Below are 72,089 nucleotides of genomic sequence, written 5' to 3'. Positions count from 1 at the left end.
TCACAATGTGTTGGATCTGGCACACACCAAAGGGGTTAGAAGAATTTGATGAGCAATTAACAGCCCAGGGTTCACATACAGTTGCACCTGTGTGTTAACACGTGTGGTTTCGAGACTATTCAAGAAAACAAGCCATTTCAAATGCAAACCAGTACAGCCTCTGGAGAATAGTATGGAGAGTCCTTAGAGAACTAAAAGTAGATCTACCGTTCGATCCAGCGATCAATACTAGGTACCCAGTGATACTGGAAAAGAAGTCATTATATGAGAAAGACACGTACACATGCATGTATATAGCAGCACAATTCACAATTGCCAAGATATGGAACCAACCTAAGTTCCCATTGGCCAATGAGTGCCTAAAGACAACGTGGTATATATACACCATGGAATACTACTCAATCATAAAAAGGAATGAAATAATGTCTTTTGGAGCAACTTGGATGGAGCTGGAGGCCATTATTCTAAGTAAAATAACTCAGGAATGGAAAACCAAATACCGTGTGTTCTCACTGTAAAAAGTAAAGGAGAATTTCCTCTTCAAACACTTTCCTCCCCATCTAATTAAAAATAAATAGTAACTTCTCTTAAAAGCAAAATTTATTCAAAGGCCTGTACTAACATTCTTAAATACCTGCTAGCCATAATAAAAAATCAATGTGTTTTTGTTCTTAGCTCCCACAATTGAGCTTAAATATTTGCTCTGATATGCTTATACTGGTCCAAGCAAGCATTAGGTCATAGCCTGTTCCTCTTCCTTATTTAAAGGTATTTTTTACCTTTCACAACATTCCACAAGTTGCTTCCTCCTTTTGTTTGCCTCTGCCTTTGCCTCTTTTAAAAAGTTCCAAGTTGCTAGCCAATCCAGGCAAATACAGAATGTGAGGTCCCATACCAGCCAATGGAAACTGGACACAGCAGTAAGGTGGACGCGTCAGATTATGAAAGACCCTATCTCCTTTGTTCAGTGTACTCTCATGACAAAACCTCTAGTGTACAAAAAATAAAAATGGCCTTGCTAAAAAAATTAATGTTCAAATACTATTTCTTTCTGGCACCAAGAAACAAACAGTTCTAACATCACTTATAAGTGGAAGCTAAGATATGAGGACACAGAGGCACACAGAGTGATATAATGGAATATGGAGTCTCAGAAGGGGGAGGTTGGGAGCAGGGTGAGGGATAAAAAACACCACATATTGGGTACAATGTACACTACTCAGGAGATGGCTGCACTAAAATCTCAGAATTCACAATATAATTCATCCATGTAACCAAAATGACTTGTATCCAAAACGCTATTGAAATAAAAAAGTAAAAAAAAAAAAATCCCAAAGACACCTGCGTTATTATGGAGACTGTAAACTTGCAGACACCCACGTGAATGTTAAAACATGGATGCAGTGGGTTTTCTGGGGTGGGAGGATGGTAATTCAATCTTTTTCTTCTGAAAGAAAGGAAGAAGAGAGAAAGAGAAAAAAGGAGGAAAGAAGAGAGGGAGGGAGGAAGACAGGGAGGGAAGGAGGGAGGAAGGAAGGGAGGAAGGGAGGGAGGGAGGAGGGAGGGAGGAAGGGAGGGAGGGAGGGAGGGTGGGAGGAAGGGAGGGAGGAAGGAAGTTGAGGAAAGGGAGGAAAATATTAAAGCAGAAGACAAAGGCAGATGTTAAATCAGTCCACAAGTGCAGAAACATGTCAATAAAACAGGAAAGCTTATCTTCCAGCTTACAAAATTTGATCCACCCTGGGGGACATTCCAGTTTGGGCATTTAAGAACAAAGAGTGTGGTCATCTCGCTGCCCCTCTGCCCCACCTCCAGGTCATTTTCATAGAGACCGATCGCCCTGATTCCCAGCCCCGGTGTTACCACAGCAACGCAGCAGCCTCCTTTGGTGAGGAAGGAAAGATGGCCACTCATTCTGCAGGACGCTCCGGGCAGATTTATAATAAGGCCAGGTGCAAGCTTGCAAGGCATGGGAATGAATGGGGCTGAGCACGTTAGTAGCACACCCCACACCTGCCAGCTAGGCTGGCGGATGGCATTCATTTGAGTGCGTGCGTGCTCTCAGGGCAGTTTCTCAAAGGATGTCTTCAGAAGGGAAAAGTCCTCACTGTACCTTTGGTCTAAGGAGACAGGCCTCCTGGAGTGTGCTTTCTTCATATGTCAGAATGGTGTGTTTTCCTTTCCTATATAGCCAGGCAAAAACAAATATTAAAAAAAATTGTAAATACAAAGTAGAGCATGCATGTTAGTTGTGGAAAAGAATTACAAACATATGTCTTTATAGACATGTTAATTTTATATATAATTAAGAGAAATACATACAGTGTGAACATGCAACTTCTTTCAATGTGCTTTGTCACCCACCGCACTCCACGCAGCTGAAATCTCTGGAGTCTGTGCAGGTGCATCTGCGCTTCCCTCTCCTCCCTTCTCCACACCCACTTCTGTATGCTGCTTTGCAGAGCCAAGGTCAGAGCCCTGCAATCCCCAGTTCTGCTTTGTGGGGTTAGGCCCACAATGGGGCCGAGGAGCCTGAGGTGGGAAGAGCAAGGCTTGTGTGGGATCTGAGCCTCAGCTTGCGGTGTGTGGAAGCAGAACGCTAGGTACCCACAGAACCAGAAACTCATTGCAGGAACTGGAAGGATGTGGTGGGGTTGGAAGAAACGATCATGTTTCCAGGGGACTCTGAGCTTTTTGTTGCAACTAGAGACTCTACGACGTGCGCCCTGAACCTTCTGCCATGCGGCCAGCCTCAGCCAGGCTGGGGTGCTGAGCCACAAGCAGAGCATGCAGCTTGGACCCAGCAGTGCCCACCCCTCCATTATTCCCCTGGGCTCTGCAAATATGTACAGATAAAATCGTGGTGAATAAAGTTGCAGCCCCTGGTGGGTCCAGGCTGATTGCGTGGGTGCAGGTTCCATGCTTACCTACAGAACCAAAGGGGTTTTACCGAATATGGTACCTGGCAAGATGGCAGAGGCTGAGGCACAGGTGCCTGCGACGTTGCTCTAAGGGTGGACACCTGGGCAGGCTGATGGAGTCGCCCTCTCCCTTCTGGCTTCACCCACTTGCCTTCACAAAAACAAGACAGGAACCATCAGGGTGGGGCCAGCTAATGAGGCCCTCAACCCTGAGCACAGAAGCACACACTTCTGTAAGAAAGAAGAGTGCCCACACTATTTTTTCTTAAATACCCTGGTTTACCAGACACCTCGGCACTGGTGGTATCTCTGGGGCCCGCCTGTGTCCAGCACCAACCTACAGCCTAAATATTCAAATCACAGCGAGGGAAAGGCAGAAGGCACTGAGTGGATCTATGGAATAGATGAGAAAATAGAGTGATGAGGCTATGGCTCACAGAACGTGCAGGGCCGATGGGGACATTGCTGTATCAAAGGAGCTTCGGTTTGAGCCCTGCCCAGGAGGGCTGTCCTGAGCGGATGGAAGCTGACTGCAACAAAATGTCTTAGCAACTTTGTTTTACACTCAGGAAGTCTGTGTGACCTTCAGATTCAAGTAAGTAAGATGTCCATCGATCACTTTTATCCCCCAGTGTCAGGCCTCCTGGCATGTGACTATAGCTAGAATATTTTCAGGGCCACGAGTTAAGTCCACAGATAATTGACAAGAGATGCAAATTAGGTGCCAATTCATAGTATTCAGAAGATTTCCATTTAAATTGCTAATCAAGCTGAATCTACTTGCAAATGTAGAAATCAACATGTACATAAATTATTTGGAAAACTGCAAAGCTCTGTAGAATATGCAGCATTGACATAGTCTGTGAAATAGAACAGAGAAATAGCAATGTCTTTGGATACAGATAACCCTCCCCAGTCTTCCAAGCATGTTCTTGTTGAGCTCTTTAGAAAGCCTCTGGGCCAGCTGTTTCAAAATGCATTTCTTTAAACAAAAATGTTCTATGAGATGGTTATTGTTTTCCACGCACACACATACATATCCACAGTGAACTAAATCTGAGAGAAACAGCATCTTGTACCCCCTCTAGGAAAATCAAAATACATATTGGTACACTCTGGATTCTGAGAAGCCCTGCAGGACAAAACCCAACTTGCTTGGGTTGATTTAATGTGGCATTTCCAGGAGCCACCAGATCAGAGAAGGCTCATTTTTGGTAGAGCACCTACTCCCGGCTTGGGACGTTCACGTTGGGCAGTGCCGCGCTATAGCCAACTGTGAGTTTTGCTATTACCAATTTAATTGCTTACACTTTCGTGGGAGACATCTCCCACACCAACAAATAGGGAAACAAATCCCAGCTGCTCCTCTGTAAGCCGACTCTCATTCCAAACAAGCAACTGCTTTGCAGGCTCTCCATCTGCTCTGTTCACGTGGAAATGCAAACCCTCCATCAGACTGAGAAACAGATGATCTGCGCTAAGCCCCTCTAATAATTGCACTGAGTCAGCAGCAGACGTCATGTCTCCCCTGCTCCACAGCCTACCATGGCTCCCCATTGCCTCGTAGGTTACTTTGTTATTCTGCCTGTCCTGCATTTTCTCCCATCCCTCCTCTGCCCCTGTCGGAGCTTCTGTCTCATTGCAGCTCTCCCACTGCCCCCCAATGCCGAGTCCTCCTTCCTAGTTCTTAGAGCATGCTCTTCCTCTTCCACTTATCCACAACAGAGCAAGCAAGCTCCACGCCCCTCGCCCCCAAACAGCCAGTGAATATTTTAGGCTTCAAGGGCCGTATGATCTCTGTCAAAACTCAACTCTGCCACTGTAACGGGAAGCAGTCAGTGACGGTATGTAAGTGAACGAGTGTGGCTGAGTTCCAATAAAGCTATTTACAAAATCAGGCAGTGGGCTGGATGTAGCTTGGGGGTTGTAGTTTGCCATTTCTGATCTTTATAATTGTCCATTCTTTTAGAATGATTTCTAGTCTTATTCTGTGCATCTTTCATCCATAATTTCAGCAAATACCGTTCATTTTAATTTCTCACTGGTCATAAGGAAGAGATTAAACGTGAAGCATCTACTGTGTTCTAGGTTTTACATAGAATATTTCATTGAATTATCCCAATAATTATTATTCTTGCTTTATAGATGAGCAGTCCAGGCCTAGAATAGCATGCCTATGGGAAACAGGCTCCAGTTGAACCTGGATTTCTACAACTCTATGCTCCAGAGAGTCCCCACGCCCATTGTTCACTCACTTCACCGTGCTGGATGTCCTGCAAGCCCATTCCCAAACACCATCTTGCTTGGCATTCATACCATGCTAGGGGTGTAGGGACTTCCTTCGTCCTCATTTGCAGCTGTATAAACTGAGGCTCTGAGATGGTCAGTGATGTGCCCCAGGTCTCACAACTGTTTGCTATCAAGGCCAGGATTCCAACTCACATCTCCAGTCCTCAAAGTCAATTTCACCATGTTGGGCTGTTTTCAGTTAGTAAATAGCATCTGTCAGTGTAGAACTCAGAGGTCAGTGGAGCTTGTCAAGCAGTGCCAGGCAAATCAATGGGCAGGCTAACCAAGGGGAGGTTAGGACCACTCAGAGAGGTTCATTTGCATTTTGACACCTAAATTAGGAAAATCACAAAAATAATGTTTAAAAAAAATAAACCTTGGCTTTCATCTTCAGGAAACTGTTAGACGGTGCTATTTAACAAACACCTTCTTTCCAGCTTTTAAATTGAGAACGAACACAGAGAGCCAGAGTATGGCGCTGTTAGGATTAGGAAGGCTATAGGCTATACTGGACAACTCTGACATCTCTTTTGCATTCTAGAACTTGCTACCTTATTATCCCAACCAATACTTCAAGCACAGGCAGAAAAGATGAAATAAAGAGACTAAAGATCTGATTGAGTATGGCACACATAGAACCTATCGGGTCTGTTTACTGCATAGAAACGAAAGCTCCTGATGCTCTTGATTCTGTAGAGTGGCTCTATCCCATGGCCAACTCACCCACATGCAAGGCTTTCCCCAGACTCATCCCCCACACTTGTCATTGAGCCTTCCTTGGGGAAGATACAAAGTGTCTGTGTATCTGTGTGTGTATGAGAGAGAGAGAGGGAGAGAGAGATTGTAGGTGTTCCTTCTGAACCAATAGAGGAAACAGGAAATAGGAAGCTAGGGGAATAAGGATTTCCCCTTGTATCAGTTAGCTATCACCAGGTTACACCACGTAACAAGCAACCCCTCACATTGGAACTACAATAACTTACAGCTACAAAGGACTATTTCTCATGTAGTTATATGTTGGTTGACTGAGGTGCTCTGGCTTCACTCCACGTGTCTTCCCCATTCTGAGATGCCTGAGGAAGCAGCTCCTTCTCAATTTCTTGGCAGAAGGAGCATATCAAGAAGACTGACCAAAAGCATGTATATGTCATTGATTAAAGCAAGTCACATGATCAAGCCCCACCTCAATGGGGTTGTTAGCCCTCTCACAGGAAGATAAATACTTGTGAACAACAGTGCAGTCTACCATGCTCCCTTACAGAAACAAATCTATATCAGAGTAGAACAGAAGAATGCCCTTCCTCTAAGTAAAGACAAATTGAGTTGTCTAATTTCACTTATCCAAGATGATGAATCAATGATCAATTCCAGACGTGTCAGAAATAATAACATAAGCTGTCTATTATAAATTTAAGGTGACTTCAACAATGCTCTTACATCTGCCCACTTCCATTTATGTGCCCATCTTGATTCCTGCCACCAGGACCTCTTCCTGGTCTTCCTCCTTTAGGTTGACTTCTCCAATTCACTCTCAGCACTGTAGCTGGAGTGAGTGACAACAATGCAGTCTTGTCATTCTCTGTGTAAAACCCTTTGTACTTGCAACTTGAACTCAAAAAAAGAGCTAATCATTTTTGCCCATTTACTATATTCCAGTTATGTTTCTGAGATTATATATATATATTATTTTATTTAATCCTCACAAAACACTATTAAATACTATATTAGTACTAATACTTAATAGACTTATTTAATATTTAGCAGGAGCCAGAGGTTCAAAAAGATTCAGCACTTTCCCCTGTTGAGTCTGAGTTTTTAATATGAGATGAGCGACTCTACAGTAGCCAGTTCCCAAGATGGCACCCAATGATTCCTGCCTCCTGGTATTCACACCATTTTAAGTCCCTTCCACATTGTGTCAGGGTTGGCGTGACCCACAGGATATGGCAGAAGTGATGGTGTGGGACTCCCAAGGCTAGGTCATACATGACATTGTACCTTCTGTTTTGATCTGTCTCTGGGGTCATTCTCTCAGGGGTAGGCAGCTGCCATATTGTGAGGACACTCAAGCAGCACTATGGAAAGGTCTACAGAACAAGGAGCTGAGCTCACCTGCCAGTGGTCAACAAGAAACTGAGGGCTGTCAAATTGGGTGAGTCAGCCTTCTTGAAATCAGATCCTCAAACGTTGAGATTACTGCAGCCCTGGCCAATGCCTTGATGGGAACCTTGTGAGAGACCCAGGGCTAGAACCACCAGGTTAAGCTGCCCCCAAAATCTTGAGCCACAGAAACTGTGAGATAAATATATGTTGTTTTAAGCTGCCACATTCTGGGGATAATTTGTTGCATAGCAAGAGAAAATTAATTCACTCTGCCACCTTCACACTAAACTCAGTTCTCAAGACCCCTGGGCAGCACTCCATAGTACCCACTACTACAGAGTATGGCAAACAGTAAGACATTCTAAGAAGAAAAATTAAGCTAGGGCTAAGAAGCATGTTAAGATGTTACAGTTTTAAATAGGATGGTCAAGAAAAGACTCACAGGGAAGGCAACATTTGCTGAAAGGCCTGCAGTTGGTGGGGAAGTGAGCCCACTGGTGATCTGGGAGAAGAACATTCCAGAACAGGGGAACAAGTGCAGGGGCCAGAGGTGAGGGAGGGCCTGGCATGCTCAAGGGCACTCCAGAGGTCCAGTGACTCGAACAGGTGAGTGCAGGTGAGTGCAGAGACTGGAACAGGTGAGTGGCTGGAACAGGTGAGTGCAGGGTATGTATTAGGAGATGAGATCCAACGGTGAAGAGAAAAGATCGGATCAAGCAGTGGCCATGTGGATTATTTTTAGGACTTTGGCTTTCAGTCTGAATGAGATGGAAAGGCATCAGATGGCTTTGACCAGAGGAGTGACACCATTCAACTCAAACTAGTGCCCTCCTTTATCCTAAAAATAACTATTGAAGAGAATTAGATAATAGTGGCTAACATTAGTTAACTGATAGTTATGTGCCAGGCATTAAATAACATACTTTACCCGGATTACAGGTGATCGTAGGATATCGATGAACATCCCTATTCTATTGTTGGGAAAACTGAGTGTTGGGGAGATAAAATAGCCAATCTGCAGTCACACAGCCAGGGAATGATGGAGCTGGGCTCTGAACCCAGGTAGCCTGGACTCACTAATTAAGCAACTACTGTTTCTGTAACCAAAAGTCAAATATAGCCAGGTATATAAAAAATACTCAATATCACTAATCATTAGGGGAATGCAGGTACAAACCACAATGAGATGTCACCTCACCCCTGTCAGAATGGCTATTATCAAAAAGATAAGACGCAACAATTGTTGGCAAGAATGTGAAAAACAGAGAATCCTTGTACACTGTTGGTGGGAATGTAAATTAGTACAACCATTATGGAAAACAGTATGGAGGTTCCTCAAAAAACTATGAGCCAGCAATCTCACCACTGGTATAGACCCAAAGAAAATGAAATTAGTATGTCAAAGAGATAGCTGCACTCCCATGTTCATGCCAGCATTATTCAGAATAGCCAAGACACAGAATCCTAAGTGTCCATCAAGGGATGAATGGATAAAGAAAACGTTATATATGCATATGCAACGGCATACTACTTAGCCTTAAAAATGAGGGAAATCCGCCAGGTGCGGTGGCTCACGCCTGTAATCCCAGCACTTTGGGAGGCCGAGGCGGGCGGATCACAAGGTCAGGAGATCGAGACCACGGTGAAACCCCATCTCTACTAAAAATACAAAAAATTAGCCGGGCGAGGTGGCCGGCGCCTGTAGTCCCAGCTACTGGGGAGGCTGAGGCAGGAGAATGGCGTGAACCCAGGAGGCGGAGCTTGCAGTGAGCTAAGATCACGCCCGCCGCTGCACTCCAGCCTGGGCAACAGAGCGAGACTCCATCAAAAAAAAAAAAAAAAAATGAGGGAAATCCTGTTATTTGTGGCAACATGGATGAACCTGGAGGACTTATGTTAAGTGAAATAAGCCATGGACAGAAAGACAAATACTGTGTGATCTCACTCACATGTGGAATCTAAAAAAATCAAATTCATAGAAGCAGAGAGTAGAACGGTGGTTATCAGAGGCTGAGGAGTGGGATGAGGATGTTGGTCAAAAGGTACAAAATTTCAGTTAGACCAGAAGAATAAACTTTAGTGATCTGTGACACCACATGGTGACCGTAGTTAATAACAATGTATTGTATATTTTTAAATTACTAATAAAGTTGATTTTAAACATTCTCGTTGCAAAACAATGATAAGTAGGTGAAGTGATGGATGTGTTAATTACTTTGATTTAATTTTTCTACAGAGTATCTATAGATTAAAATATCACATCCTACCACACAAATATATCCTTTTTTGGGGGGGTGGAGATGTTTAGAGATGTTTCAGGGACAGGATCTACTCTGTCACCCAGGCTGGAGTGCAGTGATATGATCACAGCTCACTGCAAGCTTGAACTCCTGGGCTCAAGGGATCCTTTTGCCTCTGGAGTAGCTGGGACTACAGGTGCACATCGGTACACCTGACTAATTTTTAAAGACTTTTTTGTAGAGACTGTTTTTTTTGTTTGTTTGTTTCTTTGTTTTGAGACAAAGTCTTGCTCTGTTGCCAGGTTGGAGTGCAGTGGTGCGATCTCGGCCCACTGCAAACTCCGCCTCCTGGGTTCAAGTGACTCTCCTGCCTCACCCTTCCTAGTAACTGGGACTACAGGCATGCACCACCACACCCAGCTAATTTTGTGTATTTTTAGTAGACACAAGGTTTCACCACACTGACCAGGCTGGTCTTGAACTCCTGGCCTCAAGTGGTCTGCCTGCCTTGGCCTCCCAAAGTGCTAGGATTACAGGCGTGAGCCACCATGCCCAGCTAAGACAGGGTTTTGCTGTTGACCAAGCTGGTCTTGAACTCCTAGCCTCAAGTGATCCTCCCTCCTCAGCCTCCCAAAGAGTAGTGATTACAGGTGTGAGCCACAGCACCCAACCTGTACAGTTATTATGTGTCAATTAAAATTTTTTTAATCATCATGCTGTACACCACAAATACATAAAATTTTAGTCAATTTAAAAATTAATTTTAAAAATTAAAAATTAAATTGCCTAAAAAAGGTCAAACGTGGGGCTGATGATCAATGAAACTGAAGTACTTCTCTTCAAAATAATCTAGTCCGACCAGACAACTCTGCCGTGTATTCCCTCTGCCCTGTGTCAATTCTCAGTGCCCTGCCCTGGGAGAGGCTGCAGGGCCAGTGGGGAGAGCACTGCCTGGGCCCAGATGGACTTGCCTGTAAGCCCAGTAGCAACAACCCCTCTCAGGCAGACAGTGCAATTTCCCTGACCTCAGTTTCCATGACATTCAGGCTTTCTGGGTGAATCAGGTAGCACGTGATAAATGCTAAATTAGTATGAATAGTTATGATTTTACTAAAGTCATTATTGGGGGGAAAATCTAAAATCTGAACTAATTACATTTTAGATGATTTATTCCAGCATTCTATAAGATAAACTATATTTTAAGTGTGTTAGAGTATCTGAGAAAAAGGAACTGAGTTTTTCTTTCTTTTCTCAGAATGTCTCAAATGCTGGAGACTTTTGCCCAAACACTGAGGACTTTTGCCCAGCCACGGGACTGCTATAAACAATGACAAACATCAAAACAGTTTCTTACAATGATAGATTCTTTTTGTCAAAACCATTAGTATTTTCTATACTCATTCCTCAGTGGCCAGAGACAGACATGATAGTGGAGAGCCTAAAAATGGTTTTGTCCCAAAGTGTACCGGTGATATTCATCTCGCCATGCAGATCTCACCATCTGATGGGGTTCTCCCTGGTTCTGCCGATGCAGCTCATTTTTTAATGGCCTTCCTTAGTCACACATGAGGGTCAATGACGAACATAACCTGTCAAGGCCTGGCCCTGCTTCCTGTTAATACCCCCGCCCTGGTGCTAGGATCGGCCGAGCACCACGCATCATTACTTTCAGTTCAGTTCGATCAGTGGTTTCCCAGGTCATGAGGTGAGGCTTTCACACGGCAATGTTCGATGCCTCAAAGACATCGCGTTTGAGGCATTCAAGGACACCCAGGCTTTATGTGATGGTAGAAAATGGATGTCAGGGACCGCGTAAGGACTCAATCACATCCAAATCATTCGCAGACATTTTCTTAGAAAGGATGGAGGATGTCTCTGTCACCTCTGAGTGGAGAACGATCTCTCAGAGAAACCCAACTCAAGTAGAGCCTTTGGGGTCAATCTTTTAGATTGATCATGTGGGTCCTCATCACACATACCTGAAAATGTCAGCCCCCTCCTGGATATTCCCGTCTTTGTGAATAAGGTTGGGCTACAGGGACAGGCAGATTCTTCCCCAAGAAAGGTTCTTTATCCTCTTGATATTTTGTAGTTTTCATGGTGGTCTGTGGAAGCCATGCCTCGGGTGTGATGTCTAATATAGAAGGCTAAGGGTATATAACGGGGTTCAGGCCTTAAAGTTGTGGCTGAAACTTGTGGGTGGGGAGGGGGTAGTCAGAGGAGAGGTCAGAGTCAAATGCTATGAATGTTGGATAATGGGTCCTCCAAGTAGCCACGTCAGGGAGGAAATGGTAGATGGGTTAAAAGGTCAGTTTATAGAAACTGGAAGGTAGGCCAGGTAGCTTTGGAAATGAAGTGCCCATACCTGTATGAGCAGCTGGCCCTGGTGTGTGTGGCCTGGAGCCTGAGGGTCTCTCACCAGGTATGGCTCTCTGGGTTCTCTCCTTCACCTGCATCTCTCTCCCCACTTGGTCCCCATGGCTCATCCACACTACATCTTCATGCTTTCTAGGCCGTTCCTTACCTCTTTGCCTCTTTATGCACCAGTCCTGAGACACAGACGACAATCTTATTCAACGGGCATTTGCTGAGCACTCACTATGTGCCAAGGAGTGTTCTCGATGCTGGAGGCCCATTGGTGAGCCGAGACTGTGCACCTGTGGGGTTTCTGTTCTTGTGAGGGTGACGGATGACAAAGGAGGCCTGCAGAAGAGTCTATTCTTGCAGCTTGGACTAAGTCATCACGCTGTGCTGACCAGGATCAGCCACAAAGAGCCAGGAAGATGACCTTGGAGAGGGTGGAAGGAGCGGGAATGTGAGGAGTCAGGGAGGTGTGTCTGGGGCAGAGGGCATGGCACGCAGGAAGGCAGGAGAGGAGGGGCCCACAGGGTCCAGGAACAGCAGGGGGTGCATACCAGCGAGTGCCCGGAAAGGATGAGGAATTTGCTTGAAACGTAATGGAAGCCCCTTTCCTCTGTTTGCTCACCCTCACCTTCCTGGAAGGAAAACTCCAATGAGATGGACCTCACGTGATCATGGCAAGAGGGCAGCCATGCCCTCGCAGGGGGCTCCTGGAGATTGAGGTCACGGCGGTGCCCAGTGTCTAGCAAGGTGTGCGGCCATCAACACATTTGTGGAGCTACCCAGAAGTGAATGAATGAGGGAGGGAGGGAGGAGGGAGGGAGGAAGGAAGGAAGGAAGGAAGGAAGGAAGGACAGACTACCTCCACACTTCCTAGCTGTTCAGTAGAATCTGGCTTTCTAGATACGGCTTTTTTGGCCTGGAGTGCTGAATCAGTAGCCAAAGTCATCAAAGACTATTTCTCCAGGATCCGCTGGAAGCGGGACCAGCCCAGCAAACCCAAGCAGTACCAGGCAACGCAGGGTTTTCATCCCGCTAGGAGCCTGCCCCCTGGTGGTGAAGAGAAGAAACGCAGAGCGAGAACCAGAGCGGGGCCGGGGTGTCCCTGGGGCGGATGTCAGGGTTGACCTGGGGCCGCTTTGTCCCTGCATGCAGCGCCGCCCAGTAGGGCTGCTTACCTGTCCCTGCCGTGCGCGCCTGCGGGTTCTAAACTCATTTTAACACTTGGTTAAGTGAAAACCAATTTGAGAAAATAAAGGAGCTTGTATGGTGTTTGAAAGCTAAATGGATTGATTTTGGATTGAGAACTACAGTGCTCTCAGGTTTTCTATGGCACAGGATTACACACACCCAGAAAGAGCTGTGTGGTAATTACGACTAGAATCAGAAATTGCACCGTAAAAAGCTCATCTGAATAGATCCGGATTTAGTGACACGCAAGACGGTCAGTTTCCCGTGAGGCCGGAGACTGGGTACAGAATGAGCTTTCCTGATGATCTCTAACAAACAAAAGGTGTCTGTGCTCTTATGAGTGAAGGAAAACATTCTGAAGGGGCGTGGTGAGCTACGTTTTAAGTCATAATATTTAAGTACTTTGGGGTTATTTTTTGAGTGTCTATATTTTCTGACTTCGCTATAGTGTATTTCTGCAGCTCTCTCCCAGTTTTCTTTAAGGAAGCTCCAACGTAGACTCTCATGAATCCTCCAAAAAGGCAAGTTGAAAAAATAAGTTTTTTTTTTTGGACAGAGTCTCACTCTGTTGCCCAGGCGGGAGTGCAGTGGCACAATTTCGGCTCACTGCAACCTCCACCTCCCCAGTTCAAGTGATTCTCTGGCCTCAGCCTCCCCAGTAGTTGGGACTACAGGCACCTGCCACCATACCCGGCTTATTTTGTATTTTTAGTAGAGATGGGGTTTTATCATGTTGGCCAGGCTGGTCTTGAACGCCTGACCTCAAATGAGCCACCCACCTCAGCCTCTCAAAGTGCTAGGATTACAGGTGTGAGCCACCGTGCCCGGCTGAAAAAAAATAAGTTTTTTAATCCAGAAGAGACAGTATTCCCTCATGGTTTCACTTAGCTTTAAAAGACCCTTCTCATTTCCATCCCTCCCTCCTCACATACAAACCTAAAATTATTGGATTCCTGAAGATAAAAACATAGTGACTGACTCACATCCACCTGTATAATATTCAGGCAGCTTTTCCCAATTATTAGCTGTTCTCCGCGGGACCAATGGAGGGTGTCTTTTTTCTCCCTACTCTATTCTAGTTAAATAAGTGAAATGCAAGCAGGAAGAAGAATTATAATGAGTCTGTTCCGTGATATTATTTCATTACAGGCTGTAAAAAAATCCTCATTATTAGTCAATTATATCGTATTAGTGATCTTGCATCCTGCATGTGTGTGTGAGACGGAGAGAGTGTCTGTGTGTTTTTGCCTGGGAGAATGTTGTTGACACTGCTCTTATATAGAATGGTTTTAAATAAATTTCTTTGTCACTTTCAAACGTCTGTCCTGGAGTCACACTTTCACTCTCGTTCTCTTTGTTCTACTTAGTCGTCCCATTTGCCTATGTATATTTCCTAGGACCAAATGCTGTCTTTTAAAAGCCCTTCCCGAAACCTCTCTGAGATTTTTTTCTTGAACAGTTTTACAAGCTTACAACCCACCCAGTGTGTTTACAGGTAAGGTTTGCAGCGTAGAAAACACGATCAGCCCCAATTATCACTCCTGTTGTTGCAAATTTCCTTCCCCCATTTACTGTTATACACAATGAGAATGCAAGCGCGGCAGGCATTGGGGAAAGACCCACCTGCCTCTCTACACGTGCATACAGTAGGAGGTGCATATGTGCATACAACGAGCTTTTAGCCATCAGCTCACCTGAGTGCTCTGTCCTTCTCGCTTCCTGCCAAGCAGACCTAACAAACCAGGGCGAATTCATGTTTTCTCTGCATTTGTTAGACCCCATCCAGTGTGTGAGGACTGGCTCCTTTCTTCCTTCCTTCATTCATTCTTCAAATCTTTACTGAGCTTGTCCTATATACTAGACACTCTTCTAGACAACAGAGGGGTGGAGGTGAGGAAGACAGCCCTCCTATCCTCCAGGGGTTTACACTCCAGGAATAGTGACCAACAGACAGAGTTGATTCATGCCTTGGGAAGCGTCTAAAAAAGAAGAGAGAGGCAAGCAGGAAGGGAGTGGGATGAGAAGGGCCTGGCCCTCACTAGTCTTAAGATATTCAGCTTTCCTGGAGGAGGTGTTACCTAAATCAGGTGCCGAGGAAAGCAGGTGTCATTCAGTGAGATGATGGGGGCAGTGGGGAGAGGATCTGGAGAGAGGACATCTCATGCCAGACTGAAAGGGCCCAGGGAAGGAAGGTCAGTACACAGGATGGGGAGGGCGTGCTGTGTGTGTGGTGGGGGCACAGCAGAGAAGGCAGAGGTGGGTTCAAGGAAGTGAGAAGGGGCAGTATGAGGAGGTGAGGCAAACTCAGGAGAAGTTGAAGAAGCAGTCAGTTTGGCCTGGGGAAGAATCAAAGGCAATTCTTTGTGAAGCAGTGAGAGCTGCCCAAAATGCCGAAAACACAGACGCAAGGGTAGACGGATTCTGTGGCCTCCATGTCACAGGAATAGAATGAATGGCTGAAGGGCAGAAGGAGGAGTGTTAGGGGATAAGTGGGAGCAGAGACAGCAGTTACTGAGCAGGTGCAACACATCAGGCGCCTTACGCGTGTCCTCCCATTGATTCTCACAGCAGTGATGGGGTAGAACAATGATAACTTCCACCTGCCACAGGAGGTCGCTGAGGCCAGTGCAGTTAGGAAACTTGCCCAATATTATGGGGCTGCCAATTGGTGGAGCTGGGATTTGAACCTAGGAAGCCTGGTTCCCAGGCCTGTGCCAATGAAAGGCAACCAACCATGAAGCAGGCACCTTCTAAGGCAGTGAGGGTCTCATTGCTGGCAATGTTCTAGAAGGGGCGATAGAGTGGACATTTGTGGCTAGCTCCCCAGCACTTGTATAAGCCAGCACACTCCAATCCCTGTTTCCCCACGGGCACCCACATGATGGAAGAGTTGGCCAGCCCCAGCTGCCATAAAAACACGCACCAAGGGAGGCACAGAGGGGGCCCTGGGGGCACGGGCCTACTTCACTGCAGCAGCCAAAGCTTGTGGCCTCTGGGCTTTCCACTGGGAAGGGTTGATTGGAAGAAAGAGTCAAAAGCATCCAGGAGCTAAATGATAGGAACTCATGAACACAAAGGAGGAAATAACAGACACTGGGGTCTACTTGGGGGTGGAGGGTGGGGGAAGGGAGAAGAGCAGAAAAGGTCACTACTGGGTACTGGGCTTAATTCCTGGGGGATAAAATAATCTGTACAACGGACATCGTGACATGAGTTGATCTGTGTAACAAACCTGCACATGTATTCCTGAACCTAAAGTAAACGTTGACAAGAAGAAAGGCATCGAGGAATTAAATTGTTAAATTTTGGGGAAAAGTTGCAGCTCAGGCAGACTTGGCAGAGAGAGAAACCAGTGTTTTGGAGTGAGAGAGAGGAAACAGGCCATTCTGAATTCTTTGGAGCAGTCGAGGGAGCTCAGGCAGGGGCCAGAGACACCTGCTCAAGGGCGTGGCTGCCTCACTCCCTCCCGAACCCCTTCACCCTGGCCAAGACCCCCTCCTTTATGAGAACAGTCAGAATTGAGGAAAACCACACGCAAAGGAATAATCATCCATTCAGATGGTGGGGGTGCTGAGTGAGCTGTGTCTAGGGGAAACCAGCAGGGAGGGCCCAGGAGGAGCTTGTGCTACAGTAAGAATATTATGAAGAAAAAAATGACTTTGCCAGAAAAGGGCAGCCTGAGCCTGTGTCTCCGTGACATCTCTAGGCTATGGGTCTGTGCTCCTCCTACAGACTCTAGTAAAGTCTGAGTTGCTTAAAAAAGAAATCGAGGGGCTTTAAGCCCATGTTGTCACACCCGTTCTTATCATTAGCATTACAATCTGGAAAGGGGTGGGCTGGGGAAAGAGGGAAGCTTGCTCTCCTGGGGCCCAGGGAGATGTGGCCTGGGATCCTAGCAACCCAAACAGCTGGCTGCTGCACTGGCTTCTCCACCGGCCCCCTCTCATACTCCAATATGGAGATGGAGATAGTGAATCAATGAGTTCCCATCACTGATAAGTCACATGGTTTGATTTTGTCTCATTATGTGTCGTGCAAACAAAAGCATTCTGATGGATTTGGTTGAGGTCAGCCCACCCTCCCTCAGGGATGCTATGGAAGGAATCTCTCCATCAGGAGGTGTGTGGACGAGGACCTCTGAGATCTCTGGCTCAACTCTAAGATTCTATTAGTCCTTAGTATGATTCGAAGTTGCGTAGTCTTTTCTTCTTTCAGATGCAGGTGGAAAACATCTTTAAAGACGCAGCGTTTTAAAATTGTTTTATATTTTAGATTCAGGGGTTACATGTGCAGGTTTGTTTCAAGGATATACAGTGTGAGGCTGATGTTTGGGCTTCTCTTGATTCCATCACCCACATAGTAAGCATAGTACCCAGTAGAAAGTTTTCAGCCCTTTCTCCCCCCCACCTCCCTTTCTCCCTCCTTCTCTCCTTTTGGAGTCCCCAGTGCCTATTGTTCTCATCTTTATATTTGTGTGTACCAAGGTTTAGCGCCCACTTGTAAGTGAGAAGATGTAACATCTGCTTTTTTTGTTTCTGCATTACTTCATTTAGGATAAAGCCCTGCAGCCACATCTATGGTGCCACAAAGGACATAATTTCACTCTTTTTTATGGCTCCACAGTATTCCATGGTGTATATGTACAACATTTGCTTTATCCAGTCCACCATTGATGGACATCTAGGTTGATTCCATGAAAAGAGACACAATTTTTTTTTTTTTTTTTGAGACAGAGTCTCGCTCTGTCGCCCAGGCTGGAGTGCAGTGGCCGGATCTCAGCTCACTGTAAGCTCCGCCTCCTGGGTTTATGCCATTCTCCTGCCTCAGCTTCCCAAGTAGCTGGGACTACAGGCGCCCGCCACCTCGCCCGGCTAGTTTTTTGTATTTTTTTTAGTAGAGACGGGGTTTCACCGTGTTCGCCAGGATGGTCTCGATCTCCTGACCTCGTGATCCGCCCGTCTCGGCCTCTCAAAGTGCTGGGATTACAGGCTTGAGCCACTGCGCCCGGCCAAGAGACACAATCTTAATTATTTTGTCCTCACAAACGTCACTGAGACAAAAAGAGGGAACATTTAACTTAACTTCTACAACCAAATAACACTGACAGGATTTCGATCCTGGTTTTAGAAAGCTTAAATTAGACACACACGCAGTTGCTCTGGCACATTCAAAGCAGAATTCTTTGTCTAACTTAAACCCCAGCTTCAGAGTGTAAGTTCAAGTTCACATCTTGAAACTTTAAATGGCTCTATTAAGACAGTCTTCCCATATCCTTGGGTTTAAAATGCAGTGAGTCAACCAGCCAAACTAACTTCGTACTCAACTTTCATATACTTGAACGAATTATAGCTATTTTTAACAGGATTATGAGGATTATCAAAACCACTTGAGAGAGTAAGAAATCCTGTTGGAAAGAAGTATAATACCCTTGCAAAGATAAATATAATTAGTGTGGAAAAGGGCAATGAAAAATTAATAGAGTTTTAAGGTCAAAGATATATGCAGATATGTAAAATCCTCACATTCGTTCTTGTAAGACTCTGTCCTAACAAATTCCGCGATCAGAACATTCTCTGAAGTGTTTTTGCATTCTTCAGAATCTCCAAGTGTGGAGGGTGCCTACTGCATCCCTAGCCAGGGCAGGAGTACAGAGAGAGGAGCCCACATCGTGACCACAATCATCTCAGCCTTGAGCGACGCTCTCATAGTGAAGGTGTTCAATTTCACCACCAGAGGGAGCGCAGAGCCCACAGCATCATCATAAGGTTGGGGAGAAAGAAGAAATTGGGTCTAGAAACCTCCTCCGGCATCCCCCACCCCACCACAAATAAACGTTACAGCGATCTCATGGGAGAATTTAGAATGCACACAGGTCAAACGATCTCGGGTAGACCACAGGCTGGGTAAGTTCAGTGGCAAGCCGTTGCTGTCTGCTGGTCTCCAGAGCGCGCCTTACAGATACCTCTGATGGATAATCACACATTTCTCACAAGGTGTGAGGCACTGTTTTGCAGAAGAAGCAACTGAGGCCCAGAGAGTAACCTGTTCGAGTTGATAAAGCAAGTAAGTCTTCTGGACTCCAAAGATGGTGCCTGTAACAATGTTCCCAGGAAGCACCAAGACTCAGGATGCTCTTTGAAGATCACAATTGTATGATCTCACTGAAAACAAGCTTCTGCCCCTGAGGTCAATGTTTTGACATTCTAGCTGTTCCTGGGAACTCATCCACAACGTCCCATTAAAAGTGGCCATGACATTACAGAAAGAAGACAGAAAAGAAGGAGAGAGCAAGAGAGAAATTCACAAGAGTGCCCCTACCACCAGGAACCTAAAACACAGAGAGGAAATCCACTGGGCTGCTAGTGGAGTTTGACAGAGAAGCACAAGTCATAATCATCATTGGATATCCTGTTTCTAATATGAATGGTAAAGTCCTCAATTTATTTGTTTTATTTTATTTATTTTTTTGAGACAGAATTTTGCTCTTGTTGCCCAGGCTGGAGTGCAATGGCGCGATTTTGGCTCACTACAACCTCCGCCTCCCTGGTTCAAGTGATTCTCCTGCCTCAGCCTCCCAAATAGCCAGGATTACAGGCACCTGCCACCACACCCAGCTAATTTTTGTATTTTTAGAGAGACGGGGTTTCACCATGTTGGCCAGGCTGGTATGGAACTCTGACCTCAGGTGATCTCCCTTGCCTCAGGCTCCCAAAGTGCTGGGATTACAGGCCTGAGTCACTGTGCCCGGCCAATTTATTTTTACAAAAGAATATTTCTACAACAAATAAGAAAAAATAGAATTATAACAATATTGTTGGTTTATAACATCAAATTAACAAAAATCAGGGTAGGAAGGGGGGATGGCAGTTCTTTTTTTTTTTTTTCTTTTTTTTTTTTTTATACTTTAAGTTCTAGGGTACATGTGCATAATGTGCAGGTTTGTTACATATGTATACTTGTGCCATGTTGGTGTGCTGCACCCATCAACTCGTCATTTACATCAGGTATAACTCCCAATGCAATCCCTCCCCACTCCCCTCTCCCCGTGATAGGCCCCGGTGTGTGATGTTCCCCTTCCCGAGTCCAGGTGATCTCATTGTTCAGTTCCTACCTATGAGTGAGAACATGTGGTGTTTGGTTTTCTGTTCTTGCGATAGTTTGCTGAGAATGATGGTTTCCAGCTGCATCCATGTCCCTACAAAGGACACAAACTCATCCTTTTTTATGGCTGCATAGTATTCCATGGTGTATATGTGCCACATTTTCTTAATCCAGTCTGTCACTGATGGACATTTGGGTTGATTCCAAGTCTTTGCTATTGTGAATAGTGCCGCAATGAACATACGTGTACCATCTCACACCAGTTAGAATGGCAATCATTAAAAAGTCAGGAAACAACAGGTGCTGGAGAGGATGTGGAGAAATAGGAACACTTTTACACTGTTGGTGGGATTGTAAACTAGTTCAACCATTATGGAAAACAGTATGGCGATTCCTCAAGGATCTAGAACTAGAAGTACCATATGACCCAGCCATCCCATTACTGGGTATATACCCAAAGGATTACAAATCATGCTGCTGTAAAGACAGTTCTTTCCATGGAGAAGGCATAGATAAAATTCCTATCTGTTTTTTTTTTTTTTAACTCTGACAATTAAACGATAAGTATCAGCACAACTTTGTAAACCAAAAATTAAAGACTAATTAAGAACTGAATGTCTCTTCTTTCAAATACAAGAGAAAATTCATGTAAATAAACAAATATTATGTACTTAGTATTAATAAACATACTATTAACATATATTCTATATTACTTCATATTATATATTATTACTATCATAAATTATCTATTAAATATAATATTCTTAATTCTCAAAGGTAGGAAATGAAAGGAACAACAGTGAGCCCCCAAAGAGAGAAAGTGTGAAACCACACGGCAAGAATGAGTGAAAGTGAGTTGTTTAAATCCCATAGTTAGAAAAATAAGACAAATCAGGTTTTCAAAAAGTGTAGCCATTTTCTGTGCCTAAAAGGCACACTTAAAGCAAAAGGGGAGTGAAAGGTTAAGAGTGAAAGATCTGGCAAAGAATTACCAGGCAAGAAGGCAAAGCAACGAAGGAGAGAGAGGAAAATGAGTACTAGGCAAGGCAGGTGCTGTGGTTTGAAATGAGTCCCCTCTGATGTGTCTTCCTGTGTTGGTATTGAAAGGCGGGGCCTTTAAGAGTTGAGGAAGGGCCAGGCTCAGTGGCTGATGCCTGTAATCCTGATACTTTGTGAGGCCAAGCTGGGTAGATCACTTGAGGTCAGGAGTTCGAGACCAGCCTGGCCAACATGGTGAAATACTGTCTCTACTAAAAATACAAAAATTAGCTGGGTGTGGTGGCAGGCGCCTGTACTTAGGAGGCTAAGGCAGGAGAATCACTTGAACTCGGGAGGCGGAGGTTGCAGTGAGCCGAGACAGTGCCATGGCATTCCAACCTGGGTGACAGTGCGAGACTCCATCTCAAAAAAAAAGAGTCCCTCGTGAATGGGACTTAGGACTTCATAGAAGTGGCTTCCTTCTGCGTTCAGCCTGCTCACCCTCCTGCCTTCTGCCAGGTGAGGACACAGCGTCCCTTCCTCCGGAGGATGCAGCCCTCACCAGACAACAAGACCTGTTGCTGCTTTGATCTTCCACTCCCCAACCTCCGGAAGTGTGAGAAATAAATGTGTATTCTTTGTAAATTATCCAGCCTATGGTATTCTGTTATAGCAGCACAAAAGTGACTAAGACAGAAATACTTATGAGGCTGATCTGCGATGTCAACATGACTGCATTAAGAGTATCAGACAGGGGCCGAGCGCGGCGGCTGATGCCTGTAATCCCAGCATTTTGGGAGACCAAGGTGGGTGGCTCACCCGAGGTCAGGAGTTGGAGACCAGCTTGGCCAACATGGCGAAACCCTGTCTCTACTACAAATACAAAAATTAGCTGGGCGTGGTGGTGTGTGTCTGTAATTCCAGCTACTCAGGAGGCTGAGGCAGGAGGATCACTTGAAACCTGGAGACTGAGGTTGCAGTGAGCCGAGACTACAGCACTGCACTCCAGCCTGGGTGACAGAGTGAGACCCTGTCTCAAAAAAAAAAAAAAAAAAAAAAGAGTATGAGACAGCTGATAAAGCGTTATTTTCAGTGCTTCATTAGGCACTGAACCCGTGCCTCTGCTTCCCAGGTGGTGTGGCGTTTGACTTGAGTGATTGCTGCCTGGGGCTGAACCCGTGCCTCTGCTTCCCAGGTGGTGTGGCGTTTGACTTGAGTGATTGCTGCCTCGGGGTGTCTGTGCGGCTATTTCCACAGGAGATCAGCCTTGAGTTGGTGGATTGAATAGGAAAGATCTGCCTTCAGGGCAGGGTGGGCAGGTATCATCCAATCAGTCATGGCCCAGATGGAACAGAAAGGCAGAGGAAGGACTGATTCTTGGTCTCTGTCTTCTGGAGCTGGGACACTACCCATCTTCTCTTGCCCTTAGATATCAGAATTGCAGGTTCACCAGCCTTTGGACTCTGGGACTGGCTCCAGCAGGCCCCCAGGCTCTTGGGCCTTCAGCCTCAGACTGAGGTGCTGAGAGGTACCTACTGGCCTCCTTGATGTGAAGGCCATCAGACTTGGACTGAGCCGTGCTACCAGCTTCCCTTGTTCTCCAGCTTGGAGACAGTCTGTCATGGGACTTCCTAACTAAAAAATAGACTTCTCAGACCAAGTGCAGTGGCTCACACCTGTAATCCCAGCACTTCGGGAGACCAAGGTGGGTGGATCACTTGAGGTCAGGAGTTCAAGACCAGCCTGGCCAATATGGTGAAACCCTGTCTCTACTAAATGTACACGAATTAGCCCGGTGTGGTTGTGTGCACCTGTAATCCCAGCTGCTCAGGAGGCTGAGGCAGGAGAATTGCTTGATTCTGGCAGGAGGTTATAGTGAGCTGAGATCGTGCCACTGCACTCCAGCGTATGTGACAGGGCAAGATTCCACCTCAAAAAAAAAAAAAAAGTTTTCTTCATCCTTGTATGCTGGTTGATTTCATTTATTTTTAAGGTTTCAAATACCATTTGTAGGCCAGTGACTCACACATTTCACTCCATCCAGACCTGCACATCTAATGGCCTTCTTGATGTGACAGCCACCTGGCTGTCCTATGGGAACCTCAAGCTCAACTCGTGTAAAACCACAGGCTTCGTCTTGTCTCTTCAGTCTTCTCTCCCTTCAGTTTATCCCATTTATTCATTCACACATACATAGTTTATTTTTCCCAGAAAGAGAGTGAGAACCAACTAGGGGATTCATACAATTTACATTTTGTGGGGGGGGGGGGGTAAACAGATAATAAAAGAATGAACAAACTACAAAAATTAGCAGGGTGTGGTGGCAGGCACCTGTAGTCCCAGCTACTTGGGAGGCTAAGGCAGGAGGATCGCTTGAACCCGGGAGGTGGAGGTTGCAGTGAGCCGAGATTGCACCACTGCACTCCACCCTGGTGACAGAGTGAGACTCTGTCTCAAAAAAAAAAAAAAAAAAAAAAAAGAATGAACAAATTGACCAGATAATTTCAGATAATGATCAAACAAGAGTGTTGGGAAGCCCTGGACTAAATGACAATAAACATGTGCTTCTCTTTTCTAAGTTTCTAATGATTCTCATAGAATAGTTTTCCCCAAGTGGTATTGGTACACTACAGGGTGTTTAGATTCCTCACCTAGGAAGACATCTCTAAGGAAGGTACATTTGGGCTGCTGATGAAGGGGAGCTGGTCACTCAACAAGGTAAGAGATGAGCTTGCAAAGGAAAGGGAACAGCAGATGCAAAGGCCACAAAGTGAGAATGAGCTGGGCATGGACACAGAGCAGGAGGGAGGGTAGTTGGAGATGAGGTCAGAGAGTTAGGAAGGCAAGGTCTTGTTGGCTTGAAATCTGTGTGTATCAGTCAGGAAATCCTAGGTTAGGTGGCAGTAACAAATAGTCCCCCTGGTTCAGCAGTTTCACATAGTGAAGGTTATTTTCTTGCTCATTCCTTAAGTTCACTGAGGGTTAACAAGGAGAATCATGCTTTGTCTCTGAAATCTTTGACCTTGAAGTGACACATATCACCTCCACCCACATTTCATTAACCCCAAGTCCCACGGCTCAGCCTGCCTGCCAGTATCAGGGAAGGGCAACCTCACCGTGTTCTGGGGAGGAGGGAGACCAGGCTGCTGGTGAACAGCCTGATGGCCACCACGCAAAGGCAAATATTTATAATCTTATTCTGAATGCAAGAGGAAAACGTGGGAGTGTATTCGGCTGGAGATGTACAGGGTTTGATTTAGGTTCATAAAAGCTCGCTCTGCATGAGCTCACTCTGTGGTTGCGAGGAGGATGTGGCTGGAGGGGTCAAGAGCACGAGTCTGGTTAGGAGGCTGCTGCAGACCAGAGAGGAGATGAGGGTGATGCATCCTGAGGCAGTGACCAAGAAAGGCTGTAAAGGTACAATACTCAAGCCAGAAACCGGAAACCTGGAACCCATTCCTGACAACCACCTCCACCATCTGATTCACTCACAAGCCAAGCTGATTCTATCTCCAAACAGAGATCAAATCTATCTAGTCTCATTCTGACCATGACAGCTTTAGCTGTTTTCACCTGGCCTTTTGCCAAGACTCCCGAGTAGTCTTCTAGACCGTTTCTCATGGGGTTCCAAGAGTCATCTTAGGATAGATGTGGGAGCCTGTTACCCACTCTTGCTCAGACCCCTCATTGAATTTCCACTGCCCCTAGGATAAACTTTTCCCAAATTCATTCTGCAGAACCTACCCCAGCCCCAAGCACCAGCCTTTTGGTCCCGTATTAGGTGCCTTGATGTGCCAGGTGGGCCCACCTGGCAGGTCGGTCATGTAGGCTCTTCCCTTTCAATGCACAGAGTCTCACTACTCCCTCCCAGACACACACACCACACCCCTGCCTACCTCCTACTCTTCTTTATCATCCCACCTTAAATGTCATTGTTTTAGCAAAGCCTTCCCTAAGCACCCTTTCCCAGCGACTTAAATCAGGCCCTCCTATTCTATGCTTTTATAGCATTCTAGACTATTCCTTCACAGAAGTTGTAGCTTATAACTCTGTGTGTCAGTGTGTGAGTGTGTGTGTGCATGTGTAAGTTATAACTCTGTGTGTAAATGTTATAGCTCTTCATGTGTGTGTGTGTGTGTATGTGTAATTGACATCTGTGGCACATTAGTCCTGGGAGAGCAGAATGTGTGCATTTTGCTCATCACTGAATCACCAGTATTGAGCAAGGTTCCAGGCACAGAATTGGCCTTTGATGTTTGCGGAATAAATAAATGAAATGAATAGCTAAAACAATGACAACTATCCAAATTATATTTCTAAATAAACTATACAGAGTGCACCTAACAGATGACATAAATACAATTTTATATGAAATATATTATAACTAAGTCAATGGGATGCTGAGACTACCTTCCAATGCCCCTGTCCTCTAAGAAATAGGAAATAGCCCATTCATTTGCTGTTAAAATCTTTACCAATCATTCTAGTCCTTGCTCGATTTGCATTGTGTTTCAGCTTTAGGCAAATGAGAAATGGGAAAGTCACTCACCAGGTTTGCTCAGTGGCTAGCTCGGAAGGAAAATGCTGGTTGTCCCAGCAGTTATGAACATCACACCAGCAGGGGGGCAGGTGGTCTGGTCCTCCCCGGCAGGACATGCCTTTTTCAGATGGCCCCACCAGGCATCCTGCACCCTGAGGCCCAGCCCATCTCCCAAGTTCACACTTCCAAGAAGAGAAGGTGGGCTGGGGAAGGATTCAGAGCTGTTTGGGCTGCATTCACTGCCATGTTTATTAATAGAGCCGCTGTGAAACTGTCTGGACTGAAAAAAAAAAAATGACTCAGATGCAGAATTCCTGCATCAGATGGTGCTGAGTCAGCCTTACTTCATGATCAGAAATGTCCTGAATTGATCATCAGCCTGAGTCAACATTTGCACCCTCTACTCTGGGCCGGTCCAGTGTCCCTGTGCATGGAACCCAGCATCAGCTGCAGCACAGGAGCTGGAAATAGAAACACAGAAGGCAGGTGTCCAATGTACAGGTGAGGTCAGCCTGCAGGGAGGTGGGGGGACCTGGAGGTCAGGGCAAGAAGTGAGTTCCTACCAACAGGCTCAGCAGGCCCTTTTGGGATTTCATCTCTCTCTCCCTCTCCCTCTCCCTCTCCTCTCCCTCTCCCTCTCCCCCTCCCCCTCCCCCTCCCCCTCCCCCTCTCTCCCTCTCCCTCTCCCTCTCCCTCTCCCTCTCCCTCTCTGCCTCTTCTTATAAGGTCACCAATCCCATCATGAAGGCCCCAACCTCATGACTAATGTAATCCCAATTACCTCCCAAAGGCCCATCTCCAGATATCATTACATTGGAGGTTAGGGCTTCAACATACAAATTTTGGTTGGACACAAACGTTCAATTCATGTATCCCATTATTAATGTTCAGGTGTTGGAGAGGGGAGTTATTATTAAAAATGCTAGACATGAATATTTGTCAAGATTTCTGATTCTTTTTCTTTTTTCTTTTTTTTTAGTTTTGCCCTGTTGCCAAGGCTGTAGTGCAATTGCCTGATCTCATCTCACTGCAACCTCCGCCTCTCAGGTTCAAGCAGTTCTCCTGCCTCAGCCTCCCAAGTAGCTGGGATTATAGGTGTGTGCCACCATGCCTGGCTAATTGTTGTATTTTTAGTAAAGATGGGGTTTCTCCATGTTGATCAGTCTGGTCTCGAACTCCTGACCTCAGGTGATCCACCCGCCTCAGCCTCCCAAAGCTTTTTCTCTTTTATACAACTTTATTGAGGTATCATTGGCAATTAATGGAATACATGTGCTTGAAACGCACAGTTTGGTAAGTTTTGACATGTATATATGGCAGGGGAGCCATCGCTGCACTCAAGGTCATCCCTGAGGGAGGGTTCCCTTTGTCATTTCTCCCCCTTGTCCCCAGCCCATCCCAACCTGTCCTCAGGCAACACTCATCTGCTCCTGTCACTATGGAATAGTTTTCATTTTTCTAGAATATTATATAAATGAGATCATACAATACATACTCTTTTTTTTTTTTTTTTTTACAGCTTTTTTAGCTCCACATCCATGTTTTGAGATCCATCCCTGTTGCTGCATGCCATTGGTAATTTGTTCCTTTTTACCATTGAGTTGTGTTCCATTGTGTGGCTAATCCTAATCTGTCTCTCCCTTTCCTGATGATTGACATTTGGGTGGTTTCCAGTTTGGGGTTTTTACAAATAAAGCTGTAATGAACAGTTTGGTATCAGCCTTTGTAGAGACATTTGCTTTGTTTTCTTTTGGGTAAATACCTAAAAGAGGAATGGTTGGGTCATAAGGTAGGTGTATGTTTAAGGTTTTAAGAAACTGTGGAACTGTTTCCAAATTGTTCGTATCATTTTCACATTCTTTCCAGCAGAATGTGAGTGTTCTGATTTCTCCACATTCTGGTCAGTGCTTGATGTGGCTAGTATTTGGAAGTACAGCCATTCTAGCGGTGATGTAGTGGTATCTGACTGAAGCTTTAATTTGCATTCCCCAAGGCTGGGCTCCTAACCACTGCTGAATTGTGCTTCTCCAAGCCTTGGCCTCCTCCAGAATCATCATGAGAATTTTATGCCTGCCTCATGGGGGTTCTGAGGCATGAGTGAGGTACCCATTCATTCTCTGCCCATCTAATCATTACCTCTCCCAGGTATTTTGAATTTTAGCAATAGCCATGTTGGAGAGGGAAAGAGAATCAGGTTTCTCTGGTTTTTATAAAACTCGATATGATAGGCCGGGCATGGTGGCTCACACCTGTAATCCCAGCACTTTGGGAGGCCAAGGCAGGCAAATCAGGAGGTCAGGAGTTCGAGAGCAACCTGGCCAACATGGCAAAACCCTGTCTCTACTAAAAATACAAAAAATTAGCTGGGCATGGTGGTGGGCATCTGTAATCCCAGCTACTTGGGAGCCTGAGTCACGAGAATTGCTGGAACTCGGGAGGTGGAGGTTGCAGTGAGCTGAGATCGCACCACTCCACTCCAGCCCGGGGTGACAGAGTGAGACTGGGGTGACAGAGTGAGACTGTCTCAAAAAACAAAAAAAACAAAAACAAAATCGATATATCAATAATTGCCTATAGCAAGAGTTCACAAAAGAAGTCAAAGAATATCGCCAATACTGACACTAAGACAATTCCCTGGATGCCAGAGCACAAGTCATTGTTTCCTTGTCACCATTTGTGCTACTCAACCAAATGCACAAGTTGAGGAAGGGACACCTCACCTCCTGATTGCACCTCACTGCAATTCCAGAGAAGTCAGAGCCCTGCCCTTGGGGAGTGCACGAGCCAGAGGGAAGGCAAACAGCTCCTGCAGACACAGGACACAGTGGGAACCCGGAAGTACCATGCCTTGAACTGAGAGACTCAGGGAAGGCTTCATGGATCAGGAGCTCCTTGAAGAAAGGGTAGACGTTTTCCCTCACGTGATAGTGTAGGGAAGGAAGACAATCCTGGGAGAGGGACAGTGTGCGTGAAGGCCAGGAGGCCAGGGTGAGTGCGAGTGTTTCTGAAGCATCAAGAACCATGCAGGGGGCCCGAACCGACTGACCATGCTAATATTGATTTTTCATCGTGGAGGCTAAGAGGACGTTTTTGAGAACGTTGACCATGTTTTAGGAAGATCAGAGTGGCAGCAGTTTGCAGGATGGGAGAAGGGGATGAACAGCAGTGAGTGAATGAGTGACTACATGGTCTAACCCTTGATCACAAAGGTTAGACCAAGACTGCTGCAGTTGTCCAGGGGAAGAGGTATTCGTGGGCCTGAACTAAGACAGTGATGGTGGAGACAGAGAGAAGGGAGCCAGCTGAGTTCTAGGAGAGCTGAAAACATTGGCGGCTGATCACATGAGAAGGTAGAGGGACCCGCTTTTGCTGTGGATGACTGGATGTCCACTGAAGTTTGAAATGCAGAGCTCAGTGAGGAAGAGGAAGCACTGGAGGGATGTCCCTAGGTGCCTCCCAATGTAGACATCCCTAACCCAGGCCCTTCATCGCTTGTATGGGGAAACGATGAAGGGCCTGGGTTAGGGGTGTCTACATTGGGTGGCACCTAGGGGCATCGCTTGGACAATGGCATGGTAGCTGCAGCTCAGAACAGCTTGGACTGTTGGGAGTCACAGGACACCGGAGAACAGGAATGCGGGGGATAAGGGTGAGATTGCCCAGGGGGTGGGCAAAAAGTTCGAGGAAGAGGAGCTTCCAGAGGACTTCGGGAGGCACTGGTGGGAGAGAGAGGAAGGCAAGAGACCCCCAAATTCCAGTCACCATGGAGGAGTTGGGGTTAAAAAAATCTGTAAATCGTTAAGCGGATAGAAGCATGGAGAGGAGGGGCCGAGACGGGAGCTCTCCCCCGACAGGAGCTGGGAAGGGCAGATGCAGGGGCCGTGACTTCAGCCCTGAGCGGGTGGGATCCAATGGCCCCAGGGAAGCTGCAGGGCAAGGCTGGACACTCTTCATGAGACCAGGGCTACGGTTATATTATCTCACCTGTGAAAGAAACTCAAATTCTCTGCCCCTCTGGAATGGCAGCCAGAACGTAGCTGCATGTTGTGATGAAGGAAAAGGCAGACAAACAACGGCGGACTGGGATCTTGGCATTTAGGCTGCTTACCGGTTCCAGGATTGCAGCTGCCGTGAACTCTCGGGGTGAGAACCCTGAATTGCTAATAATGCTCTTCCTCTGAGTCTTGGTCTCTTGGAGATCTGACTGAGGATACCTGAAATTATCAAACAGGTAAAGGTGATGTCTGGAGGAGAGGAACTAGAGCTCCTGTGCCAAGCGAGCATTATAAGGAATCTCCCAAAATCAGATGCCCCAGAAGAAAGACACAAAGTTAACAAATTGGAGAATACACACCTGGAAAAAAATAGAAAAATAGTGAAAACTGAAAAGGACTTTAATAGTGTCTGTTTAAAATCCTCAGAAAGTTAAAAAAAAAAAGTGACAGCAACTGTAAGTAAGAACAGGAAGTTACGAAACAAAAAATGGCACTCAGGAATCAAGATGAATATGGATCCATTGATCAATGATCAATAAAGATCAATTTCAAAATCTGAAAAAAAATGTAGTTTTGAAATAAAAGCCTGCCGCAATGAGGTAAACAATAAGCTGGAAAAAAGTTGATGAGCGACTTTGTAAGACACAATTGCAGAAATCAATCAAAATGCAGCACAGAGAGATAGAGAGAAATATAAAAGAGAAGTAAAAGATGTGGAGAAGATACTGAAAAGCTCCCTACATATGAAACAGAATGAGTAGGGTCATGGCTAATTATTTCCAGAAGGGAAGGAAAATAAGAGCTCCTCAGACTAAATGAACACGCTGAGGGCCAAGTAAGATAAACACACAAACCAAATTCCATATATAGATATATCAGAGTGAAACTCCAGATCAGAGGTGATAAATAAAATTTCAAACTACTAGAAAGAAAAGACATTGTAACCTAGGGAATGGCTATCTGTTCGAGAGCATCTTCATCAGCAAAAAAGAGGCCCGAAAACAATGGAGCAAAATGTTGAGGGAAAACAACTAACAATGCAATATTCTCTGCTCGACTGAAACGTCTTTTAAGAGTTACGGTGGCCAAGCCTGGTGGCTCATGCCTGTAATCCTAGTACTTTGGGAGGCCGAGGCGGGTGGATCATCTGAGGTCAGTTTAAAATCAGCCTGACCAACATGGCGAAACACCGTCTGTACTAAAAATACAAAAAAATTAGCTGGGCGTGGTGGCCCGTGCCTGTAATCACAGCTACTCAGGAGGCTGAGGCACAAGAATCGCTTGAACCCGGGAGACGGAGATTGCAGTGAGCCAAGATCGCACCACTGCTCCAGGCCGGACCACAGAGCAAGACTCTGTCTCAAAAAAAAAAAAAAGTTACAGCAATATAGAAACATTTCTAGACATACAAGTACTATAATTCTGATTATCTGCTCAAAACGGTGAAATGAGCAGAACTCAAGCAGTAGTAACATGATAAATTAGAGGAGAATGTGGATGAGAGTTTAAAAGTTCTTGATTTTGATCTGGGTCATGGATTTGACATTATTCACATTTATGTATGCTTTTTCCAGGCCACAACAAAAATGTTTCTTTTTTCTTTTTTTTGAGATAGATTCTTGCTCTGTCGCCCTGGCTGCAGTGCAGTGGCATGATCTCGGCTCACTGCAACCTCCACCACCCAGATTCAAGCGATTCTCCTGCCTCAGCCTCCTGAGTAGCTGGGATTACAGGCATGTACCACCACACCCGGCTAACTTTTGTATTTTTGGTAAAGACAAGGTTTCATCATGTTGGTCAGGCTGGTCTCAAACTCCTGACCTCGTGCTCTGCCCACCTCAGCCTCCCAGAGTGCTGGGATTTGTTTATTTTTTCAAAAGCTAGGTTCTTTGTCTCATTCAGAAGAGTCTGCTTCCATTTAGATTTTGGCTTCAGGAAGACACAGGGCGTTGGAGGGGGCATTTTCCCAACGGGGCTCTTCTCATCACGTGGAACGCTCGATGGCAAAACAAAGCTGCTCCCTGGGTTGTCTTTGCTTCTTGAAGTGCTCTGAATTGGATGTGTGGGGTTTTTTTTCCTTTTGGCAATGCCAAGATCTAGTCTATAATCACATTCATCTTGCACATGGCAATAAACACTCGATTAAAGTTCCCAGCTCCCAAGCTCAGAATCCACTAACTAGCTGACACACAAAGCTGACATAATTACCTTCCCTGGAACACTGGTTTAGAACAGCAAATTACAGTCATTCAATTATCCACAGGAGGGCTCTGCTGATGTTCCAAACACAGAAAGAGAGGCATGGGTAGAAGGATAAGGAAATAATTTGGGGGAGAATGTGGACTAAACCTTTACAGTTTAAACAACATTTCAATAAACTATAAGATTCAAAAGAGTGCCACATCTGATTCAAATTAACCGTCAGCTTCCTGCTGCTGCACACACTTATAGAAACACATGAAACACGTTTGGTACCAAAGAATAAAAGTGTTTTTCTGCAAACTAGTAATCTGAAAGTAAATGGGATGAGTTCAGCAGCAACAACCTGGTTTTCTGATTATTTCATTTCCCCAATTTTACTTCAACAGTCTAGTAACTGAAGAAAGGGCACCTGGGAAGGTAAGAATTGCTAAAGAGTGATTATTGTTTTCTTTCTCTCTTTCTTTCTCTTGCCCACCTACTCATTTGCTCACAAGGCTATTCATAATAAAAGACTACTATTGCATGTCGATCTTAGACTCCCCTATCTTCAGTTCTGAAGCTATAGAAGAAAATAAACAGAAATGTAAGGGTTCAGTACATTATTATATTTTTTTTTTTTTTTTTTTTTTTTTTTGAGAGAGTCTCGCTCTGTGGCCCAGGCTGGAGTGCAGTGGCCGGATCTCAGCTCACTGCAAGCTCCGCCTCCTGGATTTACGCCATTCTCCTGCCTCAGCCTCCCAAGTAGCTGGGACTACAGGTGCCCGCTGCCACGCCCAGCTAGTTTTTTGTATTTTTCAGTAGAGACAGGGTTTCACCGTGTTAGCCAGGATGGTCTTGATCTCCTGACCTCGTGATCCACCCACCTTGGCCTCCCAAAGTGCTGGGATTACAGGCTTGAGTATCATATTTCTTATAGGGAAGGGATTGGACAATGCAATTTGGATTCAATGTAAAATTGTGGTTTTCTGCTCCTCTACCCCAAACTGAACCTTCCCACTCAGTTCAGGGTTAAACAGATGGGGCCTGCAGACCTCTTTTGCTGTATCTGCAGTGAAGGACCATGGCCTTGGCTTATTAACAGGCAGCTCCAAGTGAGAGCACAAGCCAGGGCCCAGACCAAGCAAGAACAACTATCCTCACTCCAATTTTTCCATCAGGAAGCAAGTCCCTCCAGGAGTCTGGAGAGAAGGAGGAAGCCACTCCCGCAATACTTCTTTGATTGAGCAGAAGTAGCATGAAAAGTGCCAGTGCTATGGACCAATGAAAAATATAAGAGTATTCTGTTTATTTCAACAGTGGTCCAACCAGATAGCTTTACCAACATTATGCTTTAGGTATGATAAAAAGTTGTGGGGTTTGTGTGTATGTGTGTGTGTGTGTGTGGTGTTTTTTGTTTGTTTGTTTGTTTTAGACAGGGTCTCACTCTGTCACCCAGGCTGGAGTGCAGAGGCACGGTCTGGGCTCACTGCAGCCTCGACTTCCCAGGGCTCAAGTGAGCCTCCTGAGTAGCTGGGACTGCAGGTGCATGCCGCCATGCCTGGCAAATTTTTTGTATTTTTTTTTTCTGTAGAGACTGGGTTTCACGACGTTGACCAAGCTGGTCTTTGAACTCCTGGGCTCAAGCAATCCTCTCACCTCGGCCTCCCAAAGTGCTGGAGATTACAGGCATGAGCCACTGTGCCCAGCTAAAGAGTTTTTATTTTTGTTCAAATTATTTTTCCTAGCCTTAACTTACCACCACCACTATCAACAACATGTACCCTCAACCTTCCACAAACTCCCAGCACAGCAACCTAGCTAGTAGTTTTCCTCTCTTAAAAAATGTCCCTCCCATTTCTGTTCCATTATTCACAGTGAAAGGAGTCGAAACAGGAGAATAGCGAAGTCAGAGGAAATTGACAGTCTATCCCTTTGATCCTCCTTAACCAGGGAACAGAACAATGACCTTGCTGGAGGGAACCGCGTTACCAGGGAACAATGACCTAAATAACTCTGACAGTGGGTGAAAATGTGGAGGATTCCAGACATCTGAGGTTGAGATGAGCTGGATGGTTTAGTGCTTAAGTATGGCTAGCACCAGACTGACATCTGTTCAGTAATATTCCTTCCCACACTGAAGGTGAGTGAAGACATCACAACATCTTGCTGTGTCTATTTTCTTTTTAAACACAAAGTTTGTTAATTTTTTAAAACTTTTTATTTCAAAATAATGAGATATTCAGAGGAAGTTGCAAAGATTGTATAGAGAGGTACTATGTAACCTCCACCTGTCTCCCCCAGGGTAACAGTACTATGCAAACACAATACGATTACAGTACAGTTTCCACAATATGAATTACAGTACAATTTCAATACCAGGCAATTGGTGTTGGTGCAATCCACAGGCCTTATTCACCAGTTCCACAAGCACTTGTGTGTGTGTGTGTGTGTGTGTGTGTGTGGTTTGGGCACATGTGTAGATTCATACAACCACCCACCACCACAATGAAGATATAGACTTGTTTCATCAGTACAGAGAATCCTCTTGTGCTGCCAAGTTTCTTAATGTGTTGATGTTCACCTAGTTTGGTAATAAGCTTGGGTTCTTGCTGAAATAACACACTGAACATAGAGTGTACTGTTCTTTATGGAGACCTCATATAAAATCCTTTGCCCTGGGACAAATGTGCTTCCCACCTGGATACAGTTTACCCTAATTCAAGACAAAAATTGTGAAAAGGAAATAATCAATCTTGAGGTTTCTGTCCTCATCCAATCAAGCACACAGTACTATCAAGACTTCCTCCTAAACCCATTGAATTCCATGCAGTCTCTCCATCCCATTGGCATGGTCATTGTTCAGGATGCAAATGCCTTTTCCCTGGATCAATGTGACAGACATCCATCCAAATGGCAGCTCTGCCTCCACTCGTGTTCCCCTGCAGTAATCCAGCCATCACGATACGGACACAGGGCTCCTTTCAAAGGGCAAATCATGTCCCATCAGCCCCTCTCCCAACCAGCCCTGTTTAATAAAACTTAATGCTCCTCTCATGGATCTTGTGAGCAAATTTAAACTCCAGCTGGTGGCTCATGAGACCCCTTGCTATCAGCCCCCTGCCAATCCTTGCAGTGGCCTTCACCTCTCTTCCTTTGATGTCCATGTCCAGCAACACTGGATTTCCTGTGCCCTTGGGTTGGGTGTGCTCTCTTCACACCTGGGCCACCCGTGTGATGCTGACCACCCCATTCTCTCTCCTATTGCTCCTGGATCGATGCTCATCCTTCTAATGTCAGCTTCAACACCACTTCCTCCAAAAACCCTTCTTCAGTTTCCCAAGCGTGTGCTACATGCCTCTCTGTGTCCATCCTGGGCCGCGGGTTCCACGGGACCCACAGCACGGTGTGTGATCTTGGCCACCAAATGTCGGGGTCCACTTTCAGCCTTTAAGCTGCAGCCACACAAAGACCCTTCTCACTTGTTTCCCTCTGCATTCTGATGAAAATGGCACCCAGACATAAGATGCCCTTATCAGGGCAGGGAAAAGTGAGGACAATGTGGGAAAGATCAAGAAGGAGGCCCTATGACCCATAAAAGGAGGAGAATGAGGGATTTATCCTCTTGACAGGAAATACCCTCATTCTCACGGTATTATCCCACCATTACCCACTGATTTCAGAGGAAGAATGTGCTTCCAATGGAGACACCCTGCAGCAGCTCCTTGGTGGAGTGATGGAATGCAGCCACCCGGCATACATGCCTCTGGGTGGGGCCCTGCGGAGACAGCAGCATCACCAATGGAGTGTTGCCAGCCAGGGTGTTTGAATCTGATCATGAGAGAACAGTCGGACAAATCCAGAGGAAGGCAGTCTCCATGACGGCTGGTCTGGACCTTCTAAATAGGTCAACAGTATGAAAAGCAAAAGATGAAGTAGCCATTCTTGATTTTCTAAAATAGAGATGAAGAGCAGCCAAATACAATGCTTGACTTACAATAACACTGTAAAATATCTTTGGGACAATGGGGACTTGAACATGGAGTGGCTTTCCGATGATTTCATGGGATTCCTGTTAGGCTTCTTAGGTGGGCTCATTGTACTGGGGTCATGTGGATGGTGCTTATTCACTGGAGACTTGTGCTAAAATATTTAGGGATAAAGATCACAATGTCTGCAGCTTACTTGCAAATGATTCATCAATAAATATATATTGTCTCTTTGTGCGCACATATGTGTGTATGCACGCAAATGTAAAATGCAAATGTGGCAAAATGTTAACAATTGGTGAATCTAAGATGCAATGTTCATTATATCATTATTGTTATTATTATTTTGAGACAGAGTCTTACTCTGTCACCCAGGCTGGAGTGCAGTGGTGCGATCTCAGCTCACTGCAACCTATGCCTCCTGGGTTCAAGCAATTCTCCTGCCTCAGCATCTTGAGTAGCTGGGACTATGGGCACGTGCCACCATGCCCACATAATTTTTTCATTTTTATAGAGATGAGGTTTCACCATGTTATCCAGGATGGTCTCGATCTCCTGACCTCGTGATCCGCCTACCTTGGCCCATTATATTATTTTTAAACTTCTCTGTAGGGCTGAACATTTTCAAAGCAAAAAGTTGGAACAAGAAAGAGCGACTCAGGCTGGAAACCTTGCCACCAAGGTGGGGTTATGTGGGGTCTGTGCCTTGAGTAGTAACGTATAACCCAGAAATCAGCCCTAAGCAGAGCCACTGAGGACAATGGTGCATGTTGGCCACTGCACAACCCTAAATGAGCCATTTAGATAGACAATCATGTTAATGATGCTTCCACCCATACCCCTTACAACTGTCCACAGTCATCTGTGCTAGAGGCAGTACATGCTGAACTACAGTGAAGCCTAGAGTGGCCAGATTCTACATGCAGGAATGGGGATTAGAGTAAACTAAGTCAGTGTTTTCCAAGGTGTAGATCATGAGGGATTACTAAGTATTCTCTGAGACTGGAGGCTTTGTGAGGGCAGGCTTTCTTCTGTTTCACCAGTGCAGAGCCCAGTATTTTGCACAAAATAGGGAATCAATAATTTTTGTTGTTGCAATAACAACTGCTACCAAATACATTTAAGAAATATCGCATGAAACAGGATTGCTAGAATAAGATTTCTCAGAGACTTTGATACAGTAAATCCATGGAGTGAATCTCTAAAAGGAGAATACAGGAGGCAATGTTCCCGAAACTAGCTCAACATGGAAACCTTCAACCACAAAGTGGCTTGCAGACATATTGCTATGTCCTGGATGCACCGTGTAAAATGTATTTCTTGTGGGTCATGGTCGAGAAAGTTTTAAATTTCCATTTTTAGAAAAAAGTCCATGAGTGTTTGTTGCTGAGATTTCTTGAGCTTCCTTCTTCTGCTCTTCCCATGGCTAGCTATTTAGCTCGTACGCTGATTCCATAAACTGTCAAGCCTCCTGCCACTGCCTTCCCTTTCTTGCTTCAGTAAATCTGAGTCTGCTGCCACCCAAGAGCTGTGAAGTTTCCACTGCTCCTCTTAAGTGGTTCCATGGTTCCATTTGCTGCACTATTGAGGAACTTTCTCAGTTTCTGGTCACAGGAACCAACTCAAATCAGCTTAGACACAAAAAGACAATTTATTGGTTTATGTGATCAAAGTCTGGTCATGGCCTAAAACTAAATCATCACATTTCTGTTTCTCTCCACTTCTCTGCCACTGTCTTCATGTGGCTTCTGGAAGCCCCAGACTCATGTTCTGTTAGTTTAGCGGCCTGACCCTGAGAGGCAGAAAGAAGGCACTTATCTCTATACATCTGCTGGGAAGGTCTTGGGGAAGAATGTCACTAGTCAAGCGTGAGTGGGATGCCTGTCCCTGAGCCAATCACTGCAGCCAGAGCAACGGGGTGCTGTGATTGTTCAGGGCTGGGTCTTGTCGCACTGTTGTAACAGGATGGGATGACAGCCAGCCCACCCAAACCATAGGAAATGGGTTCCCCACAGAAAGACACTTTCCTCTTCCAAAAGAAAGGAGAAGGGATGTCAGGCAGACAAAACTAATGGATATCTACTATTAGCACTACTGATGGGCCAAATACTATTGAAACCCAGACAGCACCCTTTAGTGAGCAATTCAGAAGCTTAGGAAAAAGGAGAGGGTGATGGGATTTGGCCAGGACTGCTTGGGTGGAAAGCTCATTGTTCCTGAGAAAATTCCATACAGTTGATGATGAAGTCCCTCATTTACCAGAGATAAAATCTCAAGCCACTGGCAAATAGTTCAAATAACCATTCTGCCAAGCAACTGCCTACACATGCACATTGACTGAATGCAAACTTTTACCCCATTTCCCTCTGAAACCAAGAGGAGTCATTCCAATAGGCTAGATTGACGTTCTTTTCCTCAAAGGGCTCATCATCTAAGGAAAGAGACAGAAAATCAAACAAGTACAGAGCATTTTAATAAGGGCTTTGAGAGGAGAAGGTAAGGGGTCTATAAAGGAAGAAGGTCCTTACCAACAGAGAACCCAGAAAAGACCACAGGAGCCTCATAGAAGCAGGTGAGTGCCATGGCTAGAGTGAGGGTACCTGCTCCAGGCTAGCCTGGGCAGGTAGTGTTCCACCTCCCATGGACAGCACTCTCTGTAAGACGTCCAGACATGACAAAGAGCGTTCAGAGGAAGGCATTCTGAAGAATGGATAAATCAAGTCTGTGCTCTATGGGAAACTGTTGCAGAATGATAGTCTTTAAGATTTATTTGAAGGGCTGCCATAGGGGAAAGGGATTTGACTGTGTATAGAGTTTCCAGGAGTGTTGCAGTGAGCCTGTCCCTGGGACAACACAGGGAGTCATGCTTTGCTTCTAGAGAAGGAAGTACTTTCCAATAAAAGGCCATCCTTAGGTGGTAAGAAGGCGGCAAGTTGGATTAGGACCCAAGAAGTAGAGGAACAGCCCAGCAATAGGACCCTTTATGTCCCACTCCCAACAGAGAGGTGACTTGGCATTTTCTTTTCTTTTTTTTTTTTTTTGAGATGGAGTCTCGCTCTGTAGCCCAGGCTGGAGTGCAGTGGCCAGATCTCAGCTCACTGCAAGCTCCACCTCTTGAGTTTACGGTATTCTCCTGCCTCAGCCTCCCGAGTAGCTGGGACTACAGGCGCCTGCCACCTCGCCCGGCTAGTTTTTTGTATTTTTTAGTAGAAATGGGGTTTCACCGTATTAGCCAGGATGGTCTCGATCTCCTGACCTCGTGATCCGCCCGTCTTGGCCTCCCAAAGTGCTGGGATTACAGGCTTAAGCCACCGCGCCCAGCCTGACTTGGCATTTTCTCACCCCTGCCTAGCAACAGAAGGCAGCACAGGTAGACTCACTCCTCCCCGGAATCAGAGAGGAGTTATTTTGATGACATCACAGCCTGATGCTTACTGGAAAGTGGGTCCTTTGGGAGCCCCACCCACAGTAAGTGTTTAGGGAAGCTCTGTTCTTCCCCTCAGGTCCTGAGCTTCCCCTCCTCATAGTGAGACACAGGAGCAGTGGGTGGGACTGGCAAAAGGGGCACAGCCACATAAAATGGCCCAGGACATTTCTTCATCCCCACAGGTCTAAAAGGTGCCTCCCTCACTGCAGGACACTGTATTAGTCTGTCCTCACACTGCTAGTAAAGACATACCCGAGACTGGGTGATTTACAAAGAAAACTTAATGGACTCACAGTTCCACATGGTTGGGAAGGCCTCACAGTCATGGTGGAAGGCAAGGAGAGAGTGTGTACAGGGGAACTCCCCTTTATAAAACCATCAGATCTTGTGAGACTTATTCACTGTCATGAGAACAGCATGGGAAAGACCCGCCCCCATGATTCAATTACCTCCTGCAAGGTCCCTCCCACAATGCGTGGGAATTATGGAAACTACAATTCAAGATGAGATTTGGGCAGGGACACAGCCAAACCATACTAGACACCTAGAGGTCTGCCTGGGGAAATGGCTTTTGCCTTCTCAGGCAGCACTAACAGGGGGTGATGGGAACCCCAGCATCACCAGATGAGCCAAGTAGACTGAATTAACACAGCAAAGGCTCTGAAAATTGAATTGTCAATGGTGTCAAGCTGAGAAAAGGAGTCCAGACCCTGCATGCTAACCCTAAACAGGAAGCCTGCTTTCTAAAAGAACAGACTTAAATAGGACCCAGAGACCCCTGACATAATAGACGACGTGTCCAGGATACAGTAGAAAATCATATATCATTTCAAAAATCAAGAAAACCACAAATTGAATGAGAAAAAATAATCAACCAATAGCAACATTGAGATGAATCAGATATTGGAATAATCCGGCAGGGACGTTAAAGAAACTACCGTAAAAATACTCTAACAATCAGCTAAAAACACTCTGGAAGCAAATGAAAAACAGAAAATCTCAGCAAAGAAATAGAAGTTAGAAAAAAAATAAGAACCAAGTAAAAATTATAGAAATGAAAAGTGCAACAATTAAAAATATATTTTTAACATTTATTGGATGGGCTCAATAGTAGAGTGGAGTTGACAGAGGATAGAGTCAATGAACTGGAAGACAGATCAGTAGAATTCATCCAATCTGAACATCAGAGAAAACACAGACTGAGAAAAAAAATTAACAGAGCCTCAGGGGCTTATGGGACAATAACAAAAAAGCCAACATTCATATTATCAGAGTCCCAGAAGAACAGCAAAAAAAAAAAAAAAAAGAAGAGGTGGAAGAGTATTTAAAGAAATGATAGCTGAAAACTCCTTAAATTTGGAAAAAGACACAGCTGCAGCCTCAAGATGCTGAGAAAATCCCACATAAGATAAACCCCAAAGAAACACATGTCAAGACCAGCATAATTAAACTTTTGAGAATTAAAGACAAAGAAAAAATCTTGAAAGCAGCCAAAAAGAAATGATGCACCAGTTGGCAAATACCCATTTGAATGACAGTGGACTTCTCATCTGGAACTTGGAGGCCAGGAGGAAGTGGCACATTTTTCAATTCAATTCGATCTTTGAACAACAACAAACTGTCAACCATGAATTCTATATCTGGCAAAACTATCCCTCAGGAATGAAGGGGAAATAAAGATCCCTTCAGCCTAAGGAAAACTAAAATAATTTATCATTAGCTGAGCTTCCTTTAAAGAGTGACTAAGGAAAATTTATCAAGTGGAAACAAAATGATCAGGGAAAAATAGTGGAACATAATGATAGAAGCAGCAGCAGCAATAGGAGGAGTACCTTCCCATGTCCACACTGAAGGTAATTTGATTGGCTGGGCAGGTGTCTTCTTCCCTTAGCTCCTTGAAGAGCCCTGAGCTCCACTGAAAATTACTGACCTTCCTTGAGAGAGAGGCTGGGTCTTGGAACAAGAATGAAAAGATATTAGCAGCCTATAAGCCACAATGTACATGTTAATTCAGCCTAAGGCAACAATTCTGAGGTCCTACAATCTCCTGTGTGTGACATAATTAACACATTACCTTATTTTTCATTCTCCTCTGGTCTCACTCTCTACCTCCTCATCTGTATGATGCATCTTAATCCTTTTTATTAAAGCTCTATAGAGATAGGAGTGTTGGATTTTTTTAGAAGGTATTCCAGGAAGCTTCCCTATTTCTTAACCTCACCTCTATCACACTGTTTTAAAATCAGCTTCTTGTGATCTTTCTCATGATTGCGTTTGGTGGTCAGAGATTTGATACTGAAGAAAAATTAAGGGCCAGTCCAGGCATGGTGTCTCATGCCTATTATCCCAGCACTTTGAGAGGCCAAAGTGGGTGGATTTCTTGAGGCCAGGAGTTCGAGACCAGCCTGGCTAACATAATGAAACCCCTTCTCTACTAAAAATACAAAAAATTGTCCAGGCATTGTGGTGGGCACCTGTGGTCCCCGCGACTCAAGAGGCTGAGGCAGGAGAATCGCTTGAACCCAGGAGGCGGAGATTGCAGTGAGCCAAGATTGTACCTCTGAACTCCAGCCTGGGCAACAGAGTGAGACCCTGTCTCAAAAATAAATACATACATAAATAAATTAATTAATAAATAATAAATAAATATCTTTAAAAGGGCCAATTTTTCCCCCAACAGTAATGTTACATCTCAAAGAGAAAAAGTCTAGCTTGAGAAATCCACTTAGCAAGAGTTACATAAATTCTGATTATCCTCTTTCTCAGAGTTAAGAGAGAAGCTGGAAAAAACAGAGCTGCCAGACAATAAGAAGGGTGGGTATTGGTCCAGGGAGGCTAAAAATGCTGCAGAATGAATATTACATTCAACTTGCCCTTTTAGTGGGCACATGACACAAAATAAAGATAGCTCAAAGTAGTAGCAGTAGGAAGTCCTCAATTCCAAAGTCATGTGATTCTAGTAATTACAGTGAGGAATCAAGCCCAACACGTGCCTAAAGCAGTCCTTTCTTTTCAGTAAAAGGAAAAAAGAGGTCTATCTAAGCAGCCTTCCTTGCGAATCCACCTCACCCCAAGCACCTTGTTCTCACTGCCAGGAGTAAAGAACACATCTGGAGCTTATGTTTCAGATATTTCAGGCGCAGGTAGGATTTGAGCCCTCTGGTCACTCGATGTGTTTATCCCTGAGAGGAGCCTGAAAGCCAGCCAAGCAGATATTTGTAATTGCCATGCAGTGGAAGACCTCCTACCAAGGACAGAGATTGCTTAGATGTGCCTGGCATGAGCCCCTGTACCTGCTTCAGATATAAGTGCATTTGCTTCTGTTATTTTTCCAAAATGGGACAAGCTGCATGTGCCTTAATTAACTGGAAATCAAAGATTTCACTGTTGAATCCACAAGAGCAAACCTAGTCCCATGCAAATTATCCAAATGTTCTCTATCCTGGGGAGGCCATCTGTGTTAGTCCATTTTGTGTTGCTATTAAGAAATACCCGGGGCTTGTTGATTTATTTTTTTAAAAAATGGCTCATGGTTCTGCAGGCTATACAGGAAGCGTGGCACCAGCATCTGCTTCTGGTGAGGCCTCAGGGAGCTGTTACTCATGGCGGAAGGTAAAGAGGCAGCAAATGTCTCACATGGTGAAAGAGGGAGCAAGAGACAGAGGAGGAGGTGCTAAGCTCTTTTACATAACCAGCTCTCATTGGAAAAGAGCAAGAACTCATGCATTACTATGTGGAGGGCTCCAAGCCATTTATGAGGGATGACTCCACGATCCAAACACCTCCCACCAGGCCCTACCTCCAATACTGGGGATCACAATACAACATGAGATTTGGAGGGCACAAACATCCAAACTATATTACCATCCAGTTCTGGAAGTGTTCTCTTCCATTGCTAGACCATGGAAAAGAACTAAATTCCTAATCAGTCCAATAGTGCTGTCATTTCTTCCACGGTCACTAGGGGCCACTGTTGGACATCAGCCCTGTGGTCCTTGCTAAAGGTTTATTCACTGGTATACAACCCCCCATGGCCCAGATCCCCACCAGTGCTGCCATGGGCCAGGGCTTGAGCCCTCAGTGAGTGACTCTCGGTTCATCTTCATGATCTTTGGCAATGCTTCCCAACCACAGCCCTTTGCACTGTTTCAGAACAAGCTCTACTCCACACATATGCAGGCCAGAGCTGTGCAAACCTTAGGGCCCTGAGAAGCACTGAAATGGGCTTATTTTTTAAATGCAAACTTCCAGGGTCTTCCCCAACATGTTATGATTCAATGTCAGGATAAAGGGTGATGCACGTTTTTAACAGTCACATCAGAAGAGAAGATGCACTTTCTTGTCAGATCACACTTTGAAAAACTCTGCCTTATTGCCTCATGGTAAGACTGGTTTATCAGCCCAGACTCCCTCTCTCATGAAGACCTCATGGTGAAGTTGGGGTTCTTTTCTGCCAGTGAACCTTGACTGAGTCACTCCTTTATCCATCAACAGGTTTTCTCCACAAAGAGTCTTGAAAGTAAGGATCTGAGGATTTCATCCTTTTCTTTAAACCTAGGTCCCTCCTCCCCCAAAACACACACACACACACACACACACAGACACATACACACACACACATACACAGATATATATACATACACACACATACACACAGATGCATACACATACACACACATATACATACACACACAGAGATACACACAGACACACACAAACACATAGACACATACACACACACACACACACACATATACACAGACACATACACACACATACACACAGACACATACATATACATATACACACATATACATACACACAAACACATACCCATACACACACACAGTTCTTGTAGAAATGTTTTAACAGAAGCATTGCATACTGAGCCAGCCTGGCACAGTAAAGTAAATATCCCCATGGCAAGTGAACATTTATAGAACCAAGGAAGGGCCCTGTCCTGAACCTCACAGCACAGGAGACCTGCTCCGACGTGGCTTTCTAGCTCTCCGTGAAGAGAAACCCTAGAAGCTTCTCTCCTTTATAAAAAGAGGGGTCACATAGCTGGGAGTGGTGGTGCACACCTGTAGTCCCAGCTACTCAGGAGACTGAGGTGGGAGGATCATTTGAACCTGAGAGGCAGAGGTTGCAGTGAGCCAAGATCGTGCAACTGCACTCCAGCCTGGGTGACAGAGCAAGACTTTGTCTCAAAAGAAAAAGAAAAAAAAAAAAAAAAGAGAGAGGCAGGGCATAGAGTGTAGGCCCACTGCAGGCTCACAGAAACACGGGTCAATCCTGCACTCAGACTCCTGCCAAGTCTTCATGCCACACTGCAATCGCCTCAAGGGTAAGGGCAGTGTCTGTCCCATTTATTACTCTCCCCCAAGTACACCAGTGGAGGACTGGGAGCCCGGGAAAGGGAGCCACAGACGTGTTAATTTAACTTACCTGGACAATGGTACAAGTGGCACAGTCAGAGCTTTGGCTGCCAGTCAGGAGCCTCACCATACACCTGTGCTGGTCAGCAAGGCTGCCCACTAAACTATCCTGATATCCAACCTTCCGATAAATGGCAGGACGTTCAGGACTGTATGTCCTGGTCCCCTGCTGTTGAGTAGGGTCAGAGGTCCCGTTCTGGCCCCCGAGTTGTGAGCAGAAGGGATGAGTGTCACCTCTAGGCCATGCACGTGACTCCTGAGTAAGATCCTCCAGGGTTCACTTCTCTGCACATCCACCAGCAGCATCTGGGAGGGTTTTGACTTAGCCTGAGGCCCTGAGTCACTGTAAGGAGCAGAGGCTCTTGTCAACATGCCCTGTGAGCAAGATATATTCTCGAGCTGTTTTTAATGGCTAAGACTGTAGGTGGTTTTAACAGCATAACTGAACCTGTCTTAGCTGATGACACCCCCAGAGCCAGGGACCAGGGTGGGACAGAGGGTCAGGAGCTCAGTCCTGCAGAATGGGGAATAGCGGACAGGAGTTGGAGATCAAATGATAGCAGTTGGTTTGGATGACAGGAACCTGGCAGGTCCCTGCTGTGTAACAGTCAGAGGCCACAGCCAGTCCTGCCTAGGGATGAGTTGTTCCCCAATCTCTCTTGCCATCTAGCTCTGCCTCTGAGACACTGCCCTGAACCTCTCTTGGCTCCGTAAATCTGCTCATCTTTTAGCACAGAGCTCTTTAGATCCCTTTAAGCACCAATGTTCTGGAGAATCACTGGTTAGGTCACTTCTAAACTGGAGTACAGTGGGGTCAAAACAGTCAATCATCCCAGGGCTTAAGTGGCTGTACCTCCTGTTTGCTTCTACCTGTCACATTAACTCACGGCAGTGATCCTCCACCCACAGTATGAATGACTGGTCCCAGCAGCAGGCAAAGACGTTCACTTCGTGGCTCCCTCCTCCCTCATGAGTCACCTTCCCTCCCCCTGGCCTTGTCCCATCCTCCTCCAGTTAAACAAGGTTCTCATTTTGCCTTCCCTTCCCCACTCTTATACCTCATCTTGGGCAAGCATCTTCCATCTAGGGTAGCCATCAGCATACTCACTCCCTGTGGGAGAGTCAGAGGGTCCTAGCACAGGGCCTGGCCAGGTCCTCAAACAATGTCTAGCAACATGACCTCTCCAAGCCTCATCCTCCTCCATGGCAAAAATCAGGCCCATCATGTTTAACCCACATGGTCACTGTGGGCCATGCTTGGTAAAGTACAAGGAACTTTGAGGATGCTTTATAGATGCCCAACAAATCTTTGCAGCTCTTGAAGGAAGGAATGACTTTGTTCCCATCAATGAAGGTTCCAAAACATAGGTAGGTGCTGCCCCTCTTATGGCTGTGAGCACCTCAGTCACACTTCAGAGTCTCACCCTGCTATATGGATCTTGCCGCTGACTGGAGCCCAGGCCTGAGTGTGAACCATGGCCACTTAGTGACGTCATGCTCAGAGCACACTCATCGGAAGCTAATAACAAGAGGAGTTTCTCTTTCACCGTTTGAAGAAAATGTCAGGAAATCCATGGATAGACATTCTTCTAATGACTTGCCCTAAATCATTTCTCTTTATCCCCTGGGAGAGACTTGGTAACTCTGTTTCTTCCTTAAACTCGCACCTGGGGCAAGGAATGCCCCAAAATGCCAAGACCCACTGTTGCAGGTGCTAATTGAAGCAAGTAATGAGTTCCTCTTCCTAAAAAAAATGTAGTAGGCTCCTCTGTGTCATTCAGTAGCTTGAAATATCCAGTGTTTCTTATTCCTTTTAATCATAGATACCCTCCTCAGAGTAGAAGAAACGGCAGCTCATTGTCTTGCCTAATTTGCATGCTTGCCAATTACATACCTAGTAATACAAAACACAAACATACAAATGTTTAGCAGCAAACAACGATTTAAGCCTGGAATAAGCAATTCTCCCTATTTTCATCATCAATGTCATACCCTATCTTGCTGCCAGACCGAACAGGAGAGCAAATCCACTTTAGACAATGGTCTTTGGGGGCCTTTGGGGGTCTCTTTTATCCTGAAAAGCTTTGAGCCAAGGAGGAGGCATTTAGAGAAAGACAAAATCCACACAATAAAAATACCTGTTGGCTGTTAATTGGAAGTTCAGAATGCGCTGCAGGGCATTCATTCCTGCTGGCAGCTTCCATGTCCCCAGCCCCTCAGTCCTGGAAATTCTGGAATCTGAGGGTGAGATGTTTTGCTGACTTTGGCTGGGACATTAAGCAGAAGAGTAAAGGAGCCACAGGGTGATTGTCTCAGAGCAGAGAAGGAAAAGCCCCCGCTGCATTTCCACCCATCAGACCCACCAAGTCCAGCAGGGGAAGCTCATGCTGATTTCTCTGACCACTCCACACCCACAGAAAGCCCCAGGTGTCTCCTTCTGCTTTTTAAACCTCAATTCATGGCCCAGCCCTGAATTCACGGCCACACAGCCAATTCTCATTCCCTTCTTTCCCCTCAATCTGTTTCACCAATCTCCAGCTGCAGAACATTCCGGACATCTGTGTTCTCCACGCTGGCTGCCCACTTAGGAGGAGCGTGCGATGAAATCCCTCATCACCAAGGCCGCTCTCACCGTCTCATTGCCTGTCTCAGCCGCACCTTCAGTGTTGCTTGACTAACTTTTTTTTTCTTGTTCGTCTTCATTTCTCTTTTCATTCTCCACCACAAACATTCCAAAGAGTCACCAGGTAAAACGCTAAACAGGTGCATTAGTCTCCCAGGGCTGCCTTAACAAAGTGGATTATTTTCTCCATTTGGAGGGTTCTGAAGCCTAGAACACACAGAACAGCCTAAAAAGAAGGATGAATCCAATATGCAGAAGGTTCTGCAATAGAGGGTGAGGTGGCTCCAAGAAACACAACTTTATTATTGTTATTATAATCCTATTTTCATCCCCAAGCTGGTGCATTCCAGAAAAGCATGGGTTATTAAAATTAAAAGGAAGACAAAAAATCAGAGACCAATATTTGCAATAATCATGAGAGACAAAGAGCTAACATTACAATACAAACAGAGTTCAAAAATGTCAATAAGAACAGTAGAGACTCCAGAGGTAAACATGCTAATGATGTTAATTGATACTTACAGGAAGAGAAATAGAAATGATGAATAAATATGGAAACAAGGTCACCACATGCCTAGTAATCAAAGAAATGCAAATTAAAATAATATCAAGGTTGTTTTCAGAGCATTAAAAAAATTTGTTCAATGCTCTCTGAAGCATAATGAAACAGTCTCTTACACGCTGCTTCTGAAAATGAACTAGCAACAGTTTACACTTTGGAGACCCCATCATAAAGAAAAACAACATTCTGAAAAGCATGTCTACCCCTACGTATTAATTTTAATAATGTTTAATAGTCTTTTTAACGACGGACAATGGAAATTATCTGTTCAACATTAGAGGAACGGCTAAGTCAATTACAATGACCTCCTGCAGAGTGCGGTATGAGTCCCATCTGCCCGGTGAGCACTCAGGACCTACTTCTTGATCAAATCTCTAATATTCGAGGATCACATCCCATTGTGATTACCTGTCTCTGTATCTATCTATTTGCTTCCACGTCTGCGAATTCTCTGTGGCAGGGATGCTTTTTACTTATAAGTCCATATCCATGACCACTGTAGTGTATACCTTGTAGTAGAGAGTCAATGAATATTTTTTAAATGAATAAAAACAAAAGGTATATAGATTATCCTGTATTCATAAAAATAATATTGGGAGCATGTTATGTAATTAAAAATGCTCATGTGATAATGACAGAGAAATGTCAAGGAGAAAAAAAGTAGAAAAGGAAGAATGTATTCTTGTATTAATAATGATAAAAGAGCTTACATTATTAAGTTCCTTTTATGTTTTGTTTTGTTTTTGAGACATGGTCTAGCTCTGTCACCCAGGCTCCACCTCCTGGGTTCAAACCTCCACCTCCTGGGTTTAAACCTCCACCTCCTGGGTTTAAATGATTCTTGTGCCTCAGCTTCCCAAGTAGCTGGGATTACAGGCATGCGCCACCATGCCCGACTAATTGTATTTTTATGAGATGGGGTTTCATCATGTTGGCCAGGCTGGTCTCAAACTCCTGACCTCAAGTGATCCACCTGCCTTGGCCTCCCAAAGTGCTGGGATTACAGGTGTGAGCCACCACACCCAACCTCCTTTTGTGTTAAGTGTAATTTACATATATTTTGTTTTCTTTTAATCCCTTTAATGATCCTTTGGGGTTCCAACTGTGTTTTAATTTTAAAGCAATAGCATTTTTATTTCCACATTGCTGATTAAGAAGACAAATCTTAGGGCGTTAACAAACTTAGTCAAGATGATACTACCAGGCTTAGCTGGGGCACTTACCCAGGCTGTCTGACCCCAGAACTGATTTCCTGAATACCATGCTGTACTGTGTCTAGTGTGAATACGGATAATAGTGTGAATAGTGTGAAACAAAGACATTCAACCCTGCACTGAAAAAGTGTTGTACAAAACTCTCCAAAGATTGACCATGATTGGCTTTGCTTACTAAGACTATAAAGGTTAGTTTTCTTTATTAGAAATTTTCTATATTGACCCTATATGACATTCACAATGGGAAAAGTAATAAATGCTTTAAAAAAAAAAGCAGTGGCAATTGAGGTGGACATGTATTCACTCTAAAACAAAAATCTAGCTTAGAACCCACCCAAAGAGTCCTGTTTGCTGAAACATTAAAAGGACCTTGTCAATAGCCTAGAGTTGGGTGGCCCAGCTAGCTGTTTGCCCATGCATGCGGGGTATCAGCAGAACTGGACAACAGATCAGGAGAAAATTTTAGCTTGAATAAGTTATCCAAAAATTAGAAAAACCTGGAAAGAAGCTATTGAAATGTCCAAATGCATGTAGGGATTATTGCACAGTTTGGTGTTGCTTAGATTGTCATTTCACATGGCATGTGGGGACTTATTCTCCAGCACTCAAGGCCTCCATGTTTTTATGTGGCTGAGAAAGAGATATGCATTTTACAAGGCAAACTCACAGAATGGCTTCAAGAAGGATTGAACATTGCAGTCTATTTTCAAACCATACACCCAGACATGAATGGGGTAGAAGGCCACAGAGGGGAATGAATGAAGGGACATTTCCTATCAATTGCTCAACATGTCCTATGCACAGGCCCATTGGACTTTTCTATGGTGCTGTTAACTGGGGGAACTGGGACCTACCTGCCTTTGAAGTACCTCACGCCAAGGAGTTGAATTCACGTCAGCAGGAGACACTGCACAGTCTCCAGGGTGGTCGAGTGCTTATTGGACATGGCATGAGTAGTCCTGTTGGTATTTCATTGTAATTCACCATTAATTTCAAGCTGATACCAATGAATAGGACACCGTGACAGACTAATGGTTTCCTGCCCCATGCTGATGGCAGCTGAAGTGTTTATTTTTCTAGCTGGAGGCATTGATCTCAGGGCCAGAGGTCAATTACAAAGACTAGCGGGTGAATTATGACTAATGTTAAGACATTTTGCAAAAACATAACATAGTGGGGTTTCACAAAAATGTGGTAAACATTCAGAGTCTTTGTTAAATTCTAAGAATTCTCAGTAGGATGGCAAGAATAAACGCTGTTTGTTTCAGGCAAACAGAGAGAAACACGAGCAGCTTCCTAGAGGTGACCACATGCTTTCAAGAGGCTCTGGAAGGTAGCAGGGTAGAAGCACTCTGTTATTCGTTTTGTTCACATAAACTGAGTACCCAGATTTCAACAAGAACCTGGATGAAGGAAGGGCCATCAAAAAACCCAATTCTCAAATATCTAGGTCTGGCTTAATGAAACCCCTAGCCAACAGTGGATCCAATGGATGGGTTTGAAAGACCATTCGTCCTTTTCATAGCGGATTAAAAAACATGTGAAGAAGCTTTTTACTGTCTTTTCTCACTAAAATAAATACTTAAAACCTCCTCCAACCAACTTGTATATAATTTTCTCACAACCACAAAACCATGCACTCAACTCCTCTATCCCTGACCTTCCTGAGCTCTGTGTGACTGCACGAAGTCACACGACATTTCTTTTAGCTGAACGTCTAGAATACCAGTAAATTCTCTCCCACAGAACTCAAGTGAAGGTCCCTTGTGTTCAGCCACATCACAGAATTCTCTGGCTTGTGATCTGATCTTTTTCTAGCATGTGATTCCAGTAAAATGACCCATTGTGCCTTAAGTTTAAGTTACAAATATTTACAGGCCTAGGGTCAATTCCTTAAATTTGATTTTTTTTTGGTCCCACTAGTAATTTTTTGAGAAATTTAAACAGTTATTGCCAAAAATTATATCCCTTCTATTTCAAAAAGCATGACCATAATATTTGCACAACTCATGGATTGTGATTGTTGGATACCATTTTTAATCAACAGAGATAGTTTAGCATCTCTTGGCCAATCAAAAGTCAGGTTTTCTTAATATTATATTCATCCTAATTTTTTGCTATTGGGTCTTTTTCCAGTTTGCATTTTTATTATTTCCCTGTCTGTATCTTCCTCCAATTTTATTTAAATGTAATTGACAAAGAAACATTGTGTATATTTATGGTGCATATGATATTTTGATGTGTGTGTACCTTGTAAAATGATTACCACAATCATGCTAATTAATGTATTCATCACCTCACATAGTTATTTGTGTGTGTGCAGTGAGAACGTTTTAAGATCCACTTTCTCAGCAAATTTCAATTATATGATACAGTATTATTGCGTTAGTTTGCTCTTGCACTGCTATAAAGAAATACCTGAGACTGGATAATTTACAAAGAAAAGAGGTCTAATTGGCTCACTGTTCTGCAGGTTGTGCATTAAGCATGATTCTGCCATCTGCTTGGCTTCTGAGGAAGCCTCAGGAAACTTACAATCGTGGCAGAAGGAAAAGGGGGAGCTGGGCCGGGCGCGGTGGCTCAAGCCTGTAATCCCAGCACTTTGGGAGGCCGAGGCGGGCGGATCACGAGGTCAGGAGATCGAGACCATCCTGGCTAACACGGTGAAACCCCGTCTCTACTAAAAAATACAAAAAACTAGTCGGGCGAGGTGGCAGGCGCCTGTAGTCCCAGCTACTCGGGAGGCTGAGGCAGGAGAATGGCGTGAACCCGGGAGGCGGAACTTGCAGTGAGCTGAGATCTGGCCAGTGCACTCCAGCTTGGGTGACAGAGCGAGACTCCGTCTCAAAAAAAAAAAAAAAAAAAGAAAAGGGGGAGCTGGCATCTCATATGGTGGGAGCAGGAGCAAGGGGTCGGGAGGTGCCACACACTTTTAAACAAGCAGATCTCATGAGAACTCGCTCGCTTTCATGATGACAGTACCATGTGGGGGGATGGTGTTAAACCATTTATGAGAACTCTGCCCCCATGATCCAATAACCTCCCACCAGGCCCTACCTCCAGCATTGGGGGTTACATTGCAACATGAGATTTGGGTGGGGACACAGATCCAAACCACATCAATTATTAACTCTACACACCGGGATGTGCCTTAGGTCTCCAGAACTTATTCCTCCTGCATAATTAAAATTTTGGATCCTTTAACCAACATCCCCTCATCCCCGCTCTCCAGTCCCTGGCAACCATCATCCTACTCTCTGCCTCTATGAGTTTGACTTTTTAAGATCGTCACAGTTGTTTTTAATTTGACATTTAAAAGCTCTTAGCAATGAAGAGATTCTCATTTAAATAAAATTATGAACACACATTTTTTCTTTTTCTTTTTTAAAAATAAAGATGGGGTCCCACTTTGTTACCCAGGCTAGTCTTAAACTCCAGAGACCAAGTGATCCTCCTGCCTCAGCCTTCCGAAGTGCTGGGATTACAGCCCCACCACACCCGGCCCATTTTTGTTTTATCTTTGTGTTTTCCTCTTCCCTTTCCCCCCAGCACCCCTGTCTTCATCCAAGTAGATCTGTAGCTTTGAACTAAAGAGGAGAAACGGGACAGGGCAAAAATCATAAATATAAATAATAAAAGCAGAATGAATAAATCTTCTCTTTAAAAGCCTAAGCCCTTAAAACACCAGAAAAGGTTTACAGCATGGACGACATGTTTGAGAAATATGGGTAGGGCTTCCTTGGAGACAGGAACGCATCTCTGGACTGGGGAAAGGAAATGGAGAAATGTTGAGGAGAGTGAATGTGGGCGGGTCTCAGACAGAGCCACTCTCAGGTGGGCCCTGGAGGAGCTGAGACCAGGTGCTGCCAGAGGGGTCAGGGCAGGTAAGACATTGGACAACCATGGAGGTGTTTTTGTGCCCAAGAGAGGGTGGCACTGAAACAAACACGTTTCCTCCCCCATAGTGATGCTGAGAGCTGCACTTGAAGGGAGCAGGTGGGCAGACAGATAGTTCATGGTAGCAAGGCCAATGCCCTCCAGCCAAACCACCAGGAGCACAGCTGCAGCTGAACTCAGTTGATTTCATTGACACATTGCAGTAGGCAGAAGAATCATGGGCACGTAGCTAAGAGGCATTGGAAGGACCTGTTATAGAGCCTGGGTGCATGTTGTGCAATGCAGGGAAGGGCTCAAAGAACCGGGACACCAATCCAGGTTGGATGCTTGCAGGAAGCAGGCATGATTCTCTGAGTGCATATTTTTATCTCAGAAGGAGGAGGGGGTGCAGAGACTAAATCTCCCTGGGAAAGAGGCAGCTCAGGCACATCACGCTTGCTCACTTTTGCAGCATGGGCGATCCTCACGCTCTGTCTCAGTTCAGGCGTGATGATGAAGCGGGCTTGTCTGATGGTCACAGAGTGGCCTTATGTGTTGTGAATGCTCTGCGAAATTCTGTTCAACAGGACACCCAGGACCTGTAGTAAGAGTCACACAGCTCCCAGCAACTTTCAGGACCAATTGATAGTTCTAGGCCTGCTCCCTTTCTCCACAGAGACCTGTGCAGCTCAGTAGTTAAGGGCAGATGAGGGCACACCTGCGTGGGTTGACAACCCAAATCTGGAGAGCCCCATCCTGCAGTCCCACCAGAATGCTTTGTGATATGCAATTTTAAAGGACCCGCATTCTTGAGGAGCCCATATGGACCGAGACTGTTTTCTTCACTCCAACGGAGCTGAAGGTCTAAACAGAAATTAATTTGAAGCTACAGGATAAAGGAAATCATATTTCCTGCAAACCTGAGTTGCAGCCAGAGACTGCTAACAGTTGGATATTCCATGTCTACACCCTGAGCTGGTTACAGACCCTCAGATTAGAGCCATGACATTTCTAGGCAATGGCTGTGTTCTTTCAGAGGTCAATGCCGATTTCAGAAATGTCAGTGGCTTCAGGTGGCATTTAGTTTCAAAGTTTCCTGCAAAATCTTCTACATTCCCCAAACCATGAGCCGAAGAATGAGCCGATGGAGCTTGTTAGGATTTTCTGCTGACTTTAGTTCTTTGTTTCCAGGAATAGTCTTAGAAAGGATTCGGGGCATAGAGAGTTATCTAGAAGGCTCCTAATATAAAGTTGGAAATTCTTTAAAAAAATAGAATCTTGGCTGGGCATAGTGGCTCATGCCTGTAATCCCAGCACTTTGGGAGGCCGAGGCGGGTGGATCATCTGAGGTCAGGAGTTCAAAACCAGCCTGGAAAACATAGTGAAACTCCATCTCTATTAAAAATACAATAAATTTGCCGGGTGTTGTGGCAGGTACCTATAATCCCAGCTACTCGGGAGGCTGAGGGAGGAGAATCGCTTGAATCTGGGAGGCGGAGTTTGCAGTGAACTGAGATCACACCATTGCACTCCAGCCTGGGTGACAGAGTGAGACTGTTTAAAAAATATATATATAATCTTTTCCCTCTGAGACGGAAGTGTAATTCCTGTGATACCTGCTCTAGATTTCAGGACAAGGGCACCTGGTTCCCCATCAAATGGGCAGTCCCTCTAAGCATTCATAAATCCATCAGCTCAGGCTGTACACGGTCAGAGAACTGGACAGAACAGCAAATCAAAAGAAAATCTCCCAAGAAAGTTTTCCAAGACAGCCACTGTACATTCAAACAAGCAAAGCTTTCCACCCCTTTACTTTGCTTGTGGCAAAACTGACTATTTCCTGCAAATGGTACCTGTAAAGAGAACCAACTGTAGATGTAGCAGCCGTGGGGGCTCCAGACAGCTAGAATTCTAGAAGATTCTAGAGAAGATGCTCCTCTGGATCTTAGTCATCACTAGAGAGTCACGGTTTAGAGACTGAACAATGAGAAAGGGAGAAGGAGGCTGCCGGCATTCAGGCAGGGAAGTCAGCCCCGAACTTCTGCCCTAGACTAAAGGCAGGGGCTCCCAGGACACTGCTCATGTCTGAGGCTCAGGGCATACCTGAGCTAACGGGAATTGTTTCTGAACTGGTGGCTGAGCTTCTTGGGGGGAAGAGAACTACACTGGAAGGAAAGGCAACCTTCTCAGAAATGGAGGGTGGCACCAACTCCTTCCAGGGTGGGAGCTAAGGCTTCAACCAGCACCATCAGAATCCAGAGTACCTACCCAGAGCCCCAATGGCCACTACCACCCCAGGAGGTAGTGTACAGGAGGTGGGTACCATCCTGGGACACCAATCTGGAACAGAAGCTCATGTTCTATTCCGTGTGAATGGGAAGCCCACGCTTGCTAGTATATTTGTGCATATATACACATGCACAAGGTGGAGAGATAAATGGGGTTCTCCCTTCAACCTCCTTCTCGCCTCACTTTCCTACCTTTCACGAGGACAAGCCCCTTTAGCATGATACATAAGACTTAAGTGATTACAAGGCAATCAGTATCACAGCGACGGTGAACTTGTCTTATCATGCTTGACTCTGAAAATGATGGGGACTAAGCCGGCAACTAGCCAAGCTTGGTCACAAAATGCAAGCAGGACTTGTAGTCCTGGCCCACAAGCAGTGGGGATGGTGAAACCAGGACTCAGGTGGGAGAGTGCAGAAAAAGAAAGTGAGTGACAGCCCAAAGCCAGAGAGGGCTCCTGGGTTCTTATACAAGGTGGACACTGGACGCCCTGCAAGGTGAAGAGATGGGAACCATAAAGAAAGCTTCCCACCATTTCCTGTTCTCTAGGTGTGCTCAAAGGGACTTCAGGGAAGCAGAGTTCCTGATATTAATGGACTTGGCCAGCAAAGCTTCTGAGATGGCTTAAACTTGCACATACACACACATACACACACACACACACACAGACATAGCATACAGATGCACACACACACACCAAACATACACATCACACACATATACCACACATGAAACATACACATGCAACACACACACACACGTTTGCAATACAGTTCTTTTTAGCCTCTCTGAATTGTCTATTCCTAAACCAGTCTCTATTCCTTTGGGAGCCCCTAGCTCTAGAAAGCCCAGAACAAAAATAGGCAGCCATTGTGTGTTTTGTAAATTGTGTACTACCCCTCTCCATTTCTTTTTCTTTTCTTTTTTTTGAGACGGAGTTTCACTCTTGTTGCCCAAGATGGAATGCAATGGCATGATCTTGGCTCACTGCAACCTCCAACTCCCGGGTTTAAGCAATTCTCCTGCCTCAGCCTCTCGAGTAGCTGGGATTACAGGCATGTGCCACCATACCCGACGGATTGTGTTTTTTTTAGAGATGGGGTTTCACCACATTAAACAGGCTGGTCTTGAACTCCTGACCTCGGGTCATCCGCCTGCCTCGGCCTCCCAAACTGCTGGGATTACAGGCATGAGCCACCATGCTTGGCCCTCCATTTCTTTTTTCACTGTAAAAGTCAATGGGGTGGTGTCCTAATGAGACAAAAATAACTGAGGCTTGGGGCAGGAAGAAAGATAAGTGTTCCCAGCCCTGCTTGTCTTAGGAAGTCATTTGTAATTGAAAGAGAAAAGTGCTTTGAATTGTTCTCTTTAGGCCAGCTAACCACAACATGTCCTACTTTTTAAGCTCACAGGTAGCCCTCTTCATTTCTAAGGGCACATGCCTACCATGTGGAACATGCCAAGAGCTGGGGTTCTGTGGATAGGGGTGAGGTCCTGCTCCTGACTGCAGCTGCAGAGAGTTTTCTTCTGCCTTCGTGACCCCCACACTCTAAGTCCTGGCTAGATCCTCTTGGCTTGCTCATGGACATGGTAGCCTTCCCGCCAGCTGGAGGAACATCTCATTTCCCCACATATTTGAGAGTGGTCACTATCACACACATCAACACACACATCAAATCCTTCCTCTACACAAGCAGCTAATTTTAAAAAATCAAGAAAGGGGCCATCTATGAATGTGACCATAAGACTGTTCTTCCTAATGGATCCTGGATCTCTGCCTGCTTTCCTCGTCAGATACTCCCACTTCATCAGATGCTAGGATGTGCCACTCCTGCTGAGAAATATGTTTATGACTAAGGACGCCTTTTCCTGGGTCTCCAAATGTTTCTGCTTCTGCACATTTTCATAGATCCTCCTTTGAAAGAAAGGCCAATGGTTTAAGTACCACCATGGAGGTGGGAAGACCTTCTTTTAAGCATCCCCAAATCATCAGACCCTAGAGCAGACTTCATTTCACATTGCAACTACAGTTCATCAGTATAGTATGCAATGACTTGTGAGTGATACTGGACTCACCTCTTAGAATACACGCACTGAGGAGGTTCCAGAGGTCAGAGTGGACCCAATTCAAAGTTAAAGTGAAGGGGCAGAAGGGCAGCCGAAGACGTCAGATCAATGTGTTTCATTCTAAGAAATACATTGGGATCTCCTAATGGAATATCCTAGTGGGAGCTTTCATATGATGATAAAGTCATGAGGAAATGACCATTTCTAAAGAGGCAAAGGCTCATCATTAAGATGAAAACATATTGTACATTTTACTAAACCATTTTATTTTCTTTAAAATGTCTCTTTTTGTGCTGTACTTTCATAGTGATCATTTTCCACACTCCATCCAGCCACCTAAAGCCTCACTTATGTTCTGATACTATGGCCAGAAAGACACAGCAGCTGAGTGTGCACTTTCTGTACGGAGCTAGACTTCCTCTGGGATCACGGTCTCCCCTTCTCCCTCAGTGCCTGGGTGGGGTGACATAGAAGGAAGGTTAATGAATCAAATGAAGTGACCAGGTGACCCTGAGTCAGGGGGTGTGTAGACGGGAGCCTGTAGCTCTGTTCTCAAATTCTTTCTGAGCACCATGGCTGTCCACTTTTCTTGGTTGTCCACTTTTCTAGCTTAAAAATTTTGCTCTATGCAAAGTTTTTCATGAAGACGGGCTTTAAGTCACCTTGCCCCGCCCCCCGCAAAAGAAACCACTGTTCTAAACCCCTGAAGTTCAGTATTTCATTCATTGACTGTGCACAGGTCCTTGTTGTCAGCTAATATCTTAGTTCAGAATCTTCCAGTCATAAAGACTTGAATGCAGGAGTTACTTGAGGGGTGGGGGCTCACCCTGAGAAGCATGAAGGAGGGAGTGGAGAAGGTTGATGGAGAAGCAAGGAACTGCAATCAGGGTGTGTGCTGAGCACATCGCCCCGGGCAGCTGAGGCCAGACCTGTGGCATCATGCAGAACATGCTGAGGGGCTGTCCCTCCGATGGAAGGAAAGCTGGGATATTTATCTATAATTCTCATGCCTCATTCATTGAGGGTTTATCCTAAAGGTGTCAAACTGCCTAATGGGTTCTCCTTGTCCACTGCCCAGACAGAGCCAATTTACCAAGACAGGGGAATTGCAATAGAGAAAGACTTTAATACACACAGAGCCAGCTAAACGGGAGGCTGAGGTTTTGTTACTCAAATCAGTCTTCCCAGAAATTCAGAGACTGGGGTTTTTCAAAAATAATTTGGTGGGTAGGGGGCCAGGGAGTTGGGGGGTGCTGACAGATCAGGTTGAAGATGAAACCGTAGGGGGTTGAAGTGGGTGGGTTGTGCTTGCTGTCTTCTGTTCCTGGGTGGGATTGCAGAACTGGTTGAGCCAGATTACTGGCTTGCATGGTTCCAGATGGTGCAGTAGAATGCAGGGTCTGAAAAATATCTCAAGCACCGATAGGTTTTACAATAGTGATATTATTCCTAGGAGATTTGGAATCTTGTGGCCTCTGACTGCATGACTCCTAAACCATAATTTATAATCTTGCAGCTAATTTTTTCGTCTTATACAAGTAGCCTGGTCCCCAGGCAAGAAGGAGGTTTGTTTCAGGAAAGGGGTGATATCATCTTTGTTTCAACGTTAAACTGTAAACTAAATTCCTCCTGAAGTTAGGTCAGCCTACACCCAGGAATGAACAAGGGCAGCTTGGAGATTAGATGCAAGATGGAGTCAGTTGGGTCAAATCTCTTTCACTGCCATAATTTTCTCACTGTGATAATTTTTGCAAAGGCGGTGTCAGTGTTAGATCCTAGAATTTCTGGGCTTCCTGAGCTTGGGCTGGACAAGACCCGAGGTGCAGTGCCCAGCAACCTAGTGGGCAGAGAAGCAGTGTGACACAGCTGGGAAGCTGTCAGTGGGCAGGGATCTGTCTGTGGATGCTCCAGGGACACTCGGGTGTGTGTGTGTTGCAGGGAATAGGTACTGGGTGGTCCATTAACAGCATGTGCTGCAATTAATTTTCATAAGTTTATAGAGGTCCTTGGTTGCTGATGTTTATACAGAACTCCTGAGTTAATTATATTCAGAGTTACAGAGAAAAGATCTCTTGGCTAGATCAGGAAAATAAAACTTACCAAATTGAGAAAGAAAAACAGGGCTGTTTTCCCTTGCCCTGCCTTTTAACTTTAACATAATGGCGTGCTACCACTGTGGGGTGTTCTGCATGGAAGACATCCATACTTGCCCTAGTCCCATATGCTGGCAGACCCTCCCACTATAAGGAACAAAGGGATGAATGGAATGAGAGGAAGAGTTGGAAATTATTAAAGTGTTTTTTCTTTTGTTTTTCCCTGAGTGTGGCATCCGTCTGCCTTGGCTCCCAGAGAAACAGCAGGGTTGAAATTAACATGAAAACAGAAGGAATCCAAAGAAAAGAAAGCAATTTCAGCTTATGAAATTCAAAGTAGGATTTCACAGAACTAGTGCCTGCTCCCAGACCAGGCAGGATTGTAAGAAAGGATTAGCACACTAAGAGCCCGGCCGGGACTATGAGGCCATTATCACGATGAGGATGATTAGGCCATGGACTTTCCCACCAAATTATTTTTGAAAAACCCCAGTCTCTGAATTTCTGGGAAGACTGATTTGAGTAACAAATAACGAGAGTAGGTGGGCCTTCCTCCTCACCCATGGGAGAAGTTGATGGGAACTATGGTTCTCATTTCCCCTTCCCGGATCTGACTGAAAGGTGGGTATGCTAGACAGACACAGGGTAGCCCAACATATTTCAGAGTCAGGGGCATGGTCAGAGAGAGGGTGCTTTGGGTTTGAATGGTTGAGTCTCTGGAAGCTCCCAGGAGGCTAGGACCAGTGGCTGAGGCCGTACCCTGGGGGGTTGAAGTGGATTCCACCAGCATTAGCTGAAGGAGGACAGAGGTTCAGGGGACTCAATTGCTCTTCTGAGCCTAGAGGAGGCACATGGACAAAACCAGGCCCTGACTAGCAGAGAGGGAACAGAACATGAGCTCGTCCGCTCTAGAACTTGGCAGAATACCCAGCGAGGGTGCAAGGGCAACCATCCCCTGGGAGACAGCAGACCTGCCACCACTCAGGCGCGATCTTCCCTCCACCACCCGGCACAGTCTGGTGGGGATGTACTCCCGTTAGCCGGGATGGGGGAGACTGTCATTCTGTGGCTTGCTTCTTTGGTTGGTCTGTGTTCAGAGGCGCCATGGGTGGTTCTGGTTTGCTCCACAGCGGGCGCAGTCTGATGCAGATGCTGATGATCGGTGACATCATTTGCGTTCAGCAGGAGAACCCCAAGGCTAGGTTGGGTATGCTGGGTGACTCCCAGAGCCTCCGGCACCCAGAGGTGCTAGAAAGGAACCAGTGGGGAGGGGCTCCAGAAATCAGAGAAATGGAGAATTTATCCCAAAAGACACAGCTCTCCCAAAGCGATTCTTTAAGAGCTTTTTTTCTTGTTCTGCACTATTTATTCCTTAAATTAAAGTCTACATTGAGTCCAATTTAAGAGCTTCAGTGGAATGAGGTTTAAAGCTAGATTAGACATTGACTTCAGGTTAGCCCCATTTTTTCCCAGCTAAGTGCTCTGAATTGAATGCTGTCAGAAAGCGGGGACAATTCTACAAGTGGATGTCACAGGAAGTCTTAGTAAGATGGGGGATGGCCCAGAGCGAGGCCACAGCTCTGGATTCCATTTGTATGAAATTCCAGAAGAGGTAAGTCGACAGAGGCAGCGGCGCTCCCATTAGCCAGGATGAGGGGTGATTGTCATTCTGTGGCTTGGTTCTTGGTTGGTCTGTGTTCAGATGCGCCATGGGTGGTTTTGGTCTTACTCTGTAGCGGGCACAGTCTGATGTGGATGCTGATGTTCTGTGACATCATTTGTGCTCAGCAGGAGAACCCCAAGACCAGGCTGGCGGTGCCGGGTGGATCCCTGATGTCAGGGGCTGCCTGTCTCTTTTCCATCAGAACCGAGATTAGCTTGATGTGGACAAGCATATCAACATAGTCCGTTAGATAGCTTCCAAGCACACTTTACTATAGATGAAAATGTAGCCTCCCAGGAAGAAGGAATATGAATCAGGTAGAAATGGAGTCCTTATTCATCAAATAGCTTGGTCTGTCAACGATTTGTAAAAAGAGCAACTTAGATCCAGACTTAGCAACATACTGCACAATAAATTTCAGTTAGGTTAGAGAAAATTGTTCTTCAGAAAATCTAAGAGCTAACATTTTAGAAACGCACATTAAACATATTTCTCAAATCCTCGAATGTCACAGGATTTTCTAAGTTGAAGCACCAGCATTTATCTCAAAGACAGTCATCGGTATAGTTGAATCCATCAAAATTTAAAATAGTATGTGTCAAAGCACACTATAAATAAAACAAAAAGTCAGACATCTCATTTTAAAAAGTGTTTCAAACAAAAATGAGAAATGAAAATATCAATAATATTTAAACAGCTCACATACACCAATAGAAAGGCACTAAAATGGATAAACGCATGATCAAATGTATACCAATTTGATATACAAATGACTACTAAAGATTTGGACAAATGCCTTGCTTTGCTAATAACAAAGAGTAAATAGTTGTGATATACAGTGAGAAAACAATCATACAAACAACAAAAGAAAGCACAGTTCCATGTCCTAAAACCGTGAACAATTTTTTTAAATTGAAAATGCCAAACAACCATAATTAACACTCTCAACTACTGTTGGTAGAGTTATAAATTGTTCCAAGTTTCTTTGAAAATAACCTAGCACTGGATATACCCATACCTTTTAGACTTCCAATTCTACTTCTAGAAATCTAACCTGGAAAAATATTTCAAAATGCAAAAGTTTTTGCACAGGATGGTCATAGGATATTTATAATAAATAAATATAATATAGTATATAATATAAATATAAATATAATGTAAATATAATAATTAAAGAAAAACTGGAAATTACTTAAAAAGGTAACAAAGGGAGGGTGGCAAAAGTCATATAGCTTTCTATAAAATATAATGTTATAAATTGTATTTCACAGAGTCCTAATGGCTTAGGAGAAATCTTTATATTTAATGTTTATTTATCCCCTTCAAAAATACTTTAATATTTTAAAATATTAAATATGATATTGCATGGTCATGTTTGACCTGTAAGATATTAAGGGTTTTAAAAGGACAGTTTTTTTTTATCATGAGTAAATTTTAATTTGTCATCTAATATAGAAAAAAAAAACTACTGATTTAAAAAATACTGACGGTTTTTTTTGAGGATTTTGTTTTCTTGGCATTTGAAGCAAATAACTGAACCCTTCCCATCTCAGCAATTAGACTCTACCTTCGGATGGAAGCACACATTCAAAGAGTTTTAAATAATTACACATGATTCACTGTGTCAAGCAGCTTGTGATTCTTCATTCTGACATATGTGTAAATCCTTTTCTTGAGGAAAAATAATTTGATCTTTATTATTCCAACACAGCGTGGGTGTCCGTCATGAATGAAAATGTCAATGCATTTTCATAACAGAATATACCTTTTGGTATTGGCAAAGAAATTAATTCTTCATTGCACCTGCTGCATAAAGAAGTGACTTTCATCCTGTGTAGCGTGTGAGCCTCTATGTTGCATTATTAATACGCATTATTTACAGGTGTACAATGCAGAGAGCAATTTCCCATAAAATTCCTGAGTGTTTCGTCTTGCTCATTTGAAATAGTTTGAAAATGGTCATTCAACTGGATTGTTATGGTAATGCTACACATTTATGTGGTATTTTAGAAACAAGAATGTAAAATTTGGTAACACAGTGAATCATGAAAGCAGGTGTTTAAAAATTACCACCAACTCCTCTGAGTCAAAGACAGAGAGCTGTATTCCACCAGCCACAGATGGTTCCTGGGAGTTCCTGGTCTGGCTAGCAATGCTATTTCCTTCTTATTTTGCTCCCTGCAGCTCCTCTCCTGCTGCCACTGGGCAGCCCCACGTCCTTCGCGCTTCCCTCACCCCCGATCTCATCCCAACCCCCACCACACATGCAGGCTGATTACATTAGAAGCAACGCCCACTTCCTCTGGACCAATTCAATTGTCTGCAGAAGGAATTTGGAATGGAGACTTGGAGGCAAGTTGGCATGCAGTGTGGGGCACTGGAGCTATAAACTCATTGGGATCCTCAAACACAGAATGACCATGTGACTCAGCAATTCCACTCCAAAGTATATGCTCCAAAGCACAGAAACACACACTCAAGGACACGCATATTTATGGCAGCACTGTTCACAATAGCCAAAAATGTGGAAACAGTCCAAGCGTCCATCAACAGAGGAATGGGTCCACCAAATGTGGTCTATCCACACAATGGAATATTACTTAGCCATGATGGAGCATAAATGAGGAGGCCAGCAGGGGAAGCTGGCATCAGAGAGGATGACAAAGTGGGCATGCAGAGAAGCAGACGCAGGGCGGGGAGGTGGAGGTGGGTGGAGCCAGCAGTTATTGGTGACATTCCAGTTCCTATAGTCAGAGTCCCCCATATCCCTGCAGTAAATGTCCTCTTATCTCAAGTGGAATGGGCTTCTGCTTCTCGCATCCCAGCAGCCTCAGGAGGTCCTAATGACATGTGCCCAAGGTAGTTGGGGCACAGCTTGGTTTTATACATTTTAGGGAGACATGAGACATCAATATGTGTGAGATGAACATTGGTTCAGTACAGAAAGGCAGGACAACTTGAAATGGGGACTTCCAGGCCACAGGTAGATAAGAGACAAAAGGTTGCATCATTTTGGGTTTTTGATCAGCCTTTGACTGAGTACAGAATTTACATGTGAGAACGGAGTGGAGGAATAGTCACTTATGCCTCAGTCTGGCTCAGTGAATCTGCATTTTTACATAAACAATAAGGCGGAAGAAACAATCAGATGTGCACTTGTCTTTAGTGAGCAGAGGGATGACTTTCAGTTTTGTCCTTTGTCCCACATCTGTGAAGATGAGCTATCATCAATTTACATTGCCAGGGTGAAATTAACAGAATTGTTTTAGGGTAAAGATCTTGAGGTCCAGAGGGGATTTTCCTGTGGAGAAATAGTGATGGAGGTATGTAGCTTTTTACTCTTCGTAGCTATCTTATTTAGTAATAAAATGGGAGGCAGGCTTGCCTGATGCAGTTCCCAACTTGAGTTTTCCCTTTGGCTTAGCGATTTTGGGGTCCCAAGATTTACTTTCCTTTCACAGGCCTTAAGCTGTGTTTGTCAGCCCTCGCCACCTGCAAGAGAATGCTGATGGTCACTTCACAACCATTTGTAATTCAAGGTTTATCGAGTGCCCAACACAGACCCATCACTTGCGGCCTGTGAGAAACTCTGGGTTGAAAAAGACCTCTTTCCTCCCTTTCAGGTAATTCACAGCACCTGTGAGATCCAGAGGCTCTAAGATCATTCCTATCATACAGGCAGTGAAACTGGAGCTGGAGAAATGGAGACACTTGTTCCAAAGTCTTGGGGGCAGGAGGAGGGACGGAGCTAGGACCAAGCCAGAGAAAGCATTCTCAATAGCCCCATTTTCTATTTCAGTTTCATTTGGAGCTTCCATACAGATGAAGAGTGATGTTGTCAGGACAAAATATGGCACATCATGGCGCACTTGTATGAGAAAGCTACATGATAAAATGGGAGTCTTTCCTGGAAGATGCCCCAGAGCAGATGGGACATGCGTGGAAAGTCTGGAGTCCTGGCCCCTCCTCTTTACCCACCTTGGAAGGCAAACTCCCTGGGGTCGAGGCTGTGTGTACTTACATCTCCTTTCTGCTTCCCTTCCAAGACCCCAGCCAGGTGACCCCTTTGCTTTGCTTATTACGGGTTCCATGCCAAGTGTCCCAGCAGCTCATGGCCTGGAGGAAAGTCACAGAGACCAATCTGAGGTTGCCCATTTCTCATGGGCCTGGAGAAGACCTGTTCTTCCAAGGTCGGAATGAAAGTGATCGTGGATGGAGGAGGGGCTCTCCCGTGGTCTTGAGCTTTCAGCTGGTCTGGGATTATCATCTAAACCCTTCTTCACTAGCAGGTCAATTAACCCATCAGGGAAATTTGGCAGCTATTACATTTGAAATGATATTTTTAAAAAAGTGTTTAGTGGTGATTTTAACCTTGGCTGATATTCAAGTAATTTGTCACGTACTGCCATGGTTCTTACCTGTTTGTCAAAGCAATGTTGCAGAGCCATTAGCAAAACTCTCCAAAATTGTGCAGGGCATCAGATGGAGCAAATCAGTCCTGATTAAACGTGTGATCTTGCCTTTTTTTTTTTTTTTGAGATGGAGTCTCACTCTGTCACCCAGGCTGGAGTGCAGTGGCATGATCTCAGCTCACTGCAACCTCTGCCTTCTGGGTTCATGCCATTCTCCTGCCTCAGTCTCCTGAGTAGCTGGGACTACAGGCGCCTGCCACCACGCGTGGCTAATTTTTTTGTATCTTTAGTAGAGACGGGGTTTCACCGTGTTAGCCAGGATGGTCTCCATCTCCTGATCTCATGACCCACTTGCCTGGGCCTCCCAAAGTGCTAGGATTACAGGTGTGAGCCACCGTACCCGGCTGACATATTTTTATAAATGTTAATCAGACTATGACACTCACCTTCTAGAATTCCTCTTCCATCCAGAATAAAACCAACCCCTTCCCCAGGCATGCAGGCCCCAGGTGACTCAGCCTCGGTCTGCATCCAACTTCATCTCCCTCAACTCCTTCACTGGGCTCTCGTCCTGCCAACCTATAGCTAGACAGAGCACTTGGTTCCTCCACGTGACAGCCTCCTTCACTCTTCTCAAACTCAGTTCTCATATCCTCAACATTTGACATCTGCAACGATCCATTCTCGGTCCCCAGCATGCCCATTGCTGAGAACCAGGTTATTCTCCATCTAATGCATGCTCATTTAATGCCTACTTCCTGGGATACCTGCAGGCCAGGGGCCATTTCCATTTTGTTCTCTCTCTGTGCCTCAGGTCTAATATATAGCAGATGCTCAGCGGACATTTGCGGAACAAATTCACTGAAATAATAATGAGTAGGAAATTTACAGAGGACCCTCAAAATAGTGGCCTCTTCTGGGATTTCCAGAATCTAAGGTCATGGGGACTCAGAGCATCAGAGCCAGAAGCAGCCTCAGAGTTGTCAGGTCCAGCCAAAGCTGCCCCAGCTCTGAGGCCTGGGATCTGGCCCAGCTGTCTGCAGAGTCAGCTGTGGAAGCAGGGCTGGCCCAGGCCTGGAGCACCTCCTGTTGCTCTTGCCTAGAAGTGCTGCATCCACAGGGAAACCATTCAGATCAGAGAAGGAGTTCCCAGCAGGTGAGCCTGTCGGGAGCCAACCTCAGCTCCCTGTGGTCACAGTGGTGGTGGGAGGAGGTTGAGGGAGGCTGCCTCCTCCATGCTGGCCACCAGGTCTGTGCCCACCTCCCTCCCTCCCATCTACACAGCATACACCATTTAGAGCTGGATGTGCACAGAAGCCTGTAATGGAAAGACTACGAGTTTTTGGCTCACGTCTGTAATCCTAGCACCTTGGGAGCCCAAAGCAGGTAGATCGCTTGAGCCCAGGAGTTGAAGACCAGCCTGGGCAACATAGTGAAACTTCATCTCTACAAAAAATAAAAATAAAAATAAAAAAATAAAACAGTTAGCTGTGTGTGTTGGTGCAAACCCGTAGTTCCAGCTACTCGGTAGGCTGAGGTGGGAGGATTGCTTAAACTCGGAAAGTTCAGGCTGCAGTGAGCTGTGTTCATGCCGCTGAATTCCGGCTTGGGTGACAGAGTGAGACCCTGTCTCACAAAAAAAGATCGTCAGTTCTCAAAAATTCTCTCCTCCGGTTAATTCCAAACAGCGCTTTCTCCCTCTGGCTCCCCTCTCTGAGTCGATGTCACTCCTCTGCCTCGGCTGCCAAATTATCTTGATACTCTCAGGGGCCTGGCCCTGGGCACTCTCCTCTTCTTACCTGCTACAGTCTCCCTGGACAATTTCCTCCACTCCTTGCTTTAATTAACATCCATTTGCCTATGGTAATTAAATTTTGCTGTGGTCCAGAACTCTCAGCTGAGCTGCAAACCTGCAGGGCTGAGCACAGCAGGCCTCCTGGACATTGCTGCACCAAGATGGTGCTCCCAGCCAGCTGCTCCCCCACTCGTTTTTCTCCTGGCCAATGAGAAATCCGGGGCAACATTTGTCTCCTCCTCCTCTTCCAACCCCCACCGCCATGACTCAATCATCAGTACAGATTTGCCTCCTAAGTATGCTGGAATTCTACCCCACTTCTCCACCCTCTCTGCTATAACCTTAGCAAAGGCTTCCTGGCAGTTTTCCTCCCCACACGGTGTCATGAGAGCAAGATTTTACAAACTCGCATTTAATCCTGTTTGAAATGGTCGCATATTTTAATGTCATCTGCAGAAGCAAGTGCCATCTCTGTGGTCTGGTGCATCCTCAGCCTCCTGTGCTGGCCCTTTTCTTTTTCGCAGTGTTTCCTCTAGGCAAGAGCTGCCTCAGCCCCTCACACATGCGGAGAGGTGGCAGAAGGTGGCCCACCCTTCCCAGATAGGACACGCTTGGCCAGTACCCCAGGGCCTTCGTTTGGGCTGCCCCTCAAATCCACAGCTTCATCCTCTCCCTATCTGCCTGATAAACACCTCCTCTTTTCTCGAGAGGGTTCAAGGACCACGAGAGTTCTGTCTATGAGAGTTCACCGAGTGCCAGCTGCACAGGACACTGCAGATGCCTATCCCAGGACTGGCCTCATGGAGCTGCCATGTCTTTGTAAAGAGGACAGAGACGCGGGCTATGCAATTCATTGCGTCGAGTGCTGCCCAAGGGAAGCATCAGAGGAGACACCCTGGGTAGCCAGCCATCCCAACTATCCCAGATTGTCCCCATTTGAGCAGTAAATTCTCATCCCCTGGGAAATCCCTCGGTCCCAGCAAACCAAGATGGTTTGCCACCTTACAACTTGCAGGGTCAGAGAAGGGAGAGCCAGGAGAAAAGTCGGTGTTTGTTGGAGGGCAGGAGGATGGGGAGAGGTTGCAGGCAGACAGAAATACCTGGGGGAAGCACCTGAGAGAGGTGGGCGGGGAAAGGCCTGAGCAGGGCAGGTTCCAGGGGCAGAAGGAGTCCTGGTCGGGCTGCAGTGAGTCAGACCTCTCTGAAATGACCTCTCCACCCTCATGCGCTACCCTCAGCTCCCAGAAATAGTCATTCTCTCCTCTGAGGCCCTACCAAACACCACGCCTACACCAAACATAGCACATACATTTCATGACATTTTCTTGACTTATTACTTTACTTACTGCCTTTGCCAACTTTCCTGCAAGTGACTGTAGACAGGAGACCATTATCCAATACCCTGTGTCTCAGAGTTAACAGCAGGGGCACGGTAAACATTGGGGGTGGGGGGGAGATGACGCTTCAATCATGCTTCAGCCTCCCAGAGCATCTTTCACACATCCGTGAAATCAAAGTCGTATGAAAGCAGACCTATGTTTACGTGATAAGCAGGGGAGCATATCCTAGCAATGTGTTTCCAAGGCTCCCCGAGACACAGGAGAGCAGAATGGCAGGAGACACTCACAGCCAAGAGTGCAGAGAGACAATGAACACACAGCAAGAACATTATCACGAGCCTGGGTTTAAAGGAAGATTCCAGATCAGACTGAGATGCTTTGGGCTTTGCTCTTCCCTTTGCTGTCATCAGACTCAAAGTTCCATGAAGACAGAGACCCTGTTGGTCTTGTTCACTGTGTCCCCCAGACCTACAAGAGCACCTGGCGCTTAGAAGGCATGCTCAGTCTTGACTCTCTGAAGCCGCTTCAATAAAGACCAGCTGTGGCAAGTGTGGTCTATACAGCACTGGTGCCTCTTAAGACCTCAGCCACATCTACTGAATCACAATCTGCATTTTAACAAGGTTTCTGTGCTACATCTTAACTTTTGAGAAGGACCTTTTGAAAGGGCTTGGTCATCCCAAGCTAGTGACCTCAGCTGGTCATAAAAACCAATTAAAGATCAGGCATGGTAGCTCACACCTGTAATCCCAGCACTTTGAGAGGCTGAGGAGGGTGGATCACCTGAGGTCAGGAGTTTGAGACCAGCCTAGCCAACATGATGGAACCCTAAATCTACTACTACTACTACTACTTTTGTAGTCTCTACTAAAACTACAAAAATTAACCAGGTGTAGTGGTGGGCACCTGTAATTCCAGCTACTCAGGAGGCTGAGGCAGGAGAATCGCTTGCACCTGGGAGGTGGAGGTTGCAATGAGCGGAGATCACATCACTGCACTCCAGCCGGGCAACAGAGCGAGACTCTGTCTCAAAATAAATAAATAAATAAACAAACAAACCAACTAACTAACTAATAAAGCTGAGGCCTCCTTGCTTATCTGAAAAACACTTCTTCATCTTTGGACACCCTGCTCAGGAGTTCCCCTTCTGAGAAACTTCGCAGACACCAGCCTTTCGCCATCAGGGTTGATTGCTCCATCTGCCAGGCAGTGCTCATCCTGCCCTGTGTTCTCCCTTCTGTCAAGGTGTTTATCGTGTGACAACACGATCTGCTTTACACACCTGTCTCCCCACCAGATGGGTCAGCCAGACTGATGTCCTTGAAATAAGAAAAAGAATCTTATTTATCTTTGCATTCCAGGTCTGTTCCCACATGGAACCGAGCATGATCAGTTGTGCGTGCTGGCCTGTGGGCTCTCCCTTTGAGTCCCACATTCTAGAATCTCACACTTCACCAAAGAAGGTCTTCCCTCCCTCCCTCCTTCCCTCTCTGTCCCTCTATTTCTCCCTCCCTCCTTTCTTCACTTCCCTCTTATCTTCCTTCCTTCCGAAGGAAAGGTAGAAACTCAAGAAAACATTTCTTTATGTGACCTAGGTACTAAAATTACTTGGTACCATTGCGATGGGATAGAACACATATTTAACATGAAAAAGGAAATTCCCAAGATGATTTATGAAGGCATGACAGGAGAGAATGGCATGGCATTTTCCTGGGCTGCCCAGATTTCCTAGCCATCCCTAGATGCCGAGGATGTGGCTACTCTAACCCAGCAGTCATGTCGCCTCATCCACATGGATCTCTGAGAGTGCAATAACAAAATCTAGGGATTCAAGTCAAACTTGCTGGATGTGGCTGGGCACGGTGGCTCACGCCTGTAATCCCAACACTTTGGGAGTCCGAGGCAGGTGGATCACCTGAGGTCAGGAGTTCAAGATCAGCCTGGGCAAAATGGTGAAACCTCGTCTCTACTGAAAATACAAAAATTAGCTGGGCGCAGTTGCATGTGCCTGTAATCCCAGTTACTCAGGAGGCTGAGACAGGAGAATTGCTTGAACCGGAAGGCGGAGTTTGCAGTGAGCCGAGATCACACCATTGCACTCCAGCCTGGGTGACAGAGTGACACTCCATCTCAAAACAAACAAACAAACAAAAATTGCTGGACGTGACATTCTTCGGTCCTTAAGTAGATGGGTACGTCACCTGCTTAGACTGTGAACTCCTTAAAGACACACGCTCTGCCTTAGACACATGTATGTCTGTGGTGGTTCACATGGTACCCAGCTCAACAAATACTTTGTTAACCATGAAATCCAGAAGACCATCACAAAGGTACCCATCTGCATGCAAAGCAGGTGAAAGCAGGGCTCCAGCTCAAGCCCAGCTCTCTGTGTGTGCCCTCCAGCAAACAACTCCACCTTGTTAAGCTGTGGGTTCCTTGACAGGATGTGACAGCAATCCATGCAGCTGACAGCACTCCCTCATACTTCCAAGGTCATGTACCACGGACAGCGCTAGAAATATGGCCAGAATTTTGAGCATCTTTTTCAATTTGCTGTCTTCTGCCTGACATGCTGGTGAAATTGAAATTGCCGAAAATTGATATGAGTCAGTAGGGCATTAAAATGTTGTTAACTGAAGTATGAGAATGGTCAGAATAACTATTATTATTTAGTTGGTTTTTTTTTTTTTTCACATTCTGTAAACTCAAAAGCCTCTAGGAAAAGTAAAATGGAACAGGTCTCATTAAACACATCATCCAACAATGCAGAGTGGGTTTTTTTTAACCTCTTAGGAATATCCCCCAAATGGCCTTTTCTAATTAATACAATTAATTTGACCACTGCTTTATAGCCCATAGGAACCTAAACCTGGTTATGTTTCAAGATTAGCTGGGGAGCTTGACTCAGCCCTGCATAGAACACAGTGGGTAAGCCAAGCATGGTCTGAATTTCAGCCTTTATTGTCTTCCCCTGCTAAGTGACTTTGTGCAGTGCACAAACTTCACAACTGTACATGGCAACTCTGTTCTGGAGTCCCCCAACAGGTTCTGATTTGGAGAGTCTTGAGAAAACTTGGAACCATTAATTTTAGCAAGCTTCCCAGGTAAGCCTAGTGCACATTTGAGAACCATATTTTTGAGCATATTTGAGAACCAGTACTTTATTTCATATTTCCCCAGCAATCATGATTACAGTGTATCTCTGTATTTATGTACCAATGCATTATTATAACACTCTAGTAGTTCCTACACATGGAAAGATAAGTGGAAGGTATTATTGGAAAATTTGCTACTGTGTTGTACAAAATGCCTCGAGTCAGTATTGTGGCTGAGGAGTACCGATATGTGTATCATTGGATGCTGATGCTGACATGAACTAACCAGGCTTGTAAAGGAGCTGGCAT

The sequence above is a fragment of the Trachypithecus francoisi genome, unplaced genomic scaffold, assembly GCF_009764315.1.
Source record: "Trachypithecus francoisi isolate TF-2019V2 unplaced genomic scaffold, Tfra_2.0 Lachesis_group13, whole genome shotgun sequence".
Classification (NCBI taxonomy): domain Eukaryota; kingdom Metazoa; phylum Chordata; class Mammalia; order Primates; family Cercopithecidae; genus Trachypithecus; species Trachypithecus francoisi.
This window is presented reverse-complemented; position numbering follows the sequence as displayed.